General features: G+C 37.1%; 2 protein-coding genes across 3 annotated transcripts in view; both read left to right on the top strand.

Annotated features, from left to right (window-relative positions):
- Positions 1-28,042, top strand: part of LOC121370183 (multidrug resistance-associated protein 1-like) — a 34,374-nt gene extending 6,332 nt beyond the window's left edge. The window contains exons 3-23 of the mRNA XM_041495298.1: positions 4,556-4,876; positions 5,607-5,744; positions 6,967-7,110; positions 7,859-7,943; positions 8,304-8,370; positions 8,785-8,911; positions 9,356-9,532; positions 11,553-11,720; positions 11,909-12,083; positions 13,088-13,106; positions 13,466-13,583; positions 14,365-14,596; positions 15,185-15,495; positions 16,680-16,846; positions 17,553-17,679; positions 18,361-18,462; positions 18,877-19,023; positions 25,556-25,714; positions 26,151-26,317; positions 27,093-27,287; positions 27,761-28,042. Coding sequence (XP_041351232.1) covers positions 4,556-4,876; positions 5,607-5,744; positions 6,967-7,110; positions 7,859-7,943; positions 8,304-8,370; positions 8,785-8,911; positions 9,356-9,532; positions 11,553-11,720; positions 11,909-12,083; positions 13,088-13,106; positions 13,466-13,583; positions 14,365-14,596; positions 15,185-15,495; positions 16,680-16,846; positions 17,553-17,679; positions 18,361-18,462; positions 18,877-19,023; positions 25,556-25,714; positions 26,151-26,317; positions 27,093-27,287; positions 27,761-27,917 — 3,303 coding nt within the window. The 3' untranslated portion in view covers positions 27,918-28,042. The remainder of the gene's footprint in view (positions 1-4,555; positions 4,877-5,606; positions 5,745-6,966; positions 7,111-7,858; positions 7,944-8,303; positions 8,371-8,784; positions 8,912-9,355; positions 9,533-11,552; positions 11,721-11,908; positions 12,084-13,087; positions 13,107-13,465; positions 13,584-14,364; positions 14,597-15,184; positions 15,496-16,679; positions 16,847-17,552; positions 17,680-18,360; positions 18,463-18,876; positions 19,024-25,555; positions 25,715-26,150; positions 26,318-27,092; positions 27,288-27,760) is intronic.
- A 9,175-nt stretch (positions 28,043-37,217) lies between these two features.
- LOC121371815 (multidrug resistance-associated protein 1-like) lies at positions 37,218-71,234 on the top strand. Of its 2 annotated transcripts, XM_041497985.1 has the most exons (29): positions 37,218-37,333; positions 39,314-39,490; positions 39,949-40,080; positions 40,286-40,414; positions 41,030-41,137; positions 41,915-41,976; positions 42,749-42,883; positions 43,262-43,489; positions 44,977-45,154; positions 45,621-45,941; positions 46,619-46,756; positions 47,599-47,745; positions 48,052-48,136; positions 49,345-49,411; positions 50,026-50,152; positions 50,438-50,614; positions 51,253-51,607; positions 52,682-52,775; positions 53,421-53,535; positions 54,524-54,761; positions 55,399-55,709; positions 57,438-57,637; positions 60,363-60,489; positions 61,128-61,229; positions 62,533-62,679; positions 64,605-64,763; positions 66,797-66,963; positions 68,590-68,784; positions 69,187-71,234. In XM_041497985.1, the coding sequence occupies exons 1-29, from the start codon at positions 37,301-37,303 to the stop codon at positions 69,299-69,301; spliced, it is 4,569 nt and encodes a 1,522-aa protein (XP_041353919.1). In that variant the 5' UTR covers positions 37,218-37,300; the 3' UTR covers positions 69,302-71,234. The 2 variants fall into 2 exon arrangements, with proteins under 2 accessions (XP_041353919.1, XP_041353920.1); XM_041497986.1 differs by lacking the exon at positions 47,599-47,745.
- The last annotated feature ends 855 nt before the right edge of the window (positions 71,235-72,089 follow it).

Here is a 72,089-nt window from a genome sequence, read left to right as displayed (position 1 = left end):
AAAGCGAGAGTACGTGTCTTTAAATAACTTCCATTGCAATGTCTTCATGTTTCTTTCAATGGCATCTTGGGACATGTTTTTTTCTTCGTAGCGTTTCCTCTTGCTTTCGATATAGTCATGATTGATGTCGAATTCACGTTCCACCATGAGACGAATGCCTTCGTTTTCCAGGTCGGGCGACGGCTCTTCTTCTTTTTCATTTCCCTCTTCGCACGTTTTCACGTGTCGCTGCAAGTCGCTTCCGTCTTTAAAGACCAGACCACACGTATCGCAAGACTGCATCCTCTTGACTTTTTTCAGATAGGGTTCTACCTCATCATCTTCTTCGTCGTCACTTTCGTAGGCGGGTATGCCTGGTAGTTTTCTCTTGAATGCGTTTCTTTGCATGATTTGCATGTAGAGCTCTTTCTTCGTCGGTGGCTGCAATTCTTCTGAGACATTCGCCGTTACGTTCGTGCTTTTATACCATTCGGACAGCCCCGTCTCTAAACCATTAGGCCGAAGACGCCAATGTTCGGGCGTGGTCGGTTTCAAGTCCACCAAGAGATATCCGTAGGGCCTATGGGTAGCTTCCTCAAACCGCTGCATGAAATGACGAGTATTTCCAGGATACATCTGCTGTGCCAAGGTTAGGACTTGCTGCTTGTCGATGGGGTTGTTAAACAGTGCCAGGTAATGACAGTTTCTTCTGTGTCGGGTCCTTGCTGTGATACAAGTTCTGGTTGATGGCAATCACAGAGAGGTTTCTGTGGTGACTTCCTTCCGTGAACAGGTCGGTGATGCGAGGGTCTTTTCCAGCTGTAGACATCAAGTCGTCCAACACGATAAGATTTCTGACTCTGGGATCCAAATAACGATCCTTTTCCAAATTATCGGGTATGCCTTGAACAAATTTCACTCGAGCAACCATTTTGATCGTATCATAGAGGGGTTGCCATCGTTTGTAGAGCCAGATGATGCGCTGGGGAGGCGGGTGGATTTTACCATCCCTTAGCAGTTTGTACAACAAAACTGTCTTTCCACACGACGTGGGTCCCGACACGATCATGGTGAACGGATGTAACAATCTTAGGGGCTGCTGCTGCTGCTGCTGCGGTGGTGGTGGTGGTGGTGGTGGCTGCTGCTGTGGTGGTGGTGGTGGTGGCTGCTGCTGTTGCTGCTGCTGCTGTGGTGGTGGTGGTGGTGGTGGTGGTGGTGGTGGTGGCTGCTGCTGTGGTGGTGGTGGTGGTGGTGGTGGTGGCTGCTGCTGTGGTGGTGGTGGTGGTGGTGGTGGTGGTGGTAGACCTTTAGCATGTTTTTGTTGAAAATGTCTTAACATGGCGTCTCTCCTCGAGAATGTGAAACCACATTCTGAACATGTGCTCTGCATGACGACTCTAAATGAAATGACGATATCTGACCCACATAGTTCCTTTTATAGCTTATTTAGAAATGCTTCTGCAGTTTCGGGGCTTTCCAACCCGTACCACTTTGTTGTTGTTGTTGTTGTTGTTTCCGTTTCAGATCGGCTTTGGCTTGCTCTACCACTTGTTGTGTTGGGGAGACCATGACGACTTTGGGTGTCGGGGACTTGTTCTGTTCCTCTTTTTCTTTTTTCCACGTGGGATCGTAGAGTTCTAGACATCGATCCACACTGTACATGATCTGACTTTTCCCACCACGTTGCACTGGAAAATGAGGTTGAAGTTTACCTTCTGCCTGCAGTTTATAGAAACGGGTCCACTTATCCACGTCGGGTACATATAACTTGTACTGGTCTGACATGTTGCTCCTCTGAAAGTTCTACCTCAAATGACGAGTTTTCCAAAACTATTTTACTTATATACCTTATGACGCATAAAGATATGGTACAGGAATGTTTGAATGTGTGTGATACGTATGACCAGTGTCCCTCCTCCCAAGCACAAATCTCATCGTGCGAGCTCCCAAAAATAATCGTTACCAAAATATTACCCTTTACCAGTGTTACTACCATAGGGACACGTCCAGAGACACACTCATGGACCCAGGACATAAATAAGAAAGCAAAACCTGTTATTCACGGTTTTATTCACAACATACAACACGAAAACATAGCACACAAGTGTCTAAAACATTTAATGTCTGAACAGGTTGTTCACATAAGGACATCTTGGAGAGAGTCTGTAATGTTCCATCACTGGGTCGTCTGTTTTCTTCCATCGGTAGACGCGAAGTCAGCAACAGTAACAGGTGATGGCATCGTGGTCTCCCGTGTAGTAGAAACCGGCCTTGGCAAGTTCTTTTGGTTTTTGACGTAATTGTATGGGCCACCGAGCATACGTCAGCATCCGGGCATAGAAATGTCTCATTTCGGGACGATGACAGAACACGTAACGTCTCGAATAGCAATCTTCCTCATCCCAGGCAGCATCTGTTTCACAGGCAGCATCCGTCTGATCTGTGGGTTCATCCACGAGTTCGCCATCTTCAATTCTATCCCCAATTTTGCGTGTAGCATCCGCTTGATCCACACAATGAGTACTCTTCTTCTCATCTTGTTTGCTAGTCACACATTTGATTGTATGTCTTTCTGAACATTTGCAGACCAAGACGTCGTCCTCGTCGCTACTGTTGCTACTAAGACTGATCGAATATCCCGATGCCATCTTCTTCGTTCCAGATAGAGTGCAACAAGCCACAAGAAAGTCAGAATCATAAAACACGTCTGTTCTCTAGTAAAACGAACGTATATCTGGTCGTTTTCGGCGAGCGAATGACAATGAAACCGTATCTAGCCTTTTTATACTCTTTCGTGCCACTCTAAGTAGGTCAGGGGCTGGTGTAAGTAGGTCAGGGTCGGGTCAGTAGGACGTTCCACACGGTACAGTAGTCCGTGACGTCATCAAGGTCAAGGCCAGTCTAAGTAGGTCAGGGCCAGTAGGACGAGGTCACGTGACGTCATCAAGGTCAAGGTCACGGAAAGTAGGTCATGACTCCCGGCAGGACGAGGTCACGGCACAAGGCCGTGACGTCATCAAGGTCAAGGCCACGGAAAGTAGGTCATGGATCTATACAGGCCCCCTTACTACTTTTGATATTTCAACAAATACAAATACTTAGAAAAATTCTAGTGACATATATTAGTTATGTATATTTAACAATATATATTATATGATCTAATCTAACAATAGCTATAATTAAACAAAAAGAAAGATAAAATAAGCGTTTATGTGACTCAAACCAGGTCTAGTTCAATTGATGATTATCAGTAATGAATGGCGATGACCACTCGTGCAAATTGTCTTTGAGATTAATGACCAACACAGTTTTGTTTGGCATCATAAATCTGTGCCTACATCTTTTCATTTTTGTGTAAGGTTAATTTGTAGTTGATACTGTAGTGGGTTCATGGTTAGTTGTTAGTCGCTTATATTATGTTGAGTTTAATGGTTAGCTATAGTAGCCACTGAGCTCTGAACGGGTGCCAATACTGGTTACCAATCCAGCACCTACCAGTTTTAAAGTCAGTAGCTTACCCATTAAGCAGCCAATAAAAGAATGTGTCCTATATCATACCAATCTAATTAAAATTAGCTCCACTGATTAATTACTATTACATGTGGATCTAACAGCATCCCGTTGGAAATCATGTCCAGTTGACCTTTCATTCGACCAATCAAAACCTTACTTGCAAAATCATGCCAGTGATTTGAAAAGAATTTGAAAATATTCGGGATTATGCCGAGGGTATACGAAATGATTAGGATGAATTACGAAGTATGCCGGAAACTAATTTCAATATAAAATTTTATATAAAATTCGTTTCAAGACGAAAAAAAAAGCCCGTGATGGTATAGCCATAAAATCTGTTTATACTAGTATACAATCCAGAGTTTATTACTGCATTTTCCTCCCATTTTTTAAATGTTGAAATAGACCAACAAGTTCACCTATTGCATAAACAGTCTCGCCCGATATTTTTAGAATTTGTATGCTCCCGAATAACGGTATAAAAGGCGAAGTGTAATTGGTCGATATTAAAAAATGTTATTTATAGATAAAATGTCACCTGGACATGGAAGTCCACGCAATGCTGTTAGATCTACTGGTAGACCAGTAGAACTAATTTTAATCAGACTGATATCATACCTGAAAGTTATTTGTACACAGAATTACAAGAGCACATTAAAGGGACATTCCTGAGTTTGCTGCATTGTAAGATGTTTCCGACTAATAAAATATTTCTACGATTAAACTTACATATTAAATATATTTTCTTGTTTAGAATATCAGTGTCTGTATATTCAATGTGTTTCTGGTCGTCTCAATATTTGTAAGAAGCCCAAACTGGATTTTGTCTTCAAATAATTTCCGTACGAAAAAATTACATTTTGGATATAAAATGAAATTTAACCTAGTACAAATATTATAACGATCGGAAACACGTTCAATATACAGCCACTAATATTTTATACAGAAAAATATATTTGATATAATTACAATCGTTAAAAAGTCTCTATTAGTCGATAACATCTTAAACATTGCAGCAAACTCAGGAATGTCCCTTTAATCTTGTGTTTTACTGTGTTTCTAGGCGTTAAAGCTGTCGTCAAGTTCCCGGAAAAAGTACTCTCTGGGTGAGCTAACAAACCTCGTGTCCAGCGATGTGAACGGTGTCGTCTGGCATCTGACGCACCTCACCGAGGTTCTCTTCACGCCCTGTCACATCGTCATCGTCTTCGTCCAGCTGTTCCGTATCCTGGGCTTGGCCGCGGCGGCTGGACTATTCGTCGTCATGCTACTCCTGCCACTCAATATATATGTGACAATGCGCATGCGCCACCTGTTCGACCAACTGTCAGAGAAAAGAGATGAAAAGATGACAATACTCAATGAAGTCATCAATGGGATAAAGGTATGGCAGAGAATTCTTAATGCTGTATGTTGCATGTTACCTGCTAAAACAATGCATTACTAAACTATTGCAGTTACCAAACACTATTGTTTTAACAGACACCATTCTCGTACAGCACTACTATGGAAGAAAAACCCAAGGTGAATTGTCAGAGAAATACCAGAAAGTTTGCTGTTAGTGGTTGTTGTCCAGCTGGGGAAGACACTCTACTATTACATGTCCTGGGGCCTAATTCACTAAACTCTCGCAACTTTGCGATCTTGCAGTGCAATGCTAAAAGACTTGCAAAGAGGATGCTTTGTTGTCTAGCAGAGCCTAAGATACCTTTGTGAATGAGACCCCTGGTTCTTAGTTTACAGCACTGAACAGCTTTAGGTTGGAGGGAAAGGATCCCACGACTCATTGCTCCCCATTATATTATGCATTACTAATGACATATGTATTATACATGTATACATATGTAATGTGTAACGCCTATGGACTGTATGTTTACGGCTAATAAAGTAAGTATGATAGAGTTATGAGCTTGATTCTAAGGCATGAATACATACAAAAATAACTCATATGTAATACTGACGGTATGTGAATATGTTTACATATATTTGTTCTGACACTCAGTAGCCGATGTGTATTTTTGTGCTGGGGTCTTGTTAAACATTCACTCACCCATTCATTCATTACATACATATGTTTTTGGTAATTAAATTAACACCGTGTGCTCCCACACAAGGTTGTAAAGCTACACGCCTGGGAGGAGTGTTTCGGGGAGAAGGTTTCGGCTGCACGTCAGAAGGAACTAGATGCGCAGCAGAGAGTTTTCACAGTGCGAGCGTTTGTTGTGTTTACGTGGAACGCAGCGATGTTTGTTGTAAGTAAACAAAGACAACAACTTCAAGCACGGCGGAGCAGGGGATGGGGGCTTCTGATTTATAATTCTGAATAAAAAATATTATTGGTAGTAAATCTTAAGGCAGAGATGAATTTTACTTGTAGAATGCAAGAAATTGCCTTTCAGGACATCTAGTTTTTAAAGGTTTGCTTTGCAACCTCGATCTCAGTCAGCCACCCCCCACCTCCCAATGTGTACTTGCTTCCGCCGTGCCTAAACTTAATTAGTTGGCTCTTAAGATATCAGAAAGTAATTGTAGAACCTTTTAATGCACACCGATTAAAATATTCATATTTCTGTTGTCATTAATAATGTGTCATATCTAATCAGCCGAGTACATTTTGGGCACAGCGTTTGTCGCCGGAAAACTGGTGCAATCAAAGGTTTTTCACTATGATCTTGTGACATCACTGTTTTGACAGTGATTCATGAGTGCATGTCATCACAACAGTATTTATTACAATGAGCTCTGTCCCGTACTAGTTTTTATTTAGAACATGGATGTATTGTCCAGTAAAGGATCTTGTCAGGAATGGCGACAAGATGGAGATTCATAGGATCAAACACAAATTTGCCGAATGCACATTTGACTCTGCATTGTGCAGAGATACGGATTTGATCATAGCTAACGCTTTTATCGTTCAGATTTATTTTGTATATATACGATATACACAGTATCTAGATTAAAATATGTTATATTTGCATTGTTATGTGAAATGACAGCTCTTTAGGAAACTCGGTAAATGTGCCCAGGATACACGTGCTTGAACCTACAGCTAATAATGTTTAATGGTTCCCTGATTGATTGAGTAATAATTAGTTTATAAAGCGTATTATAATTAGTTGGTGTAAACATTGCTGTCTTCTGATTTATAATTAGTTGGTGTGAATATTGTTGTCTTCTGATTTATAATTAGTTGGTGTGAACATTGTTGTCTTCAGATTTATAATTAGTTGGTGTGCACATTGTTGTCCTCAAATTTATAATTAGTTGGTGTGCACATTGTTGTCTTCAGATTTATAATTAGTTGGTGTGAACATTGTTGTCTTCAGATTTATAATTAGTTGGTGTGAACATTGTTATCTTCAGATTTATAATTAGTTGGCATGCACATTGTTGTCTTCAGATTTATAATTAGTTGGCATGCACATTGTTATCTTCAGATTTATAATTAGTTGGTGTGCACATTGTTGTCTTCAGATTTCTGTGGTAATGTTTGGAGCGTTCATATTTCTCTCTGAAAGTCGCCTTGACGCCAAAACGGCGTTTGCAGTAGTTTCTCTTCTGAACATTCTACGTTACGGAGTCAACCAAACACCAGAAGTCGTATTTGATGTCATAAAGGTGGGTGTACAAGTCATGAAGAATAAGTATCATACCCAGTCTCAAGACAATGGCGACTTTTTTTGTACTGTTATTTTTCGTGAATGTAATTATTTTACTTTTTATGTATCGTTCATAGTGGTATTTTTTTTTTATGTACTGTTATTATTATTATTTCTTAAATGTACTGTTATTATTATCGTTTTAGTTGGTACTGTTAAAATATTTTTATGTTTTTGTAGGATGGTATGTTACTGGGAACGTCTTATTTCAGGTATCGTTCGTAATGGTACAAACAAATATTTCAATGTTTATTACATATAGTTGTATTAAAAACTTTTTATCACTATATCGTTCATAAATGGTAATTTTTTAAAACCTTTTTCAAAAAAATGGGAAAAAACCTTTTAGCGGTTTTTTTCATAGAATGAACTACTGGGAATTAAAATATCATATATCTTTCCTGAGGACCAAGTAGGGAACACATCCTGCATTAGAATGAATGGTATGTTACTGGGACTATCATATACTATTCCATCATTACACTGCCCTTCAAACTAATAAAACAGTTTCTGCAAATTACTCATACTTTTGTCTTGTCAGAAAGTGACCCCATCTCATATACAGTCACATGTACAGGACAATGAAATAAACGACCACAATACAGCGGTATCAAGTAGTCTTCACTGACTGAATTGTTTGTTTAGATCAAACACATGTTGGAGTGGTCATAATAAATATACTACTGCACACATTTGACTATTCCCAGGCTAACATTTCCATAAAACGTCTTGAGAAGTTTCTGCTGCAGGAAGAATTCCAGAGCAATGACTGCATTTCTGACGTCAGTTCAGGTGGGCAGTTTTGGAATGCCATAATTATACTTAATAATTATGTCAACGGCATAATACGTAGTGCATTCCAACGAACCTAAAATGAAATTAACGCTAACGTTAAATAGGAAAGGAGACGGATGTTCAAGTACACTCTTGTAGTTATTAGGTATTACACAGGTAGCATTCAAAACAAATGGTCTGAAATACGCGAATAAGACTTATCCAAAATGGGGACACATTTTTGATTATTAATAACATAACACGCATGTAGCAGCCATTGATATATCTTTTATGGGATCGTTTCACAACTATCACGTATCTGTTTCTATATTGTTTGTTATAATATAAGTTACACTATATGTTATTTTAAAACTTCAGATTGCTCTGTTGTGATCGATAATGGAACATTCACTTGGGACAAACATGGAGAACCTTCACTGAAAAAGTATGTCTGACATTTTGTCATTTCTTCCATTACAAATACAGCATATCGTCTTTTTGTTGTATATTAGTTTTCATTGTGTTAGATTTAATTTATCGCCGATGTTGTAGATAAAATAATTTTTAAAAGCCCCAAAACCCCCAACATATCCCCCCCCCCACAAAAAAAAATAAAAAAAAAAAAGGAAACCTTTTTGACAAACATTCGATATTTTGAAGAATAACATGCTAAACAACGAATCCTCATGTCATCAATATAGGTGCACTTCACCACAAACCATTTTTGTACCAATAACTTAAAAACAAGAATTTAATGTTTTGACATTATAACATCATGTGAACACTGAAATATGATTTACCTAATGTAAATAGTAGCCTCCAGAGGTATAAGAGCAATATGTATAGAATGTGTTTTCAGTATTAATTTACAAGTGCAACTAGGAAGTCTGGTTGCTGTTGTTGGACAAGTTGGGTGTGGCAAGTCATCTTTGTTGTCTGCGATACTCGGAGAGATGGAAAAATCTCGAGGTCGTATAAAGGTCAAGGTAAAGGATTTTGAATATTAAAAACGTTAGTGATGGTTTTATAACGTAGGTTTTGATATGTTTATTGTAACGATGTAAACGTTTACTGAATTATATTCGTCTTCGACTTCACACACCGTGACATGTGATGCATGATACTAATCTGATCATTATATCCCCTGAATGTTACCTGTCTAGTTATGAGTCGATTTACACAATGTTTGGCCTGAAATCAATGTCGGCCCTGTTTTAAATGTTTAAAAAATATTTAGCTCACGGAAAGCTACTTTAGAAAAATTTAGCTCAGGGAAGGCCGTTTTGAAAAAATTTTAAATCAGTCATGTTTTTATATACTGTTATTCAATGTGTTTATAAAACTGATTATAGATATTTTGTCATTTCTGTTATGTACATGCAAGTATATATATTTTTGCTAGGTGCTAACGTTAGTTTTTGTTGACCTAGGGGCAGGTTAGTTACGTCCCTCAACAAGCCTGGATTCAGAGTGACACAATACAAAACAACATTCTGTTTGGCAAGCCAATGGAGAGATCTCGATATAACAAGGTTATTGACGCATGCGCTCTTGGGGCTGATCTCAAAGTTCTGCCTGCTGGTGACATGACAAAAATAGGAGAAAGGGTGAGTCTGTCTTGTACACAAGATACGATTTTAGATAACAAAACGTCTTGTCTGGTAGCACTGTAACAAAACAATAAATGGTTTGGTGTGATTAAACCTTGGCAAACCGTAAACATTATCTAAGCGTGTAAAAAGTAATCAATATACTCGTAAAACGGTTTAAAATGAAGTAAAAGTCAACTAACTGGTAATAAGTTAAAGTTAAAGATTGTTTTGTTTAACGGTACCGCTAGAGGACATTGATTTATTAATCATCGGCTATTGGACGTCAAACATTTGGTAATTTTGACATATAGTCTTAGAGAGAAACCCGCTATATGTTTCCATTAGTAGCAAGGAATCTTTTGTATGCCCCATCCCACAGACAGGATAGAACATACCACGGCTTTTGATATACCAGTCATGGTACAATGGCAGGAATGAGAAATAGCCCAATATTCCCACTGACGCGATTCGATCCAAAAGCAACCGCGCATCAAGTGAGCGCTTTACCACTGGGCTAAGTCCCTACTATACTCTTTTCATTTTGTTTTCACTATTCACGTTACGGGTTTCCTCCCTCAATATCTGTGTGGTCCTTAACCATATGTCCGACGCAATATAACTGTAAATAAAATGTATCGAGTGCATCTTTAAATAAACCATTTCCTTCCTATTCATCTTATTGCATAGAGACAAAATTATCACTAAAACCATGTCCATTAATTTAAATATTTTACAATTTATTATTAATTTATTGCAGTTTTAAAGGACCTTCAGATTTGGTTTTTAAACTCGCATTATAAAGATTCCGAAGAAATACTATATCTATTAACCCAAGGGTAGTGGTATATTCCCAAAGATGTGATCGGTACGTCACGGCACGCTATCCTTAATGTGCCAAACATAAGTGCTTATTTTGTCGACTTTTAAGACAAAGTAACAGCATTGACAACACCGTACCTAGTGGGCGGCGGTAGCGGGTGGTGGTGGAAGAAACTATAAAGTGTCATTGTTAGTTTATAATCCTTTAGACGAGACATTAGATAGAGATACCGTACCTAGTGGGCGGCGGTAGCGGGTGGTGGTGGAAGAAACTATAAAGTGTCATTGTTAGTTTATAATCCTTTAGACGAGACACTAGATAGAGATACCGTACCTAGTGGGCGGCGGTAGCGGGTGGTGGTGGAAGAAACTATAAAGTGTCATTGTTAGTTTATAATCCTTTAGACGAGACACTAGATAGAGATACCGTACCTAGTGGGCGGCGGTAGCGGGTGGTGGTGGAGGAGAAACTATAAAGCGTCATTGTTAGTTTATAATTCTTTACACGAGACACTAGATAGAGATACCGTACCTAGTGGGCGGCGGTAGCGGGTGGTGGTGGAAGAAACTATAAAGCGTCATTGTTAGTTTATAATTCTTTAGACGAGACACTAGATAGAGATACCGTACCTAGTGGGCGGCGGTAGCGGGTGGTGATGGTGGAAGAAACTATAAAGCGTCATTGTTAGTTTATAATCCTTTAGACGAGACACTAGATAGAGATACCGTACCTAGTGGGCGGCGGTAGCGGGTGGTGGTGGAAGAAACTATAAAATGTCATTGTTAGTTTATAATTCTTTAGACGAGGTAGAATCGACCACTGGTTTGCCAAATACCCACACGACTCTGCATTGTGCAGAGATACTGCCTTGATCACCTTTTTATATTGTTTTTGCATATACCATAGTTTGACACCCAATAGCCGATGTATTTACCATTATTTGACACCCAATAGCCGATGTATTTACCATAGTTTGACACCCAATAGCCGATGCATTTACCATAGTTTGACACCCAATAGCCGATGTATGTTTCGTGCTGGGGTGTCGTTAAACATTCAATCATTCATTCTTTGATCACCTTTTACGTTTTGTTGTTCAGATAAAAGTGCATATGTCTATGTACTTTTAGTGCCCCTATAATTATTTTAGGCTATGTATGATCATATATGTTGCAGCAAAACTAATAAACTGAATTGTCTTGTCACTACTGCTAGGGTGTGAACCTGAGTGGCGGTCAGAAACAGAGGGTGAGTCTTGCACGTGCAGTGTACAGTGACGCCGACGTCTTTCTACTTGATGACCCTCTGGCGGCGGTCGACAGCCATGTTGGAAAACATATATTTAACCACGTGATAAGCAACAAGGGTTTGTTGAAAAATAAGGTATGATATAGTATCTGATTAACAAAGTCGATTGTTTTAGAACTGCAATGGATATTCGGACAAAACCGTATATAACATGACTGTATTTGAGTAACACACAATATGTCGTTGTAAAACAAGGTATGATATATCATCTAATTAATAAACTTTATCACTTGTAAACATACTCTTCATGTGTAATATTTCAGACCCGTATTTGGGTAACACACAACATGCGCTTTCTACAAGACGTCGACAACATCGTCGTTGTTGCTGATTCCACCATCAGCGAGACAGGCGCATATCGACAACTTCTGCTCGGTGACGGCGACTTCAGGAACATTCTGAAAACGTATACCAAGGAAATGGCAGACGACGATCCAGGTACACAGTATTAGAGTCAAACTCTGATATATGACTTGATTTTTTGTGTGATTCTATCCAATCAATGTTCAAACTGTCCTAGACACACACCTCATATATCTGGGCTGTCTGTCCAGGAATGTGGGTTAATGGATAGTTATAGGTAGTTAGTCAGAAGTACGTGAAGTGGCCATACATCTTCCAGTTAAGCTGTTACGGCTCACTGCGGTGAAGGAGCCCGTATTCGGATGCGAACCCAGTGTTTACCAATCATAAGTCCAATGTTTTCACCACTACATGTTTCTTACACAACCGTTGGTGGGAAGATCATTCGCTATTTTTAATAACATATGGGTTGTTTACACACGAACGTGTGTTAACAATTTCAAGACATACGACTGGCTGCTCCTAGGTGATGACCAGGTCACCAGTACCATGCATCCAATGAAAAACAACACGGTGGAAATAGATTACACTGTGACATATAGTTAACCTGACAATCATGTATCTATGACGCGTATGTTAGCTACGGCTGTAAATAACTTTTAGTCGAAAAAGATGTAAAAATTTGCTTAAAACCTGGTTTTTGAGGATATGTACGAAATAGAATAATACATTCTTGTCCGTTGGATACCATCTATTTCACAACTCGTTGTTTAAAAACGTATAAAACTCGCTTTCACTAGTTAGATACATGTTAAAACAATTCGTTGTGAGATAAATGGTGTCTGACGGCCACTCGTGTATTATTCTCTATGTATGGTACATCACAGAAGGCTGAAATGTAGAAGATGAAGTGTATATTGGAATAAATACTGAGGGATGAACAGAAAGAAAAGGGCAACAATAATTGATTTTATTAATGCAATGTTTTAGGACATTTAGTTGTTTTCATTTTGTGTTACTGCGAGTTACGTAAGTTATATCTTGGATAATATACACGTATTTATAACTCACCTATTTAGTTTTACTTGAAAGTGAAAACATTGCATTACGAGTATTTCCGTTTTTCTTTCCTTTTCCAGAATCATCCACTCACAATGGGTACGTTCATTACGATTTATTTTTAATTTTTTAAATTTATATTTAACTAATATAACGTGTTGTGAAAATAATGCTTGTTTTTATACTCACACGAGCTTAGGATGCAGGCATAAACTAATTTTCAAAGATTTCTACTCTGATTTGTGAAAGTAATGTTTGGTTTTATATTCATAAGACCTTGTGATACACGCATAAACACATTTCAGAGTAAAGTATATGGTTACATGTACAGGTATAAATATTCGAGTAGACAGTCAATTCAGCACCATGAAAGGAATTTAGTTTGTATTGACGGAAGTACGCCTTTCATACAGAAGGTAAGACAGAGGTTGAGCATGATCATACATGGTTTGTTGTAGAAAGAGGTTCACACGCAGTCTCTGTCGCGAGACGTCTCGGCAGCAGTCGGAGCACGAAGACTGGCGCGCCACGTCACCGGGGCAAGATGCAGACGACAGCCAGATCCTCACTGATAGGGTAATAATGATGAGCCGTAATAAAATATACAAACAATGTATCCGACTTCAAGTGGACTTAATGAATACCAAATGCTAAATTGCCTATTTTAAACAGTCGCATGCCACCGGCTTTTGTAAAATTAGTATTCATCGGCACATTTTAAAAATGAAATAAAATGACCATGGCTCGTTTTTCATGGTAGACGAACATTTCTTGCTGAACTTTTGAAAGTAAATGTTGCTATGTAGACTATAACTACAATGGATATTTTTAACGTTAAACTATTATATACTTATTATATTTATATGTAGACCGTTTTATATTAAAAGCAGTAACGATCAAATTATATTTGTTCTGGGTTATGTTATATATAATCTGTGTATGTATGTACTGTTAAGCGTTATATACATGTGCAAGTCATAATATTTGTTTTAGCAAATGCACTTCGCATTTAAACAATTCTTAATATATTTTTTTGTATTTTGCTCTTGGGCATCTGTGGAGTGGCAGTCCTCCTGTTACAAAACACCTAACTGATTCATGGGAGAATTCACGATTTTTGTCAAAACGTCCTTTTAACTGCGTTACTGGTTTTGTAATTATAGCCTATCATTTGTCTCCATGTTGTGAGTGAGAGGAGTGAGAACTCTTTGTGTGTGCTCATTTACCACAAACGTTTCGGGCATGTGTATCCTGGGACCGGTCTCTGGCATGGCCACGGACCTGATCCGGGATAGACGCCATCTTGTTCGGAGATTTGAATATGGCGTTGGTGTTTAAAACTGTTGTTTGGTTGCAGACGAGATGGAGCGTGTACCAGACGTACCTGAAGGCTGCTGGGTTGCCTCACGCTGTAGGTATCGGGGTGACGTACGCCTTGTATTACATACTGTGGACATACGCCAACATCTGGCTGGTGCACTGGACGGAGGACCCCATTTTGAAAAATAGTGCCAACTCGACTTATGAGCTTGTGTGGGAAACGAACGTCTACTATTTTAGCATCTACGGTCTACTTGCTGTGCTCATGAGTGAGTAGTTAATACAGGTTTCCAGGGCTGTACATATCAGGAAGGCAGGGACGGCAGCTGACATTACTTATTCTTGCCACTCTCTTTACGTGCCTAAATAAATTTAAAGTTCAAGCACGCCCCGGGCACAACTTTTAACATCACCAGTGACTGGGTCTGGGACAAATAAAAACTACAAAGAAGTATCGTTTTAGTGTAGCTGGGGAAGACACCTATATTACTGTGTCCTGATTTCTTGTTTGACAGATTAATAAATCAATGTGTTCTAGTGGTGTCGCTATACAAAATAAACTTTAATTTGGTTTTTGTTTGACAGACCCAGTCCTCTCAGTTACTTTACTAAAATTAGGCTAGGTGCGGCCTTGGTTTCAAGGTAACACATTTGAAACACGTCAGTTACACATGTTATCAATATTGAATATATATTGCATAAGAAGAATATTCTTTAAAATTAGGCTGCTCAAATCGATATATTTGATTTAATCACTTTTGGTGTTATTAATTTATGGGAAGAGGAGAAATAAAAGATAAGATGTACAGCATTGTGCCTTAACTAAAATATTTTAATATTATTCTACATATTTTCAGCTTTGTCTATTTGTGTATATGTATTTTGGATGGCCTCTTGTGTTGTAAAAGCCTCGACGAAAATCCACTCTGATTTACTGACGAGCATACTAAGATCGCCCATGTCGTTTTTCGAAACCACGCCCACCGGCAAGATTACGTCACTGTTCTCGCGAGACATGGATGTGAATGACACGGAACTGCCGTTCAGTATGGAGATGTGTCTCGAGTGTTTGCTACAACTGGGAGCCTCGCTGGTCGCTGTTTGTTACAACACACCATGTCTCGTTGTGGTTCTCATCCCTTTAATCTACATCTACGTCACTGTCCAGGTAGACGATTTTCACACGGGGTCTGCTTTTAATTATTTAATAATAGAAACCCTGTATTTGTGTATCCATAATAATGAGAGAGGGTTACAAAATAAACAATTTGTTTCATAGTAAATTGGACTCTTATAGACGAGTCTAGACTCGTATACACGAATCCACTTTGCCATAAAACAAATTATTAAGAAATATAACTAAATCACGTAAAATAAATTGTTAATCATCAAAATTATATCAACATGTGATCCAGTCCAAAACAATTTCTTGTTCTTGTTTTTACGTGAAACCAACTGACATTAATGACCTCTCTCCCAACACACAACAACAAAACAAGAGTAAAAGCATAAAAATAACAGTAAGGAACAAAGACTCCCCCTCTATACACACAACACTTTTTAAAATTGAATAGCGGATAAAGTATGCAACATTGTACATTGTAAATTCAACCAGTTTACTAAACTTCTGTTGACAGAATAATTTGTATCCTGACACATAGTTTACTTTTAACACGGTACATGGTAGAAAACTTAATATGACAAAATGTTATACCATTAAGAAAGTACCGGGAACGTGCTGAAACTGGTGGTAGATTGGCTCACGGCTTTCTCCAGTACAAGACAATAAGCGTTTGTTCCAGGATGAAATGAACTTCCAGTCTTCTACAAGAGTTTTCACTCAACATTTTGAATTTCCTTTCCAAGTTTTTCTATCGTGAATTTGTTTATATGACCTGCCTGTTGACCTTCTCACACAGAGAATCCCACACTTTATAGTCCATATGATTGCAGTCGGGGTACTTATAAGGGGAATTGTAAAATGTTAGTGGAAACCCTCACCGAATTTTTTTTAAATGTGCAGTTCATCCTAGGGAAAAACAGAGTACGGACTGTGGTAGAAAGATATGGTGGGACAATCGACCATTGTTCTTAGTGCACACAGTAGCCTACGTGGATGCTGATTAACTTCTCAGTGGTATAACTCTTTTTTTAACATTAAAATTCGTTTCATGCACTATTTTAAAATTAAATATGTATCAAAGTGAAAAATAACTCATCACAATAAACAGATTTTTTCCAAATTGTCAAGTTCCTAGAATCTATAGTGCATATTTTGCCTGTTAGTAGATTTCAGAAGATGTGATTTTGTTTTGGGTATGAATTACCCAGTATTTATAATTGATTCTTTAGAAACTGGAAATCAAGACAGAGTCTCCTATCGTTAGTTATTTCACGGAAGCCGTCACCGGATATGACGTTATGAGAGCTTTTGGACACGAGGGACGTTTCCAGGAGAAAAACGAACACAATGTTGACCAGTTCCACCGCGTGCAGTTCTCAACTCTCATTACCAACAGGTTAGGCTAGGTTGTACTCAAATTACTTGATATACACAGTAAACATTGCTCAGATACAAAAATGTATTAATTCTTTATTGACTTTAAGCTATATAAAGCTCATAAATTACAGTCAAGAAAGTATATAAATACATAGCTACATAAAGTTCAGTTTAGAGTCAATACTTACACTGGTTGATGTGACGTCTATCGTCTGATTAAAGTAATCCCCATGGTGAGCACCACGTTTGTAGAGATGTTTTTCAACTAGAGGTTCATATTCACTTGTTTTCGGGTTGAAAAAGTGATGTGTAGCAAACCACCCGGTTAAATATAGCAACTCAATTTTTCATTAAAAGAAACGAAACATTGTGAAGTAGTAGCTAATTAATTAAGGACTGTTTGACTAATTTCAATCCAATTTTAAAACATATATGGCCGAATATTTTATCCCTGACTGTAGTTACTCCTGTCATCGTGAAAACTGTCAAATCAGGGTTTTCATCTCCAAAATACTGTACTGTACATAAACAGATATAAAAACCATATACATCGAACACACCTTTTAATACTGGTGTTAATAAATTAAACGTACATATACTCATTCTACGTGAACATTCTTCATTATCAATGGTAGTCTTACTTCAAAGAGTCCACATAATGTAACACATATAGCGTTTCATTGTCGATAACATTATTAATTTCCGTTATCTTGGTTTGTCTGAAGGTGGCTTGGATTCCGTCTGATGGGCATTGGGAATGGCGTGACTGGTGCGGTGTCGTTGTTCACGTCGTTGGGACTGGGATCAGCCTCGGGGGCCTTACTTGGTCTCGCGGTGTCATTTGCCTATGAGGTTGGTATCTAGAATCAAGTACATACACTCCTGCACCGAATGTACAGTTACAGCTATAAACAATACCTAAAATACATGTCTATATACAATAGTGTAATGGTTAAAATGCTTTTATAATTCCGTTTTTGTTTCTTTTCTTCGTTTCTGTCTAGCACTTTCTCCTTTGACTTGGTACTATGTTTGTAAATGCTGGTTTTTTAAATCTTTAATATAGAATACTATTATTATTATTATTTTAAAACTTGGAAGTTCCTGATTATATATATATATATATATATCCGTGTATGTACGTACATGCACACACACACACACACACACACACACACACACACACATACATAAAGTGCATGCCAATTTAAAATGATTTCACTCGAGACATAAACATGATACGAAATGGAAGCTCGTTTAATATCCTATGGATCCTAAATATCACACATATGTTACCAATAACCAAGTGACATTCTCGAAAATGTTATGTTTAACATTTTCGTTAAAATATGCTATTATTGGAAATCATATTAATTAACGTGAATATAATATTTACTGAAGGAATAAAATTTATTTGGTTAAATATGCATATTCAGATATAAAATTGTTCTTTATTTATGTGTGTTAGCGCCCACCAGTAAATGATCAGTAGATGCTACAATGGTACAAACTTATGTTTATGTTTTTAAACAGATCAGTGAAACTATGATATGGTTTGTCATTGTGATGAGCGAACTCTACACAAACATTATATCTATGGAGCGGGTGTCCGAGTTTACCAACAACGCCAACGAGGTATGGCCACACACCGCTCCGACGAAATACGTAGGGGCGGATGCATGATATTCTTTTATGGAGGGGTGCAACATAAACAGAAAATTACAACAATACAACTTTATTAGCTTTTATTATGTATCTAACAATCTATCCCAGAAAACCCCATCTGATCAATGTATTATACAACTTCCACACTCCCACATGCTTTGCCGAATAACAGATAGAAATAGAGAGAATGATTGTTGTTTGATTACGAATACAGTTCTGGGGACAAGTTAACAATGATAATAAAATCAGTGCAAACTTGGAATTGGGCTAATTATACCCCATGTACGTTCCTACTTTCATCCCTATTTACTGAGAAGATCATCGTTCAAGATCTATTAAAAGCAGAATGGTTGGGTTACTTACCTCGGGGCTGTCTCCTTACAGGATGTGTGGAAGAAAAGGGACCACTCTGTGCCGCCTGGGTGGCCTCAAAAAGGCCGCACCGAGTTCAGAGACTACAGCATGAGATACAAGCCTGGACATGATCTTGTGCTCAAAAACCTCTCATTTACGGTAGAAGCCGGAGAAAAGGTTCGTTAATCAAGATGTTGTTGAGTTTTTATATTGGTTTAAACAATATTTATTCGCAGATCAAATTTGGGATTGGCCAACAGGCAAGTGTCTATATTAAGGCCTCTCCCTATATTTAACAAATATACATGTTATACATCAAGATAGAACAATATTACAATAATGGTAACACGGATAGTTGGGGGGGGGGGGGGGGGGTTGAAGAGAGGAAGGTGTAGTAGGAATAAAGAATAAATAGCAAACAGTTAGAATGGTTAAATGGTTAATTGATCTCGAAACGCTTACTATTAATAAGAAAATTCTGAATAGATTTAAATATAGAGATATTATCTTATTTTTTTTTTATTTTTTTTTTTTTTAACTTAAAAAAAAAAATCATAATCATACAGTTAATACAATAACTTTACATAACAGATCCAATGTTTATAAACAAATATATGAATGTGAAATGTATACACAAAATACTAATAACAACAATATCAATACTAGTCTTGTCCTTAAACAGTCCTAAAAGCAGTATTCAAAATATAGAGAAAAAAAAGTCCACCCCCACAACATATGGACATTATAAATTTAAAAGATCTATACAGTCGGATCTCGTTATCTCGATCTATGTAAACTCATTATTCCAGGCTAGTTTCATCTCAGTCCACAGTTACCTCAAATCTTGGACCATTTTGTTCGTTCCCTTCAACATCGACATAACAACGTTTGACTGCATATATATAACTAATCCTTGAATAAATTGTGACATATAGACCAGAATTTTACAAACTTATCATAATTGCAACAAGAGAATGCCACACTTTTTGTTACATTATAATATAGACTCAGCTCCTTTTGTATCCATGTAAAATCTGGGATGAGACACTTTAAATGACTTTTAAATATTAACTGTTTAGTTATTAATATAATAGCATTAATAGGATCATTGTTACTCGTCTTAAATCCCAAAATTATATTTTCTTTTGTAAAGTTCATTATTATACCAGTTTTTTGTTGCATCCAAAGCTTTAATTGTTCCCAAATATGCCTAACTTCATTACATTCCCAAAATAGGTGTATTAGTGTTGATATTTCATGTTTACAGAAGGAGCAAAGAGGTGAATCAATATATACTATGTTATGTAAAAACTTATTTGTAGGCAATATCCTATCAATAATCTTGTATTGAAACCATCTTAATTCTGTACTATCTGTGCAGCGGAAAGGCATTGTATTTACCGTTTTCCAATCATCATCATCATATTTGAAATTTAATTATTTTTCCCATTTTAAATTAAATTTATGTTTTAAAAATGTCGAATCCAATAAAATATTGTAAAACTGTTTACTGCCTTTACAACTTATCTTAAGATTCGAATTATTATAGGGAAAAATAGGATTTTGCAACTTTCTTTTAAAATTTTTTATTTTAAATGTATCGCAATACTGCTTCACTGCACTAAAAGGCCATGGTATTTTAAAAAGTTGACATCAAGATTATAAATGTTTTTAAATTGTGGGAATGTAATAAATAATCCACTGTCATCTAATAAATCATTTATAAATCTAATTCCTATCTTGTGCCAACTGTCATAAAACACTGATTTATTATTTACTTTAATGTCATCATTAAACCATATATATTGAGACTGGACATCATTTTCACGAACAATTTTATTTTTACATTTTTTAAGATAGATGCACCAAGATAAAAGAGTATCTCTCCAAAAATATTTTTTTATGGTTGGTAAAATATTTTCTTCTATATATTTTGAATCAAATTCCATAATATTTTCTAACATATTGACTTCACCAAAAATAAGAGATCTCCACTTTGAATCTATACATACAAGCCTTTTAATCCAAGCAATTTTTTGTGCCATAATGAATGTTTGAATATTTGGTACTTTAATTCCTCCATCTCTAATAGTATAATTCATTTGTATACGTTTATCTCTGTCAGGTTTACCCTTCCAAATAAAATTTTAAAACTTTTTTTGAAGTTCTTGAATACCATTAATAGGTGGATTTGGAATAGAGGAAAATAAATGATTTAATTTTCCAAGAACAAGAGATTTTAATACTGTGTTTCTTCCCAATGGAGTAAGAGTTCTACTTGACCAAATGTTCAAAATAGATTCAATAGCTTTAAATTTCTCCTTAAAATTACTTTCTATCATATTTTCCAAGTCAATATCAAAGTTAATCCCCAATAAAGTAAATTGTTCTGTCCAGTCAAATTTCCAGTCCCGACATATCTTATATCTACTACGTTTTTTCGACCCTATTCAAATTAGTTTAGTCTTTTCCACATTTACTTTAAGACCTGAAAAACGAGCAAAAAATATAAGGGTGTTTAAGGTGGTATAGAGACTTTTTTCTGTTCCATCTAATATCACTGTTGTATCGTCAGCAAACTGCGTAATTAGATATTCTATATTTCCAAGTTTTATTCCTTTTATGTTTTTATTGTTTTTCAATAACTTGGCTAATATTTCTGAACAAAGAAGAAATATATATGGGGAGATTGGATCGCCCTGTCTACACCCTCTTTCCAATTTAAAAAAAGATGATGCAAATCCATTAACCAAGACACTAGACTGACTATCTCTTTGAAATATGGAAATCCATTTCTGTATTGATTCACCAAAGCCAAAGAATTTTAAGACTTCATTAATAAAATTCCAGTCTACTAAGTCAAAAGCTTTTTCAAAATCTATTAATAACAGTAGTTATCTTGGACACTTATATTAGAATCTCCAAACAGTAAAGTATGACACTTGAGATTATAATAGTTCAGTAAATGGGTATTGCGAGCTGCAGCGTATGTTGGACAAAAACATAAAAATGTTCAGCATCTTCAAGTGGGTTCCTACAAGTACAATAATAGGTATCTGTCACATGTACACATTTGAGACCATTCAAATCACTGATACCCAAACTGAGTCGATTATGTTGCCTTCTATCACCTTCATAGAAATGGGATAGAACAGCAGGGTCGTGTTTGTTCATTTGTATTTTAAAATTTTTTAGTGAAGTAAAATTTCTAATATCGGGCAACAGACTGTTCCATAATTTTACTGCAGAAGGAAAGAAGGAGTTCGGAAACAATTTTGTTCGACAAAAATATGTTTGTAGGTTCTCCGCATTACGCGTATGGTATTCATTACGTTCTGCAGCAGAGCGAGGTAGTTGTAAGGTTAAAAACGTTGGTAACATGTTATTTGAAAGTTTATACATCATACAGAGTTTGTGGCGTTTCTTTCTTTCTAGTAAAGGTATGAAACCGGTTTCTCTATATAACAATTGGTGAGATGTTCTTCTAACAGCACCACAAATTGTACGGAGAACATCTAATTGGAGATTTTCAAGGATGTTTGCCTGATAGAGGGTACAGTTGTCCCAGGTGATGTCTGCATAATCAAATATGGGAAGAATAAATGATCTGTATATTTTTTCTAATGCCCTTCTAGTTAATCTAAATTTGAATGAACGAAGAAAATTATCATTTTACTGGCCTTATCCACAATATCTTTTATATGACAGTCCCATTCTCCATATCTGAACACTGTCTAAGAATAACCTAGGATTATCAGTGTTTACATTTTTACGACTGAATGTCATTGTTTCAGTTTTATTTGGATTAAATTTTACTAACCATTTTTTGCCCATCTATTAATACACTCTAAATCTGTTTAAAATTTTACAACATGCATTAGGATTTTCAACAGTTATATACAGCGAAGTATTATCAGCAAACAGTCGTTTATTTGAGGTGATATCACTTACAATATCATTTATATATATCAAAAACAGAATAGGACCGAGGACGGAACCTTGAGGGACACCTACAGGGACAGTCTTGATTTAAGAAAACTGGTTATGCAATACTACACGCTGTTCCCGATGGAATAAATAACTTTCAAACCATGCTAATAATCTTCCTTTTATACCAACATTTTCCAATTTGTAAATTAAACCCCTGTGCCAAACTCCATCAAATGCTTTACTTATATCACAAAATACTGCTCTAACTTTCTTTCCACAGATTGACAAATAAAGTGATACAAATCCAGAAGATGGTTTACGGTTGAATCACCTGGAATAAACCCAGATTGAAATTTGTTATAATGTTGTTAGTTCTAAAGAAGTTAAAAATGTCTTTAAAAATGCATGTTTCAAAAAGTTTAGAAATATTACTTGTTAATGAGATTAGTCTATAATTTGAAAATTCGTGAATACTACCTTTTTTATGAATAGGATTTACATTTGCAAGTTTCCATACAGATGGAAAAAAAGAAGTGGTATAATGATAAATTAAACAGTCGTGTAAGGGGATGGGAGAGTCCTTTAGCTAATCATTTCAGTAATCTATTACTAATAAGGTCAGGACCCAATGATTTGGATACGTCATGTCAATTTAGGATGTCCTCCACTTCAGTTTGCTCTAACACAATATCTGTAACCATAACAACTAGTATTGGGAGCTCTACTTGTGGAGAATCTAAGGTGGATTGTTTTATAAAAAAAACCCCACCTCATTGAATGCATTAGCTACCTCTTTAGGGTCTTCAATTGCAGTGCCATCAACAAACAAGGGTATCATTGAATTACTAGAACCAAGGTATTTTAAATACGTATTAACAAGCTTCCACGGTACGGTTTGTAGCATTTGGTTATAATCATAACAGAATATTAACAACAAAGCAGAACACATACGGGTATTACTATAGGCATACATACACTTGCAAAACATATGTACACAAGTATGCAATTTCTCCCATGTCGCACCCAAACACCCCCCTCAGTCACAGATGGGGACAAAAATAGTGCACCCACTAAGTGTGTTTAACTAAATTCGGACACACACACACACACACACACACACACACACACACACACACACACACCAAGTAAACAACAACAACAAAAACAACCCACCAACAACAAACAACAACAACTAATGGTGCACCAGGTCAATATGCCATTAGGAGATATATCAAAACATTATAACCAATTAAAAATCATAGGGGGTGGGGTACTTACTTCAGCACTGGTAGCGCACACTTACATAAAAAAACACAAAACAAAACAAAACATTAATAGACTAGAGCTTTAGATAGTTTGCAATGTACCACAGTTTTTGTATTTGTTTTGTCCCTGGTTTGACAGTCATTTCGTTAAAGACACTTTTAATTTCAGAAACTTTATTAAGTCATTCAGATCCCAGACAGGTTGGGGCTTTCCGTTCTCTTTCCCTTTTACGAATACCTTCCCATCACTGGTCCAAACTTGAAACAGGTTTCCGTCACGTCGTAATTTTAGACTTTCTAACAACAGGTGGTGTTTGAATTTTGTCATGTCCTCGTTCACGTACACCTTCTTTTCATCGGGTGTGAGGTAGTTTATCAAGGCTGACCGTGCTTGGTAGAAACGACGACGCGCTTGGTACGTTGTAAAACGAACGATAATGACCCAACCGCGATCCGATGAGGGGGGTCCCAATTGATGAGATATATCTGTTTCCCATTTGTCAAGTTCAATTTTTATAGCGGTTTTTTTGCAAAATCAAGGACAAGTTCATCAGTGTTTTCAGTTGCACTTTCCTTAATGCCTGAAAGACGCAGGCTGTAGCTACGGGTGTACTGTTCAAGGTCATCGATACGAACTTTCAAGTTTTCATTTTCGGCGATTAATTCGGAATGTGCAGAAGATAGCTTTTCAAAATCTTTCTTTAGTGGCTTATGCATTTCCTCCAGTAAAGTACGAATATCAGGCATCAATATATTTCTTAGTTCCATAGCAATACATATGATATCAGCTTTAGACAAAGTGGAAGTTTCTATGGCTTGCTATTCGAGGCAAGTCTAGATTCGTAGTCTGGATCCGACATAGTTAATGCCTTACAACGTTTTTCTTCCGATAAAACTTGTGTGGGACTAATATCTTTACGTTTTAATGGTCGATCAGGCGTGTCTTTTTCAGCCATAAAATAAACAAGATATTTTGACTAAATGATGAACTTTCACTATAAATTTCAATAGCACGTGTTCATACAACAGGTGCGTGTGACGTCACAAATAGCTATTGTCAAAAGTTATTCATTAAATTCCAGATTTTGCAAACGTTTTTGTGTAACATAACTCACATATAGTAAATACTGCAGATGTTCGTAACGTATTGCATGCCACAAACCAGTTCCAGAAAGTCAGTCAGCAGACATTTCACATCTTTTATGATGAGCCTAAAACACCGTGTCACGCCATGACCGCCATCTTGACACTTGGTTTTTATAATGTGCATCTATACTAAATTTCCAAAAGTTATGATCTTATAAATAGCTATAGTAAGTTGGGGGGTTTCTCTATTTTAAACCTAATGACATATTGTAAATACATTTATATCAGCTTCACGTATATTTTGAATTGTCCACAATAATACTATTCCAATGTAAATATAATATGTTTTAGTATACACCGTGTTAATAATGAACAACACATCTAAAGGCACAAACACATGACGTACATGTATTTTGTTTTATCTACAGATTGGTGTTGTCGGCAGAACAGGAGCTGGGAAGTCATCCCTGATGCTCTCCCTGTTCCGTATGGTGAAGCCAGAAGAGGGCGCTATCACCATTGATGACGTCGATATAGCAGATCTTGGACTACACGACGTCAGAAACAATCTAGCTATAATACCACAGGTTTGTTTCAACACGACTGTTATTAGTAACGTCAACGTGAAACAAATAACAGCTAAATATTTCACAGTTTTATGTATTTGTTTTAAAAATTAAATAATATTCAGTATTATATATTACTATATGTTAGATACCAAATAACCAGGATTAACATCGTGGGCAAGTCCTGTTAGACTTATAACACAGACCAACATAATGTAATGAAATGTGTGTTGTTTGATTTTGGTGCCTACCGGAAAGCACGCATCTTGAGCTAAGCTAGCCAACTGTTTATAGATGAGTGGCAAGACCCATATAGCAACAACACTCGAATTTAACTTCGCCCCAATAAATACCTAAATAATAGCAAGCACAAGTTGACGTTTACGTACGTTTCTGATGCGGGCGTGTGTAGGGGAGGGATGTAAAGTCTAAAACTGAAAACTGCTATTCCTCGCAGGATCCCGTTTTGTTTACTGGAAGTCTGCAGATGAACCTGGACCCGACTGGTCGGTACACGGACGCTGAAATCTGGGCGGCCCTGAAACACACCCACTTGATTCAGTTCGTGCAGTCACTTCCACGCAAGCTGGACGCCGAGTGCGGAGAAGGGGGACAGAACTTCAGGTGATCAAATATACTCGACCTTCGCTAGGCATATACCAAATATATGACAGGATAAAGAAACGTATGCATGTCATACATTTGTGCTAAATGGCATCAATGAGACTATACGATTTGGTTGTTCAACATGTCACTATAGTAATGCATGACTACAGTTAGATATGTCATCCATCGTCTCAATAAGTGTAGTTGCTTTTCTTGGAATATGTTTTTCAAACATTTCTAGTGTAGCGAAATTTGAGTAGTATATTAGTCAATACCTTATCTAGTTGTGAGAAGAGAAGTATAAAGATTCGACAAATAAAATAAGCCAATCAAATGAATCACACACAAATAAAGACATATATATCTCTGTATGAATATACTTATTAATACATATATTCACATGGCGATTACCAGTGTTTTTTGTGTATTATGTCAGCAATTGGACACATTCATGTTCAAGCTTTTTAACAAGCCGATCATTTGTTACATATGAAACATTGCAATAAAACATCTGACGTTTTTAATCTTAAAACATTGAGACAGAAATTGAAGTAAAAACGTCTTTCCTTCTCTATCTCACGTACGAGTATATTAATAGCTTGGTTTGTGTTGAGTCGAACTAGACGATGGCGCATTCTTCACAGACAACCGTGGCGTCTTTCATTATAATGGACCGGAAGATCTACTAATTTAGAAATATATCGGGCATGACTTTTGTTGTACAATTTCTGTTAGAAGTATAGCAGTGTTTGTTGTCTCATGTTTTACACCTTTCTTTAACTTTGTTATTAAGTGTTGGCCAACGGCAGTTGTTGTGTCTAGCAAGAACCCTGTTGAGGAAGACAAAAGTGTTGGTTCTAGATGAGGCTACGGCTGCTGTTGACATGGAAACAGATGTCCTCATCCAAGAGACCATCAGGTCAGAGTTCAAAGGTTGCACGGTGCTGACGATCGCACACAGACTGAACACGGTCATGGACTATGACAGGTTCGTAGGGATTTTCAAGTGTGCCGTTGTAGCTTTGTTTACTTGAATATGATAATACTTCAAGCTGATTTGTGTAAACTTGAAAGAAAGATAAAGTTTAATAAAAGCTGCAGAGTTTTGTCTCTAAATACCTTTGTTCATTGTTATAGTCGCAAGTGCCAGATTTCTCAAATTATTTTCCCTATTTGTTATTAATGAATACAAATTAATCGATTCTACACAATCTTTGCATATTAATATGAGATTGTAAAAATTATAATGGGGCCCGAGCAGAACTTCAAATATAGAAACAAACGTTGTTGAGTGAATAAGTCAAGACGCCTTGACCTATTTTGTTTGTTCATTCTTGTTGTTAAGTTTTTATTTTTCCAAAGTGGTTAATTTGTTCACACATTCAGAAATACTTAATGATATTATTAACAACATAACTGATAAAATATATTCATTATTATAATACCGACATGTTGTTTCAGGATACTTGTTCTGCAAAATGGTGAAATTGCCGATTTGGACTCTCCTATAAAATTATTGCAAACGAATGGACTCTTCCAGAAGTTGGCCAAAGACGCTGGTCTTTTAAATTGTTCTTCCATCAACGTGCCGTGTATCAAGCATGGTGAAGCAGTATAGAAGTAAACAGCCAGCACTGGGGTGCTCACATATTTGTTCTGGACAGTGACAAATTTGTTTTTAAACCTATCTTTATCATTGTACATATTCTGTATGAAAGGCCGGTTAATAAACTACACAAATCTCCTTGGCGTTGTTTTGTTTGTTGTAACAATAGAAATGAAAATACGCTAATTAGACACTGTGACAGGGTTCATACGGGTCACGAAAATCCTGGAAAGTCATGAAATATGCAAATGCTGTTTCCAGGCCCGGGGAGACAGAATTTGTATTTGGATCACGGAAAGTCATGCAAATTAAAAATTGGTTGATAATTAGTTTTTTTTCCCATTATGAAGATATCAACAACATTTGTCATATTATTAGAATACGCAATTGTCGCCAAATATTCTTATAACCGTTACGGCAGATGCCTTTAAAAACCATGGCAAATCACGGAACTGTGTTAATAACAAAGTATTTGATCTCTGGGTGACTAATGAAACGAATATCCAATAAACAGAAATTTATCCGAAGCCACAAAAATAATTTTGCCCTTTAGGTTGGAACTACCTTGTCTACACCTCACAAAGGCGATTGATTTTATTACGGCAGTACAACTAATGGGAACAATACCACAGCCAAAGACTTGAATACCACAGTGTAGTGTCAAGTAGTAACATGTCGATGGGTAATACAGGTCTAAAGCATTAATAGTGGCTGGTGTATCTGAACGACAAAACCGTATTCCCATAGCAAAAGCGTATTTCTGAACAAGGCAGAGTGGAAAGCACGTTAGGCAAAGTGATTGCTTCCGTGATCCACTATCATGTACTCGTCCTTAGGAGGAATGTCACTCCTCTAGCAGATCCGTCACATGATGTTTCATCCCTACTGCACCTCCTTGGGAGGACTGCCACTCCCAGACTAGCTTGGAAAACCCAAACGTGCACAGCATAGAGCTCAATGGAATATATGCAGCTGTGGTGGCATGCACATTGATGATATCAGGTGGTCGCGAACGTTGAGCATATCCCGCCCCACCGTCATGATCACAGCATACAACCATCAAATCCATAGCTGAAATGTACAGGATTTTCAAAACAAAAGATGAAAAGGCATGTACATAATCAAAATAAGGTATTGCATCAGACATCATTTTAGTCAGTGATGCGTCATATAGTTAAATGGCCTCTGAGTGTCTACCATAAAACATTTTGAAGACTTTCAGGAGTCTTGGTGTTATAACCCTGATCACTGTATGTCGACCGATATTGCCTTTTCAAGCCTTGCCATTGCTGCTCTATATGTTTCATGTCGTTTTGAACTTCTGTTACACAATGGATTCATCTGATGTGATGTCCACTACACAGACTTCACACGGATAGCGTGGGGACACGATATGACATGGATTATGTTATTGGTTTAGTAGAATACAAATACCGTACTATCCTGTCTATAAACGTTCTCTAGCAACTTTTCCGTAGCAGGAGCCAATACAAACTGTGACGCTAGGGGACCCGATCCCTTCCCTCCCTCCCTCTCTCCCTCTGAGTCTATCTCTCTCTGAATTTTTCTCTCTCTCTCTCTCTCTCTCTCTCTCTCTCTCTCTCTCTCTCTCTCTCTCTCTCTCTCTCTCTCTCTCTCTCTCTCTCTCTCACACACACACACACACAAACACGCCCATGTGTCACAAAATAAACTATATGTAATACCAAACAACCATAAATGTGGTGAAGTGTCGTTAAACACTATTATTTTTTATCTAACCTTTCCCAGGTGAGCCAGACCGACGAAGATCATATTTGACGTATTCATCTGTTGATAATTTTCACGGTAGTTCCTATTTCAGATACATCGCACGATAGGGTGCCTTCCTATTTTTAATGTTCAGTTTACAAACAGCTAATTAAAATCTCGTAGAAAACCAATAGGTCACAAAACGGGTAGATACACACAGAAAGCTGTGAGTCCTGCAATGTTATCATACATTTCCCATCCCTAGGGATGTAGGCCGTGACAAATATCACTATGAGCATTCGTCCCCCATATGGTACCGACCAACCCCTCTGGCTCATGGACTATTTGTCATGTGCGTAACTAGGTTTTTGAAATGTGTATTCAACGTCGTGTTAGAGAGCGATGCAGTGAAGCGTTTTCCCATGCTCTCCCGGTTTTACAGGATAATATGCTTAAGAGCTAGAGCATTCTATTGTCTTATACAAGCAAAATTTCATATTGCAAATTCCAGCAAAAACAATAATTTTATAAATGTTTTCTTCTTGTTTTTCCTTTTTACCTTCCATCAAGGGACAAACAAGCTATTTCTTATTTATGACTTCCGATTGAAGTAAAACTTAACCACTTAGATTTGGTAGTAATTACACAATGTGACATTGCATTATTTGAGTGCATATGTATTATACTATTAAAATAGTATGTTATAGAATCCACCCATCTCTGTTTAAATTAATACAGTTATACTTGAATTACGGAAGTTAGGAAAATATTTATACAAAATGTTTAAAAGAAGAGAATCCACAGTTGTGTAATTTTGACACTTCGTGTACTTAAATTTTATACAGAGTTCTACACACATTGTCTTATATTCTCCTCATCCATCTGTTTTATGACCCCTTCCATTATGGCTGTAAATTGTAAACTTATAAAATAAACGCTCGTGGTTAATAAAGAATTGAAGAATTTAACCGTCAACTAGAACGGATCACGAACATACTAATGATACTTTTTCTTCCCCGTGAAATGCTATTCTTCTATATATACTGACACACAATGAAAACGCAAAACAGATATTTTTCAATATTTTGTTGTGATTAATGAAAAAAATATTTATTAGACTTAAAATAACAATTTATGAGAGGAAGATGGTGGATGATTACCATTCTGGAGAGCAAACTGTAGTCTCGCAGCAGACGTCGCGGTGTCATGATGTTACCGTTGTACGGGCGTCTGCATCTGAGTCCAGCCCTTCTGAGTCGACGGATGACCGTCATCGGATGGATAGGCCTTCCATGACGTCCTATCGTGTTGCTTGCTGTCATCGTCGCAGTTCTGAACCGGTCACGGAGGTGGTGTCGTCGAATCTGCCGATCTTGGCGTGGGGTCATAACGGGACGTTGACCAGGTCGAGGTCGATAACGGACACTCCCAGTCTGTTGATGGCGTTCATCAAGTCGTCCAATAGTTGATGGATGGACTCTGAAGGTCCTAGCAACTTGGCTTTGCGAAGTCCCCCCTTGAACCATGCCCAACGCTCGCTCCCTTTGTTCTTCTCTGAGTCATGGCATTCTTAATGTGACGAGGAATATGACACCGTTGCGTGACTTTTATGTGTCCACATACTGGCATTTCACGTGCATTGCATGCAGCATGATTGAGAATGTAGTGAACGCATTTCACAACATTTTGTGTGTTTCTGCTATTGTATGTGTAACGAGAACAAGACCAGGATTAAAACCCAGACAAAAGTACCAATCAATGGCGTCCTCTCATAAATTGTTATTTTAAGTCCAATAAATATATTTTTCATTAATCACAACAAAATATTGAAAAACATCTGTTTTGCGTTTTCATTGTGTGTCAGTATACTTTCAGTGCAGTCGCTAATTATTGTAACATTCAGCTGAACGACAAAATCGTTACTGTAATCAAAATTCGTATATCTGCACAAAGCAGTATATTTTTAAAAAATCGTGATTACTACCATGAAGCATTGGCATGTATTTTGTCTACAGGTGGTCTACCATTCTCTGGGACAATACATCCTTCCTTAACATGAACATATAGGTATAATATCTTGACCCAAACGATGAAAAAGTATGTACACGGTCATATATAGCATCAGACATGCGTCATGTCGGGAAATACCTTTCTACATGTCTACCATAAATCTTTAGGAAATTCTTAATGAGTCCCGCACCCGTGTAAAGTTGAAGCCATACCTCAACAGACCCGTAAGACCTTGAGGCCTGTGTCCCCTCTCCCGCTCACTTGAGGCTCAAAACTTAAACTTTATTTGTCCTAGACCATTCGGCTATTTCTCGTTCCAGTCAGTGCACCAGGACTGGTATATCAAAGGCCGTGGCATGTGCTATCATGTCTTTGAGATGGTGCACATAAAAGATCCCATGCTACTAACGGAAAAATTCCTCTCTATGACGGTGTCAAAATAACCATATGTTTGACATCCAATAGCCGACATCCAACGTGCTCTAGTGCTGTCGTTAAACAATTTGGTTTTTTTAATTTGTCCTACTAATATTATATAAACCAAAACAATGTCCCTGTGCCCCATCTCCCCCCTCAAAAAACCTCTCACAAACAACCTCACATATTCTTTAGTCTTCACGTATTGTTCCACGGACCTGCTTTTGTCATACCGCTAAATTTAGAGGCCGTTTTGTATATCTATACATAGATCGAGGTAAGAAACTGAAGTTAAATAGAGCATGGGTGACTTCTAAACTGTTCATGTATAACAATAGTGTTAAAATGACAGCATATAGTCATTTGACATTCTTAGCGAAAATACACACGTTTATTAAAACGTAGCCGAGTCATTCTCTCAAAAATGTGTCACATTGCTTACCCACCCCTACAACTGATGAAAATATGAAAACTGAGACAAACATAACTTAGCTAATTAAATACTGATTAAAAACGCAGAGAGAATTTTGAACAAATGTTTCATTTAATAGGGTGAAAAACCTGAAATTGCCGTGTTACAAATCAAGGCCATGAGGCTGAACTTAAATCAAAATAACCCAAAACTGGTTTCATTCAGTATTTTATAACAATCAGTCGATTATTAAGGACTTGAATATGTATACTCAGGCTGAAATTACATTTATGGTTTATTCAATAAGATTATCCTTCTCTGTAACTCATTTTTCAAATAACACGTCAACATCGTAACGCCGGTCAGCAAACACAGCCTATGATGCATAATGATAAACCTAGACATGTTACAATATTCCTTCCAAGTAGAGGAAACCACAATCTTTTCAAAGGATATTAACGAAAATCATATGTTTCAGTTTATTCATACATTACACCTGGACTACAGTCGAACTTTTGTACTTTTGCATATGAAGAGTAAAATAAATAAACAAACACCACCCAGATACCCCCCCAACCCCCCCCCCCCCCCCCCCATCAAAACCCAACAACGACAAACAAAAACACCCACCCACAAAACCAACAACATTATCATCCAAAGAGTCTACAAACAATTTTGAGTGAAAATTATCTTCAAATGAACATCAATAACTAGCGCAAACAGATCGCTTTATTGTTTGGCGTGTGGACGCCAGCTTGGCACTTGTGTAGCATGACACAATAACAGGTTTCTGCTTGGATTTTACACAGTACCAAGGTGGGTTTCATTTTATATGTATACTTTTACAAACCTACGTTCTAAGCAGTGGATGTCCATCTATAGACGAATGCTCATCTGATAGTGATTCATGGGAGAAAACCGTTAAGGGTGTATACTACCAAATCAAATCCCATAGACGACAATAGTAACATATGTGGCTAAAACTCCTACCTGCAACGTATCAATCGACATAAACGCCACGGATATAAATACTACCACCCCTCACCCTTAAAGTGAATCACAAAAAGGTGGGTGTCAAGCTGCTCATTTCTGAGATAACGGGTAGCGTCTATGACTATCCTAGTTCCGCACAAAATTCGAGTACTTTTTTTTTTACAGGTACCCCATACATGTTCCAAGCACAAGGCTACTTGACACAGTGGTACTAGATGAAATAAAATTGCATATATTTTTAGCCGAGATGAAACTAATTTTTTTTACAACCAACACACTCACATTTATAACCAATCACAGGACTTGTGGTGTTCACTTCTCTATCAAAAGTTGGCCACGTATCGAAGACCTGGATTCTTTTTGATAGATTCTAAGTCTAACTGAATCCCTTCATGTTTGAGATAGGTCTCCAAATAGCGTTGCCTATCTAAAGCGTACTGATACAAACCCGGCCAGTCGCTGGATTCATGTTTGAGTTTCAGGAACGTATTGATATACTGACCGTTTTTGAATCATATTGGGTACTCTCAGGCCAGTGGTTTATAATCTTGAGTGTAGATCTTGGAGATGTCCTACAGGGTAACGGGCATATTTGTTAACGTACGGGTAGAGGATGTTAAAATCAACGTATTTGATATTTTTACCCTCTTTAACCGTATAATGCGTTTTTTCTACAGTTTCACGTACTCGTGGTGCCACATTTCCTCATACGGAGTCATAGGTATAACCCAACGATTCTAGGATGGGTGGGTTTGTCGACAAGGTGTTACGCCCTTCTTGACACAGACGTCAGTCTGTATCTGAATGTGTGTAGCCTCTCTGACATTCCATAACACTGTCCTGACGGGTTTTGATATAATAAAAGGCAAACTTGGGCTGTTTGTCTTTTCGGAGAACGGGAATGCGTTATACAAATGGGTCCCCGCGTTGTAGCGTTTACTGCAGGGACACAGCCACTCCCCGCACACGTGTTGCTCGGGTGAACGAGCCCTAACCTTCATGATGTTTTAACAGTCGGGACAAAGAAAACAATTCTGACACATGGACTGGATTAGGAAAACGTTTTGTTACTTCCTTTGTCTCTTTGTGGCGTACGAAACAGGTCTCAGAGCAACACAGCATGTGACAATCATCACATTCCCAAGCGCCTGCAAACGAACACTCATTAGATTCACACACTGCACAAGAAAAGACACACACATATTTTTCAACATGGTCAAAGGCCTTCAAACACGAATACTAATTTACCGCCCTTCGCGATGGCACTGAAATTACTGTCCTTCACGTGTAAAAGAAAATACGTGGCTTTCTCGTATGGAAGTCCGGCAGCACCTTTATATATGATCTGGGCCGGTATTTTCGAAGCCATCTTAGCCACGATATGTCGTAGCTAAGATGGCTTCGAAAATACGGGCCCTGGTTACCAGATGCTGCCGAAATAACGACAATCTGTGCCTGTAAGGTGCGCTCAATGCATGGAATATCTTGAATGGAAAGAGGCCGGATGGTAGCATACATGGTATATACGTGAGCGTTCCAGTATCAAAAGGACGAGAGATTTCTGATAGTTGAAATTCTTTCGTATGTTCGCATATATAGTGTTTGAGCATTTTTTCCCATCCAAAACAAATTTTAATAAAGAGCCCCTCTCGGGGAAATAGATTTTCACTACAGCCGCCCACGGCTCATCGGGGACTTGATGATTACTGCAAAAACAAACGGCTAATGCGCGTGCCATACATCGTCTTTGTTTCTAATGGGGACTATGGACCGTTTTTTTATCGATGGCATCATCGGCATTAATACAATTTGCATGGTGTTCCCTGCGCTGAAAGCAAATTAAACCTATACAATTTTCGAACGAATCATTCAGTCTAAAAGTTTTTGTAAAAGTTCCAAAATTTGCGCAGCTATAATCTCGGACCAAGACGGCTGGCGTTTGTAATTCGCGGTATCTAACCCTACATCTTAATCCTCCAAATCTCTAGCCACTAGGATATCCCTCAGTAGTGTTTGGAAGATAGCTTCGAATTATTAAAATAAACGATTTAACAATTTACCACGCCTCTGATGACTGAATTTGACAGTGTAGCTTATCTGATGTGCCCTATTGTTTGCAAAAACCCTTTCTGACTTTCTTTCATCGACGTCGTTGTCATCCGTAGCAATATGTCACTGTCGTCGTCCTGTATCCACTGTCGTTTGGATTGGTCGTGTGCAGGTGTTGTCTCTTGACTGTGTGGGGTTGAGAACAATTCCTGATTGGCTGTCGACGTACTTGGCTCTTGGACTGTCGTAATAGCGATAGCGTTTGACACTCATTGATGTGTTTGATGGGCGCCCAGGTGATCCCGGCTTATCTCCGCCCCTGCCGCCACCACCTTGCACGACATCTGCAACAACCAAAACATTAGTGTTATGACTATTTACGTTTATCTTCCGTGTGATCTGTAAAAAAAAAAAACCCCAAAAACATCAAAAGACCAACATTCAATTTTATTCAAATACATTTATATTTTAACATTGTATTAATTTAAAACACCCTTAATTTAAAAAAAAAAAATTAAACAACCTCTCTCTCTCTCTCTCTCTCTCTCTCTCTCTCTCTCAAACACACACACACACACTACTAAATATGTTAATATAATATACGAGTAATTATTGATAAATAAGTTAACTGAAAAACATCTTATACTGTATATAATTATGTACCTGCTCTGAGTGTCGCTTCCATGTTTTGAATGGCCCCCAGTAGCTAGCTGTCGGCGAGGCCACCGTCATCCCAACGATCAGTTTCAGGGTCTGTCAAAAACAAGCGTTGAATATACACATAATGGATACTAGTGCTTTGTATATATATATGTAATACATTTTATGTCAAACAGAAACATGTAGGCCTAACTCATGTGATTTACGTTTTGCAACATTATAATTTCGTGTCTATCAATAAGGGACGGGTTTTAGCTGTCGGTTGAGTGCTCGCCTGAGATGCTTGCGTCGCAGGATCGAACCATATCGGTGAATCCATTCAGTTGACTGGGTTTTTTTTCTTGTTCCAACCAGTGTTCCACAACTGATTAAAGGCCATGGTATGTGCTTTCCTGTCTGTGGGAAAGTGCATATACAAGATCCCTCGTTGCATTAGGAAAAATGTTGCGTGTGACTACGTGTCAAAATTACCGAATGTTTGACATCCAATAGCCGATGATTAATGTGCTCTAGTGATGTCGTTATCCCCCCAAAAAACAAAAAACCCAAAACAAAACAACAACAAACAAACAAAAAACAACAACAAAACAAACTTTTAACTATCAATGAAACGTTATAGGCCTATTATAAGCTACAACAAAAAACAAATGGTGATCTCATCTTTGTTTATTAATGGGTCCCAATGCATAGGTGGCCAGCTGTTCGTACTGTTGACAGCGTCGTCTCATTTAATCGGCCGGGGGTAAAGGGATAGTTGCTGTCGCACTCGAGCCACGAACTCGTCTATGTCAGACGCTATCAAGCAGGTGGCTTCCGCTTCATTCAACAGTTCTACGATAATATTGCTTATATACTTTTTGTAAAAAAATGCTAAACAAACTTAAGTTGTCATTTCAAGACATTTGACAGAGTATTTCATCAGATTTTCTTAACTATTCTATCCCTCCCCTCCACTTAACTAACCCGGGCCTGTCGCACAGTCTGTAAACGGTTCAACGGAGTTCAACGAATAAATCCGAACTGTTCCGATTGTTAACAACAAAAAGCTTGAGAGAAGCGTGTTTCAGTTTGCACTTCATCTCATCTGGCATCTGCTGAGATCAGTCATGCCAAGTATGTCACGATGGACAATTTCTGCAACGGAACACTAGTTTGGGTATGGAGTTAAACTGCCTAGTTTGCATTTTAGTTTATTAATCACTTGTCAACACTGAAGGTTTTATCTAAAAATGCACTCGATTTGAGTGCGCATGTGCAAGAGTGAACTAATTACGTTTTCCGGATAAACAAAAGCACGTGTAGTTTGAGATTCTATCGGTGTCGGTGACGCAATTTATTATTTAAATACGCGCATGTCTCTCCATATTGACTATCAGTGAGAGTTAGAAGTTGAATAATGATGTTTACCAATCTGTTTCTATACTAGGGCGGAACGTACCCTAGTGGTAACGTGATCTGGGATCAATCGATTCAATGATTCAATCCCCGTAGGTGGGTCCATTGAGCTAGTTTTCGTTCAAACTAATCCATGACGTTTCGCCCCCAAGGCAGTTCACCCCCAGTCAGTTCATCCCCAGTTTTGACCTGTTCACCCCATGTACCATTTCTCCCCCAAGTTGTTTTTCCCCCAACTGTTTGCCTGTTCGCCCCCAACTATTAGTCAGTTCGCCCCAACTTCCAATTATTTGTTACTTTTAAATAATTATTGCATTGTTTCTTTAGAGGCATGTTAAAGTGTGTGTCATTTTTAGAGGGGGGAGGATGTGTTGTCGTTCCACAATTTAAATGGATCATGAGTCGGTCAAAGTTCGACGACTGCCAAACCGCGCATCTAAAAATACACACAGGAGTACATGAAATCGCCTAAAAATAGAGGAAGCTCGGCATACACAGATGGGTCCAGACCACACATTCACATCAACACAGTGGTATCTTTGTGGGGGTGAACTGGTTATGTACATGGGGACGAACTGACATCCTATTTGGGGGCGAACTGGCCTGGGGACCAAATGTCTGCTACAGGCTCAAACCAGTGCACCACGACTGATATATCAGAAGTCTGTGGTATGTGTTATCCCATCTGTGGGATGGTGCATATAAAAGATCCCTTGCTACTAATGGACACATGAAATAGGTTACCTCTCTTGAGGTCTAGCCCGAGTACTCTGACAGTAAGAGAACTAGACAGACATTTTGACAGTTATCACACTCTCTTATCATCAGAGACCAATCTATACAAATTCTACTTACCAAACCATAGTCAAAGATTCACAATCTAAAACAACAACAATTCTATGTTTGATGTTAAATATTTTGATGGTCCATGATACAAACAAAATAACATATTAATTACAACAGTCACTTTTGGCACCCTTGTTTTGGCTTCGTATACAATAAATAAAACATATCCATTGGTAATTTTTTGATATGATATATTTGACAAAAGGTACTTTTTATTTCTTTTATCTTTTAAAATTTAGACTTAATATTTTGTACAGAATTATGAAAAATAAAAACATACTGACCTGTAAACAGGGTTGTCTGCTTGTTATAAAATTTTGACATGGGTCAAGGTTAGTAGACCAGTTTTTATTTTAATGTTGTGAAGCATTGTAATATTATAGCTAATTTTGAATTTGAATGACATCACTTTGCATCTCCTAAAATAACCATAAACTGGGTACATGACATTTCCGTTTTAAGAATGCTGGAAAATTTCCAATGCAAAATTGCTATTGAATTAATGTTTTTGAACATTATTAGTGTATCTCAATATTTTTGAAGAAAATATTGTGATTAAAAAATTGTAACTGTAATGAAATATTGATTTCAAGTGAAATTACGGTAAGATATGTTATATTTATATTGTGTATGAAGCCAAAACAAGGTTGCGAAGAGTGACTGTTGTCACCCTTAATACACACACTACAGGAAGAAATGCAACAGCACCCCCTTTCAATAATGTTCTGGTTAAATACGTAGTTGCTGACAGGTTTCTTCCTATAGTGTATTAATAATATTATATTAATTCTTTATGCCACTATATCTGTGTAAACTGTTAATATGGATTACTTGTATATTTGATGCCAAAACAACAAACGCACAAAAAACTTATATTTTTTTGTTTTCATTTCAGAATGAAGATACGACATGGAATCACGACTGGCCGGAATTCACTGCGTGTTTCCAGGACTCGGTCCTCGTGTGGGTTCCATGTGCCTGGCTGTGGATCACAGCTCCGCTCTACATCTACTACCTCAGCACTGTTCTTCCAGGCCGAGTTGTCTCCCATTGTCCATACATAGGCAAACTGGTAGGATGTAATGTTTACTAATGGACAAAGATTTTAAACAATGCAATGGTCATGTTGTCAGCTTTAAGACCTTAGGTACTGGGTTCACATCCCAGTATTGACTGTCACCCAGATTGTTTTAACAGCTCAGTGGGGAGATGTATGTCTGCTATACTGACGTCTCTCTCTGTAACCACCATTATCTAGCCATTAAGCCCTGTGCTGGATGGACAAAGCAGATACTTGAGCCTCAACATGTATATTTCAGCAAGGTTAAGTGGGATTTAGAGTGGCATTGTTGTAAAATAAGCATTATTATATTATATTATATTGCTACATCATGTTATATTACATGTGCCTTTCATTTTTATTTAATCAAATCTTAGTAAATGCAGATGTCTGTGTTAACTGTTATGCTGTATGCTTTTACTACTTTTGACTCATATTTTTTGTATGGCAGTTTGTTTTTGATATTTCAGTTTGTTGTTGTTGTTTTGTTGCTGCTGTCGGTGCTGGAACTACTTCTGGTGATTTCCCATGAGCAGAGCGGTGGATTCTCCATTCAGCTCAAGTCGTTTCTGTTGGCACCAGTGGTGAAGGCTCTCACCTTTGTAAGTTTACATATGGATTTTAAAAAATAATTCTATCTCTGAGTGAGCAGAAAATTTCACCAAATTATCTATTAAACCTAAAAAATTGTAGAGTGCTCAAAACAGAAAAAAACCTTAAATGCCTAAATTAGTGAGATCCTAAAGTCCTTTTGCGTGTTTGATTAACTAGCAGTATGTGTAAAGAATATGTTATTTATATTCACAGATACTGTGTTTTGTGTTGTTGGTCGTGGAGAGGAAGAAAGGTCTGATATCGTCAGGAGTGTTGTTTATTTTCTGGCTTCTGCTCTCAATATCAGGAATTATTCCATTTTACACAAAAATAATACAACAGGTAATTTTGGGTTTGCTTTCAGCTAGATATTAATAAAAACTGCTGTTAAATATTCACTACATTTTAGTGTATGTTTATTGTAATGCTTTTAGTAACTATTATAATGCAAGTATGCTTGAGTTTTGAAATTAATATTCTGAAAGTGAAAATGAATAAAGACTGAGTTTTAAAATAACTAGACTATATATACTGTAATTAACACACAACTCTTGGCCTAATCTCTTTATTGTAAAATGCAAACACAGCTACACTGTTAATGGACTGTTAATCAATTGTCCTCAACTGTGTTGATATAACATAAAAGTAAATCTCCATTTTGTTAAATACATTGTAGAAATAAACCTGATAAGTTCCCCATGTTTTAAGTGCTGAAATGGGAATTAATATATTTTATGTCGTATAGATTAGTTAATAATGGAAGTTAAAAAATAATGAAGAATGGTGTATAATGATCAGTGTGTGAAACTAGTTAAATAATAAAATATCTTTGAGATTGCAACTTTGAAAAACCTATGGTGATTTCATGATTTTGATGCTAACTGTAAACATGCACAATAAATGTTATCAATAGAAGTAACTAGTATACACTGTACGTGAAGGTTTATTGTGTTGCAGGTCTACACCGAAGACTTGCTTGGATTCAGTTTGTTTTACATTTACTACATGTTAGTTTTGTTGGAACTACTGCTGCACTGCTTTGCTGAGAAACCCTATTCAACTCAGGTATTCTAAAACAGTCATTATGATACTTGTTACTTATTGACCACTAGAGAGGATGATATTGGGTTTTGTGATTGTTTACATTAAACATCAGGCCTCTCAAAATTGCAAGAACGATTGTTTTGTTCATGCATCATTCATGTAGGCTATATCTAGTTTTACATAACCCATTTTTCATTTGCACATTAAATTTAGGACATCATTAACATGGTTACACAAAAACAAAGTGGGTTCCCTAATTTTATTTGTGCATAACCTATAAATGGCTAATATCAGGTTTCAATTCTCGGAGGTGTGAATATACCAGCTGATGTTACGTTATGTTACCCACTCAATAATTTTTTTTCAGTTTTTGTTTTCATCTTTGTTTTCATTGGTAAACCTCCAAGGACAGTATAATTTTTTGATCAGACTAATGAAAAGATACTATTAGATATATATTGTCATTGCGTAATAATAACAAAAACATCTAAAATTTTGCCTAAAATATTAAAATTATTACTATGTAATGACTTCTGACTTGACTATTATATTTTCAAGTTGGTAAACTAATATTCCATTTGGGAGAAAGTGATCACTGGTGAGGGAGCCTGGAATAAATGTTATTTTGAATTATTTGCTTTAACTGAGATATATGTTTTTGATAACAATAAAGTTAAATTCACCAAGACATACCGTTGAGTCTCTAGTAAGTAGTGGAATCTGGCAACATGCATATTATTATAATGTCTGTGTATGAAACATCTTACTTAGTAAGGTAAACTATTGTTAATCTTTCAGTCTGTTTGCCCAGAAACCATAGCCTCCTTTCTATCAAGACTGTCATTCTGGTGGGCCAACAGGTGAGTTCATTGATGCAGGTGTGTTTATTAACACAGGTGTGTTCACATCTATAGGTGAGTTCATTAACATATGTAGATGAGTTCATTAACACAGGTGAGTTAAATTGATACAGGTGTGTTTATTAACATAGGTGAGTTAACATCTGTAGGTGAGTTCATTAACACAGGTGAGTTCATTGATACAGGTGTGTTTATTAACACAGGTGAGTTGACATCTGTAGGTGAGTTCATTAACACAGGTGAGTTCATTGATACAGGTGTGTTTATTAACACAGGTGATTTAACATCTATAGGTGAGTTCATTAACACAGGTAAGTTAACATCTATAAATGAGTTCATTAACACAGGTGAGTTCATTGATACAGGTGTGTTTATTAACACAGGTGAGTTAACATCTATAGGTGAGTTCATTAACACAGGGTAGTTAACATCTGTAGGTGAGTTCATTAACAGGTGAGTTCATTGATACAGGCGTGTTTATTAACACAGGTGAGTTAACATCTATATGTGAGTTCATTAACACTGAGTAGTTAACATCTGTAGGTGAGTTCATTGATACAGGTGTGTTAACACAAGTGAGTTAACATCTATAGGTGAGTTCATTAACACAGGTGCATTATTACCTCAGTACATTCAATCATTTTAACTCAATGTATATTGGTTGTAACTAAACTCAGAGTTTTATACCTGGGATGAGACAACGTAATTTATATTGATTGTAAATGTACCTGGGATGAGAAATTTAGTTTAAATTGATTGCAACTACTTTCAGAGTGTTGTACCTGGGCTACAAGAAGCCACTGACAGTCTCTGATGTTCCGTCTCTAAACCCGAGAGAGCTGTCAAGTACTGTTGTACCAAGGTTTACCGCTAACTGGAGACAACAAGTGGATAAAGCCAGAAGAAGGTTTAGTACAAGAACAGAAAACTATATGTAGTTTTTTCATGTTATATATAATAACACTTTATAATGTGTTATGAATTTATTGATGTATAAGAGTCAGTTTTTAAGAAACTGTTTAGAAAGTAATTTTTTATTAAATCTGTGAGTTTATCCTTGTCATTTTTAATAACAACCTATTTTCCATAACATTGTAATTTTTCTGAATTTTATTGGATAAAATTACGTTTTTTAGTGACATCATCCAGTCAGAATCAGTAAATCATATAACAAAAGACATATAGGCCCGTTAAATGTTGAATAGTTGTTGCTGGGTTTTTTCTGTGTATCTATCTATGACATGATAAAATTGTTTCGAGTCCAGCTGAACATTTCTACTTGTAGACTGCAGCACCAGCAGTCCTTAGTCTGTAACCATGTTGAAGAATCAGGAACTTCTGAGTCGACTCCTCTGCTGGCAGAAGTGAAGACGGGCAAGAAGAAAAGTGGGAAGGCCCCGAAGCCGTCACTAGAGAGGACGCTGATGAAGACGTTTGGGTTGGAGCTGCTGCAGGCTCAGTTCTGGAAACTGTGTAACGACGGGCTGCTTCTACTCAATCCTTTGATTCTCGGGTAGGTCTGTCGGAAAATGTTCCACTTTTTAAATGTTGATTATCATATACCGTATAACCGGACATTTTCAAGGATTTTTATTTTTGTGGGTTTCGAGGGTAAGTAGTGAGCATCTAAAATATTTATTGTGAAAATCATAACACACTGACAATTTACCGGAACATTTTAATTATCTGCCATGTGCAGTCTACTGGATACGACAAGAGAATAGTATAGTCAAGACAACAAGTTAGAATTTTAAAAAAGTTATTGTGTGAATATTTTTAAATTTCGTATATTGTTTTTGTCAATGTCCGCCCGCACTCACTGCATGAGTGATTCCGAGGTGGATGAATGCATATTTCAACATTTCTTGGCATGTTTTCAATTCTGCCATAACTTTCATAATCCACCTTGCATGAATTGGTTTTATCGCCGAAGTACGCATTTCGATCTTGATGTCTGTTACACCTTTGCCGTCTTTCATAGCCAGGGAAACCTGCTTTGAATACCATGTGGTGAACTCAGACTTCAGGGTGTCCTTAAGTGGTTTGTTCACACATACGTTGTAATTGGCTTTACACAAAATCAAAGACACTGATCAGTTGTCTGGAAATAGCATACCGGGTATCACAGTGGCCAATTAGGCTACAGCCGAGTGCTCTATTGTTTAACTGTACACGTCGGTGGTATCGAACAACTGGCAGCCGAGGTGAAACTTTAATCAACAATAACAAGTATTCTTGCAACTAGACTTGCTAAAACTCGAAAATAAAACCACTTTCAATTTAGATTTGGCAAACAACGAAAATAAGAAACCTTGAAATGTTTTTATACCCCAAACCACAAAAAATTAAGACCACGAAATTTTTCGGTTATACAGTATTCCCTGTAAATTAGACGTTCATTTGTAATTGTTTTCTTGGCAAATGAAATGTATGTGGTGGATGTACCTAGGTTACTATCGGTATATTTTCACATATCTGGTTACTATTTTATTCAGCAAAATGCCATATCTTTTAGCTGTTATGAGTTTTATCATTTTTGTGAAACTTCAGTAACATTTGCTTATTGATTTTGAATTGGAATAGTCAATATTGTATGTAACATGAATATAAGCAAAAATACATTAAAACTGTAGTTATTAGAAATGATTTTGTCCTGTTGCATTATTGAAAGATGATATAGATGTAATCAATATTCAGAAACAATCGTGTTAATTGATTATCAAGTAGTGCATTGATTTATGGCATATTTTAGTAAGTTTACATTTGCATCCAGTTTTATGCACAGATAATTGTTATAAATGTATTAAAAAATGGTACAGTTTAGTTTCTTGAGACAAAAATTAAATATCATAGATGGTGCACATTATACATGTGCATAATATGTGAAAATATAGTATGGGCCAGGTAGTACTATGAACGAGAAAACAAATTATCTGATTAACGTGACCTTCATAGTTTAATCAGTATGAAGTTCATCATTTTAAAATATTTTTGTTTTAGACTGTTGATAGACTTCACTGAAGACAAAAGTGTTCAAGAGTGGAAAGGCTATTTATATGCGGCCATCTTGTTTTGTTCTATTTTCCTCCAGTCTGTCTTCTTCCACCAAACCTGGCACCAGTCGACATCTCTGGGCTTACGTATCAGAGCCAGCATCATTTCAGCAGTATTTAAAAAGGTTAGGTCCAACTTACAGTTCTTTTGACTTTTTCTTAATTTGTGATGGTGTACTATTCATAGTGCCAGCAAAAATATTTTAAAATGTTTTTTATTAATAATTCCAGTTTAGGCTATGTAAACAAGGAGAGGAAAACTCTTTTGGAAATATCAAAATGTTCTACTTTTGTGGGCAATTTATAAAAACATTCGTCAGGTTTTACAAAACAGCAACACTCAACAATGTTGTGTGCTTTATTTAACTATGGTATGAAGTTTCTGTAAAAGTGCTTCTATTGGCATAAGCTAGTGGGGAATCTGTTATCTCAGTTGAACTCTCATTCTCTGGGTCCATGGTTCAGGTCCTCTTTACATGGAGGTTGATTTTCCTGTTACATTTGGGCTTTTTAAAGATCATTTCAACTTTTATTTTTGGGTCTCACATCCCTATTATGTGTTAGTGACCACTTTGTGAATATTGTTACTAGGCCCTGACTATGGACAACAAATCGCGTAAGAAGTCGACGATGGGTGAGATTGTGAACCTGATGTCAGTGGACACGGAGCATGTTCAGAACATGATGGGGTGGATGTGGACGATGTGGTCGAGCCCGCTGCAGGTGTGTCTGTGTCTGTACCTGCTCTACACCACGCTGGGACCCGCCATGTTTGCCGGGCTAGCACTGCTACTCATCCTCTTCCCCATCAACGGCGTCACCATGGCTTTCCTCGGCAAGTATCAGGAGCAGCTGATGGCCGTGAAGGACACGAGGATAAAACTCGTCAATGAGGTGCTCAGTGGAATCAAGGTTAGTGAGTGATTGGTGGGTATTTAGCAGTTAGTGATTATCTAAAGGTTAGTGGTTGGTAGTAAGATCGGGTTACATACATCTGAATTTTATGTGAATCATTCTTTAGTTTGCACATTTCTTCACAACTCTTGTTTTGCATAACTTGTGTTTCATTTACTCATTAAATTTAGGAAGTGAATTACCAGGTTGTAACAGATTTTGTGCCAATTTCACGAAACATCGTAAGTTTACTTCTACGACTAATAGTTATACTGGTCATATGTTTGGCATCTATTTTATGCAGAATATTACATCATTTCGGAAGATGTGTCGGAAGATGGGGCATTTTAAGGACAAAAGAAAATTAAATATGTGTACTTCAAAGTATATTTGTCATACTGTTAATAGTATAAAGAATTGCAGCGTAGTCATAGATTTATGTTTACAAAACTAGGCTTACAATGTTTTGTGAAATTAGCCCCTTTAATTTTAATTGAAATGGGTTACCTCAAGTTTGTTTGTGTAACCTATAAATGGTTTATGCAAACGTTCAGTTCTTGGTTGTCTGAATTATCTATTGCTTAGTAATAGATAAAAGTTACACTACTGTTATTTATCAGCTAGTAGTTACCTAACAGAGAGGCATTAGGGTAGTCTGTTTGATATCAGTTACATATGGTCTCATTGTGTTTCAGATTCTGAAGCTGTATGCATGGGAACCGTCCTTTGAACAGAAGATTCTTGACGTGCGAAACAAGGAGCTTAAAATTATCCTCAAGATGTCGCTACTGGACAGCTTCATGACATTCTCGTGGACTGTCGCGCCATACGCGGTATGATCTGCTAATCTAATGTAAACAGTGTGTACAAAGTTTAACATGGTCATTGAGGTTTGATGCAGTTTGATTGGGTAGGTTTGTGGTTTGTTTGGTATTGTGATATTGAGGTGTGATGAGTTAACAATTATGATGAATTATTATGAGTATTTAAGAGTAGTTTAATTAACAGCGATTAGTTAATTTAACTAAAGAATTTTATAACTCTGTGGTTGAGTCTTAGCACAAACATTTGTGTTATAAAGGTCTAGGATGAACTAACTAATATTATTCTGATTTTGCAGATTTGTAAAGAATGTGCCATACATGCAAACACTGGTTAATAAAACAGTACTTCTGTTTGAATGACTGAGAATGTTGCTAACTGTTACAATATAATACACTATACAAATCCCAAAAATATAAAAGTGAAATACTTTATCGCTTTTGTCACAATTTATTCCCAACATTTCGGCATCAGCCTGCTGCCTTCATCAGAGGTTTGCAGTTCTCTGTTATCTGCGTAACATCCATTTATATATTTTTTATCATCCATCTACATGTTTTAACATCCATTTACATTTTTTTTTATCATCCATCTACCTGTTTTAATATCTATCTACATGTTTTAACATCCATCTACATGTTTTATCATCCATCTACATGTTTTAACATCCATTTACATTTTTTTAACATCCATCTACATGTATAACATAGATTAATAAAAACTGCAATCCCCTGATGAAGGGACAGAATGTAGGTGAAATATTGGACACAATTTGTGATGAAAGCGATAAAGTGTTACAGTACAGACATCCCTGTTAGCTCATCTGGATGAAAATCACTTGTGTTTCTCATAGGTTTCCTTGGTAACCTTTTTGACCTATGTGTACACTTCTGAAGACCACTACCTTGACCCACAGATGGCTTTCGTTGCCATCTCGTACTTCAATATACTACGCTTTGCTGTCAACCTGCTGCCACTGGGACTGACAGATATAATCAAGGTAGATAACTCTGTTTGTGGGTGAGAGACATTATACTTGTTCAACAGATACAAAAGACAATGCTGGTGTTAACTGCATTCATTACTGATTTAATGAAATTTGTTTTGTGTAAAATGAATATTACTGAGAAATCTTAAAACCATATTATCACAGTCTATTGATCTATTTAATGACAACAAAGTATTATCTGAAAATATATATACATTTGATTTGTCGCCCAAAAGACTTTATTCAGCGATTTACATAACCACTTTCTATTGCTGATATTTATGTTTTTTGTTTACAGTTTGTTGTGCTGTTTTTCAGGCTGTGATATCTCTTAGACGGATTGGACGTTTCCTCAGTAGAGGCGACCTTGAAACAAACAATGTCATACATGATCCACACCAGCGTAAGTCAACTATCAAAGTATCAGTAGGAGGTTAAGAAATGGACAGTTAGGTCCACAACACACCGGATCTGGGTCTGGATCTGGATCTGAGGCTGGCGAGTTTGGTACCAGTCGAAAATAAAACACTGAATCAAATGTGACAAAACACATCGCGTCTGTGCTGGCGCGAACTACAGATCTGGCAACAGACGACATAGAACATGTGCTGTATTTTCACATTGACAGACTGGCAGCTGTACAATGTTCGAACCTTACTCTTTAATTGTTCTTAAAAACAGGAAAGGTTTGTACATTAATCAATATGGATTTCTCATACTTATTGTTAGTGTTTTTTAAGTAAATATATTTAAAGATATGAACGCATTAATATATGTTGAAAACACATATCAGTTAAAGACCCAGACATCAAAACACACCAAATGTTGTGTCTTTGCCACACTCGCCAGACCCAGACCCAGACCCAGCTTTGGTGTGTTCAAGAGAACTATTTAAACCTCCATGTTTTATTGTCAGTTGTATATTCATTTATTGTAATAGTAATACAGTTTATGCTGATGGGAACAATTAAGGAAACACATGGGAATGTAGACCAAATTTAATTCTCTGCTAATGTAGTAATGTTTGTATTTGATACAAAGAAAGAAAGAAATGTTTTATTTAACGACGCACTCAACACATTTTATTTACGGTTATATGGCATCAGACATATGGTTAAGGACCACACAGATTTTGAGAGGAAATCCGCTATCACCACTTCATGGGCTACTCTTTCCGATTAGCAGCAAGGGATCTTTTATTTGCGCTTCCCACAGGCAGGATAGCACAAACCATGGCCTTTGTTGAACCAGTTATTTACACCTACCCATTGAGCCTTGTGGAGCACTCACTCAGGGTTTGGAGTCAATATCTGGATTCAAAATCCCATGCCTCAACTGGGATCTGAACCCAGTACCTACCAGTCTGTTGACCGATGGCCTAACCACGATGCCACCGAGGCCGGTCATATTTGATACAAAGTTGTAATGTGGGATTCAATGTGAGTAGTGTCAAAATGACTGCCGGTAACACGATCAACTTCTGACACCATGGATTGAGGGTTTTTTTGCAGTCACTATTTGCTGTTATCATATTTGTGATTCCTTATTTCTTTCCATGAGTATAAATCTAATATGTATATCTATAACATTCATGTGATGTTTGTTTTTAAGGAGATGCTATTGTGATTGACGACGCTAATTTCTCATGGAGTGAAGAAGCCGGACTGACCTTGCACAAGTATGTAGAACAGTATTTACATTGTTAGGTGTTCTCTTATTGTACACATAAACATCACAGGTGATAGCTATAACCATTAGGGCTTTTCATTGCCACCTATTATAGGTTCAGTGTGATTAAAAATGCATTATTATAATTGCAATTACAGTATTTACCTCGTTTAATATATTTTTTTAGGAAAATAACTACAAATTAACCTATACATGTACTACATACAATCTTAATTTAGGAAACTCAAGAATATCAAAATTGTAATGTGCTACTACTCGGAGTAAAGACTTATATACCCTAAGAATTGTTGGTACAAATAAAATTAAACAGCAAAGTATACATCACTTATTCATCAAAACAGCAACCAGTTATCCACCTTCAAAGAATTATGGATAGATTTTTGTGTCACTGTGTTTTATTTTCAGTATCAGTCTGAAAGTGGCTGACGGAGAGATGGTGTTTTGTTGATAGTCACTGTGTTTTATTTTCAGTATCAGTCTGAAAGTGGCTGACGGAGAGATGGTGTTTTGTTGATAGTCACTGTGTTTTATTTTCAGTATCAGTCTGAAAGTGGCTGAAGGAGAGATGGTGTTTTGTTGATAGTCACTGTGTTTTATTTTCAGTATCAGTCTGAAAGTGGCTGAAGGAGAGCTGATTGCCGTTGTTGGTCAAGTAGGAAGTGGCAAGTCATCACTTATTTCGGCCATACTTGGAGACATAAAGAAGTTATCAGGATATATCAGCACAAGGGTATATAACTGCAGATTGTTACATGAGTCATTGTGTGGTATGAAACATATGAAATGAAGTTGATAATTTAAATTTTTTAGGTAACACACATGTAAGTGTAATAATATCAAATTTAATATATTTCACTGTTTCCTAATGTGTTTTTTTTCCCCTTGGTTTTTAATGAATAAAATAATATAGAAATATGCATTATCTGTGTGTATTTGTTTAGTATTTCAGTTATGTTTCAGCTAATTATGTTATACACTACTTGTATATTTATTATTTACTTCTAATCTTTGTTAGGGACGTCTGGCGTACGTACCACAGCAAGCCTGGATTCAGAACGACACAATTCAGAATAACATCCTGTTTGGGCAGCCAATCCGGAGAGAAGAGTACGAGAATGTTCTCGACATTTGTGCCCTAAAACCAGACCTGGAAATACTGCAGGCTGGGGACTTGACAGAGATTGGAGAAAGGGTGAACACTGGTTCCATGCTTGTACAACCTTTAGAGTCTAGACTTGAGATTAATAGAGTCTGAAACTTAAACATTATGGCAATGCCATACAGATTGCATGCATGTGACATCATTAACGATTTGTGTGTAGACTCAAATGTTTTATTAGCATAATTCTAATTGTACCATTTGTTTGCTTAAATCGTATACATTCAAATTATGTTATTTTTATTTCTGTAATCTGGAGAGTCCAGAATATATCAAGTTCCGAGAAATTGTTCTATGACAGCAGTTTTGTTTTTCTGGAACCACTGTTGTTACAAGATGGTTTTGTTCAATCCCTTCAATATCAAGTGATTACATTTAATTATATATATGTTTTTAAACATTGTAGTTATTTTTATCAAAACTGCTTTCCTTTATTATTTCCCTCATTTACAATTTTTTTTTTAATCTGCATATTCATTCATCCGTGGCAAAAGACATGAAAGCATCTAATGAAGCAATCTGTTGAAATCAATTTTGAATATAACAGTAAGTTGTTATCTAATGATAATAATCATATCTAATATTTTTGCCAATTTTACATGGTAATAAAAATTAAATTGAGAGACGACATGTAAAATACAAAAAACCTACATGTTTCTACCTATTGTCAGGGCATCAACCTGAGTGGTGGTCAGAAGCAGCGTGTGAGTCTGGCCCGCGCGGTGTACAGCGACGCTGACATCTTCCTGCTGGACGACCCTCTGTCTGCGGTGGACAGCCACGTCGGGAAGCAGATCTTCGAGCAGGTGATCGGCGACACCGGGGTTCTCCGCGGCAAGACGCGGGTCTTCGTAACCCACGGCCTGCAGTGGCTGCCCAAGGTGGACACAATTGTGGTGCTGATCGACGGGCGCGTGTCTGAGATCGGCTCGTATGATGACCTGCTGGACCACAACGGCCCCTTCGCCCAGTTCCTCAGGATGTACTTACTGCAGAGCGAGGATGAAGGAGAAGATGACCCTGAAGGTGTGAATACTATAAATCAGGAAGTGTGAATACTATAAATCAGGAAATGTGAATACTGTAAATCGGGAAATGTGAATACTGTAAATCAGGAAATGTGAATACTGTAAATCAGGAAGTGTGAATACTGTAAATCAGGAAGTGTGAATACTGTAAATCAGGAAGTGTGAATGTTGTAAATCAGGAAGTGTGAATATTGTAAATCAGGAAATGTGAATACTGTAAATCAGGTTTTGTGAATGTTGTAAATCAGGAAGTGTGAATGTTGTAAATCAGGAAGTGTGAATGTTGTAAATCAGTAAGTGTGAATGCTGTAAATCAGGAAGTGTGAATGTTGTAAATCTCTTAAAGACCTATAAATATTTATTACCTATATGCATTGAGTAGTAAGGTACAATTTACTTGTTTCAAGCCATTTACATCTGGAAATAGTGGACATTGTATGACAGCCAAATTATAGAATCAGTTCTTTTAATCAGCCAATCCTAAAAATGCCATAAAGATTTTGAATGTTTGATATGCCGACCTCGCTAAAGTTTTATGACGCTAATAGGTCACTAATGTGGATTCCACTCAAATTTAATCTAATATTTTGTTATTTACAGTATTTATTTTTAATATGACTATAGTTCATCCCAGCCGGCATGAAAATGTTTTTTGTAAATAATTTTAGTTTGATTTGACATAAGAAGAAAAGAAAAATTATTTTGGAAATAAAAAACCAAAACATTATTTTGTGTGTAACTTCGATAACAATCGGCTCAGAAATAAATAACTTGTAGTACATGTACCATAGTAAAAACAAAATAGTGCTCCTTGTGGGAAGGACTATAGATTAATTGTGAATTTTAATTAATAAAATATTGTTTTTACAACACAAAACCAATTCATGACAGGCATGATATTTGATTCTGTAGAATTCTTGTATAAAATGTTTTAAGATATTTTTACCAAAAAATTATTCCGGTTTTGAATATGTTTATGTTCTCACTGTGTTTAGTGTTTGTATAAAATGTGTTGAGATGCCATTTGTGAAGAACGTTATGATGTCTGTGTTTACGTTCTAACTCTGTTTAGTGTTTGAGATGCGACACACAGTTTTGGAGAGGTTGTCATCTATCAGAAGTGAAGAGGATGAAACAGATGTTGAACTGCGAGAGAAAATCAGAAAGTAAATTTAATAATCATTCAATAAATGTATTCTGGTCCTCAGAAATAGAATTACCAGGTATTTAACATAATTAATATTGAAATGCATACAAAGTAGGGCCATACATTGCCTAAAATAATGGGGGGAGCAGTATAAAGCAATTTGGGTACTGTGATATAAGGACTTCCCCAGCTAGACTGAACACACATTTTAATTGTTTTTCAAATGAGGGCAAAACTGCATCCCCCCTTCACCCCCCCCCCCCCCCCCCCCCCCCCCTTTGTGCATGTGTTTACGGATAATATCTGGTGTATTCAGTATTGTGAACGATTGCACACAATTTGACTGGTGGCATAGTCTTCTATTATATCACATTCATTCATAGTTAGGCAAAACCAGTTTAGCAAGCACCAAGGATTACTCTTCCTCCTGAGCATACCCCTGAAAGGTTTTAGATAATTTAAAGTTATTACCTCTTAGCAGTAAGTTTTTACTGAATAAATGGTCACAAAATCATGCCTTTTTAATTACAAAATCATCTGTTTTTAAGAAATCACAAAATAAGCTGCTTTTAAGAAATCACAAAATCATCTGTTTTTAAGTACTCACAAAATGTTCTCTTTTTAGTACTAAGTCTTGTTGTCATGGTAAGTAACTGTTTTGTAGGCAGTCCGAGAGTAAAGCTCTTGATGATGATGTGAAGGACAAAGAGAAGGCATCTGAGCTGAAAGCAGCCGCACCAGACAAGCTGATAGAGGAGGAAACCGTCGAGTCCGGACGTGTACGTCGGCTGTCTTATGTCAGATAGAGTACTCGGCAGCCTTGTACTGTGTTTGTCTGTGTTATGTCAGATAGTTAGAGTACTTGGCAGCCTTGTACTGTGTTTGTCTGTGTTATGTCAGATAGTTAGAGTACACAGCAGCCTTGTACTGTGTTTGTCTGTGTTATGTCAGATAGTTAGAGTACTCGACAGCCTTGTACTGTGTTTGTCTGTGTTGTGTCAAATAGAGTACTCGGCAGCCTTGTACTGTGTTTGTCTGTGTTATGTCAGATAGTTAGAGTACTCGACAGCCTTGTACTGTGTTTGTCTGTGTTGTGTCAAATAGTTAGAGTACTCGGCAGCCTTGTACTGTGTTTGTCTGTGTTATGTCAGATAGTTAGAGTACTCGACAGCCTTGTACTGTGTTTGTCTGTGTTGTGTCAAATAGTTAGAGTACTCGGCAGCCTTGTACTGTGTTTGTCTGTGTTATAATTACTAGAACAGTAGTCTAAATGTCTTACCTCTCACTTAACCCTTAGATCAATTAATTAACTGCATTTCATCATACGCATATCCCCAAAATGTACTTTTATTGGCAAAATCTTCAAATTTACTGTCTGTTTTGCTGTTAGAATTGTCCAAAATTCATGTCAACAGCCATTGGTGCAGTGCAGAAATTTGTTTAAGAAAACACTTTCAGATGGAAAACTAATTTGATCAGTTATTAGTAAACTTTGACATGTGAAGCAACTTGCTGTTTACCATCTTGATTTGTTCCTGTTATTTCTACCCATGATGCATCAGTAACCATAACAAATATGAATTGGCAGTCTTGCTGTGAATGTCTACAGATATTACCTACAGTGTTCAAACACATGTGCAACATTGTGAAAAAATAGCACAAATGTCAGTCATGACCATCAAAACATTAAAACTTCACGCATATTATGTTTTAACATTTTAAGAAAACTCATTTAGAAATTAGCTAGTTCCAGTGTTTTACTTCCAGGTGAAGTTTGCTGTGTTCATCAAGCTGGCAAGGGCAATTGGGATCCCGTTTGTCTTCTTGATAATTGGCCTGTACATCCTGTTTGAAACTGCTGCTGTGATGGCTAATGTGTGGCTCAGTGAATGGACTGACGATGCCAGTCTGGCAAACTTCACGGCTCTACCCGTCAACAGTTCAGAACGAACCGACAAGAACGACTTCTACGTCGGGATTTATGGTGCATTTGGAGTCGCACAGTGTAGGTATTTGAAAATAAAAAATTCAAACTAAATACCAAATGAATGTGATGGTTTGGATGTCATGAACTCTCTATTTGGGGGCGTATTGTACTGAAATTGAGGGTCGGACAATGTATGTACTAATTTTAAAATATATATTTCTGAAGAATGGTCTGTTATAATAGATCTTTCTTCTAAAATCTGTATTATGGTATAAAACAAACTGTTTTTATAATTTATTGAACTGAATTTTTCCATTCCTTTTATTTCATTGTAAAACTGACAAATATGATATTAAATTATGTTTAATAACTACTTTTAGAACTAGATAAAATGAATTTCATGACATAAGATAAAATAAAGTGAGATTAATATAAAGACCGATATATCAGTGGTAGGGCACTCTCCTCATCATTTGTCTTTTTCCATTACTACCAGTGCCCCATGACTGCTGCACCAAAGGTAGTAGTTTACACTGTCTTACTTGAGGAAAACACCTGCATGTATGTTGTGGCAGTAGATTTAACCTCTCACTATCCAGACGAAGCGTCATGATATCCATGTTAGACACCAAATAGCTCAATTAAAATATTCTGAATTAATCATTCCATTTCTTGACCACAGACTTGTATAATACGGACGTTGACTTATTTCCAGCTATTTTTGTCATTGGTTTCTCCATCACGGTGAGCCTGCGCTCTGTCCACTCCTCACGTCACCTCCATCGTCTGATGCTGTCAAACGTGCTGAAGGCCCCGCAGTCATTTTTCGACACAACGCCAACTGGACGCATCGTGAACCGGTTCTCGCAGGATCTCGACACGATCGACAACGAGTTGCCACTGACATTTGAAATGTTCATCGACTGCGCGGTGCTGGTGCTGGGAACTCTCATCGTCATCAGCTACAGCACCCCCATCTTCCTGGTGGCCGTAATACCCACTGGCATCCTCTACACTCTGATACAGGTGAGTCATCCTCTACACACTGATACAGGTGAGTTATTCTCTACATGCTGATACAGATGAGTCATCCTCTGCACACTGATACAGGTGAGTCATCCTCTACACACTGATACAGGTGAGTCATAAGACTACACACTGATACAGGTTAGTCATCCTCTACATGCTGATACAGGTGAGTTGTCCTCTACACACTGATACAGGTGAGTCATCCTCTACACACTGATACAGGTTAGTCATCCTCTACATGCTGATACAGGTGAGTTGTCCTCTACACACCGATACAGGTGAGTCATCCTCTACACACTGATACAGGTGAGTCATCCTCTACACACTGATACAGGTGAGTCATAAGACTACACACTGATACAGGTTAGTCATCCTCTACATGCTGATACAGGTGAGTCATCCTCTACACACTGATACAGGTGAGTCATACTCTACACACTGATACAGGTGAGTCATAAGACCACACACTGATACAGGTTAGTCATCCTCTACATGCTGATACAGGTGAGTCATCCTCTACACACTGATACAGGTGAGTCATAAGACTACACACTGATACAGGTTAGTCATCCTCTACATGCTGATACAGGTGAGTTGTCCTCTACACACTGATACAGGTGAGTCATCCTCTACACACTGATACAGGTGAGTCATCCTCTACATGCTGATACAGGTTAGTCATAAGACTACACACTGATACAGGTGAGTCATCCTCTACACACTGATACAGGTTAGTCATAAGACTACACACTGATACAGGTTAGTCATCCTCTACATGCTGATACAGGTGAGTTGTCCTCTACACACTGATACAGGTGAGTCATCCTCTACACACTGATACAGGTTAGTCATCCTCTACATGCTGATACAGGTGAGTTGTCCTCTACACACTGATACAGGTGAGTCATCCTCTACACACTGATACAGGTGAGTCATTCTCTACACACTGATACAGGTTAGTCATCCTCTACACACTGATACAGGTGAGTCATCCTCTACACACTGATACAGATTAGTCATTCTCTACACACTGATACAGGTTAGTCATCCTCTACATGCTGATACAGGTGAGTCGTCCTCTACACACTGATACAGGTGAGTCATCCTCTGCACACTGATACAGGTGAGTCATCCTCTACACACTGATACAGGTGAGTCATCCTCTACACACTGATACAGGTGAGTCATCCTCTACACACTGAGGTGAGTCATTCTCTACACTGATACAGATGAGTCATTCTCTACACACTGATACAGGTGAGTCATCCTCTACACACTGATACAGGTGAGTCATCCTCTACACACTGATACAGGTGAGTCATTCTCTATACACTGATACAGGTGAGTCATCCTCTACATACTGGTACTGGTGAGTCATCCTCTACACACTGATACAGGCCAGTATAAAAACACCCATTTAATATAATTTAATAACATAATATTAATTAACTAGCACTAACACATTGCAAATGGCCTGCATCATACACATAAAGAAGAATTTTATTTCCGGTATATTTTTCTGTTTGGTAATAAATGTTGATGTATTAGCCTGCTATGTTGTGAATGGCAATGGCTGTTTGCAAATTATTATGACTAGTTGAATAATAAATTGTTGTAGCCATTGCCATTCTGTACAAGTTAATAGAGGCTAGTTCAGCTTGCCAGTTGTGAATATATACACCCATATACTGGGGTGATCACAGTTTTTACTGTTATTATTTTCAGAGATTTTACATTCCAACGTCACGCCAGCTAAAGCGCCTGGAGTCGAAGTACCGGTCGCCGATCTACAGTCATTTCAGCGAGACGATCTCCGGCTCCAGTGTTATCCGGGCGTACGGCGTGGAGGAAGACTTCATTAGGATGTCCGAGAAGAAAGTAGACATTAATCAGAAGTTTGACTTCTACAGTTTTACATGCAACAGGTATATGTCAACTTGTACAGTTTTATATCCAGCAGGTATATGTCAACTTCTACAGTTTTACATCCAACAGGTATATGTCAACTTGTACAGTTTTATATCCAGCAGGTATATGTCGACTTCTACAGTTTTACATCCAACAGGTATACGTCGATTTCTACAGTTTTACATCCAGCAGGTATATGTCGAATTCTGCAGTTTTACATCCAGCAGGTATATGTCGAATTCTGCAGTTTTACATCCAACAGGTATATGTCGATTTCTACAATTTTACATCCAGCAGGTATATGTCGAATTCTGCAGTTTTACATCCAACAGGTATATGTCGATTTCTACAGTTTTACATCCAACAGGTATATGTCGATTTCTACAGTTTTATATCCAACAGGTATATGTCGACTTCTGCAGTTTTACATCCAACAGGTATATGTCGACTTCTGCAGTTTTACATCCAACATGTATATGTCGACTTTTACAGTTTTACATCCAACATGTATATGTCAACTTGTACAGTTTTACACCCAACAGGTATATGTCAACTTGTACAGTTTTACATGCAACAGGTATATGTCGACTTCTGCAGTTTTACATCCAACAGGTATATGTCGAATTCTGCAGTTTTATATCCAACAGGTATATGTTGACTTCTGCAGTTTTACATCCAACAGGTATATGTCAACTTCTGCAGTTTTACATCCAACAGGTATATGTCAACTTGTACAGTTTTATATCCAACAGGTATATGTCGACTTCTACAGTTTTACATCCAACATGTATATGTCAACTTGTACAGTTTTACATCCAACAGGTATATGTCGATTTCTACAGTTTTATATCCAACAGGTATATGTCGACTTCTGCAGTTTTACAACCAGCAGGTATATGTCGAATTCTACAGTTTTACATCCAACAGGTATATGTCGATTTCTACAGTTTTACATCCAACAGGTATATGTCGAATTCTACAGTTTTACATCCAACAGGTATATGTCGACTTCTGCAGTTTTATATCCAACAGGTATATGTCGATTTCTACAGTTTTATATCCAACAGGTATATGTCGATTTCTACAGTTTTACATCCAACAGGTATATGTCGACTTCTGCAGTTTTACATCCTACAGGTATATATCAACCTGCAGTTTTACATCCAACAGGTATATATCAACTTGTACAGTTTTACATCCAACAGGTATATGTCGATTTCTACAGTTTTACATCCAACAGGTATATGTCGAATTCTACAGTTTTACATCCAACAGGTATATGTCGATTTCTACAGTTTTACATCCAACAGGTATATGTCGACTTCTGCAGTTTTACATCCAACAGGTATATATCAACTTGTACAGTTTTACATCCAACAGGTATATGTCGATTTCTATAGTTTTACATCCAACAGGTATATGTCGACTTCTACAGTTTTACATCCAGCAGGTATATGTCAAATTCTGCAGTTTTATATCCAACAGGTATATGTCGACTTCTGCAGTTTTACAACCAGCAGGTATATGTCGAATTCTACAGTTTTACATCCAACAGGTATATGTCGATTTCTACAGTTTTACATCCAACAGGTATATGTCGATTTCTACAGTTTTACATCCAACAGGTATATGTCAACTTGTACAGTTTTACATGCAACAGGTATATGTCGACTTCTGCAGTTTTACATCCAACAGGTATATGTCGAATTCTGCAGTTTTATATCCAACAGGTATATGTTGACTTCTGCAGTTTTACATCCAACAGGTATATGTCAACTTGTACAGTTTTATATCCAACAGGTATATGTCGACTTCTACAGTTTTACATCCAACATGTATATGTCAACTTCTGCAGTTTTACATCCAACAGGTATATGTCAACTTGTACAGTTTTATATCCAACAGGTATATGTCGACTTCTACAGTTTTACATCCAACATGTATATGTCAACTTGTACAGTTTTACATCCAACAGGTATATGTCGAATTCTGCAGTTTTATATCCAACAGGTATATGTCGACTTTTGCAGTTTTACATCCAACAGGTATATGTCGACTTCTGCAGTTTTACATCCAACAGGTATATGTCGAATTCTGCAGTTTTATATCCAACAGGTATATGTCGACTTCTGCAGTTTTACATCCAACAGGTATATGTCGACTTCTGCAGTTTTACTTTGACAGGTAGAAGTCTGTAGGGATGTTGCTCAATGATAGGGCACTAGCCAAAGAAACCTTCCTGCTAGTGGAAAAGACCATGCATTATCGTGTTACATTGTATTGGGCATTACATTCTTTTGTTTTGGTGGTTAGAGAGAGAAGTTTGTTAAATTACTTAGCCACACCGGATGAGGGAGCGGGGATAGGGGGAGGGGGCAAAAGCAAAAACGGGACAATGGTTTAGGATCAGACATGACAAAATAGGGTAGGTCATACAGTTTAAAAAAAACCTAACTTATTAATTTATTTTTGAAATTTTCACTAAATAATACTAATACTGAAAAAAAAAAGGAATACTCATGTACATAAAAAAAAGAAGAAGAAAACTGGTCAGCCAGGGTTTTTTAGGTACTATAGGGGTTGGGTTCCTTGCAGCATTGTTTTTCAGCCTTATATAAAGTGTGTTGTAATTGATCAGAAATTTGAACTAGTGCTTTATTTTGATGGGCTAGTGGAATTTACAAAGCCACTAGCCCTGTGGTTAGTGACTTTTAAAAACATTTGTCATACTCTGTATTACAGATGGCTTGGTTTTCGATTAGAGCTGTTGGGGAATTTTGTAATCTTGGCTGCCACGATGTTTGCTGTGTCATCTCGAGATGTGATATCTGGAGGACTTGTGGGACTGTCCATCTCATACGCCTTAGAGGTGAGGACATTTTCTCTTATCTTGTTTATCAGCTAATCATGTTGATGCATCATGTTGTACTGATTGTTCTGGATCAGAAACTGCCATTATGAACACTGACTGATGTTACACAGCATGGAATATTCGATTTGACCGATCATTCACTGATAAACCCACAAATATTCTTTGTGACTTTGAAAAACAAGTAATGAGTAATGAGCCTAACAAACATTCTCATTTAAATACCAACTTTTTGTCTTTCTTGATTCTGCCTACAAAATCATACACAGATCAAGCTTTATGAATAGAACTGTTTGCACTCATGGGTCAGCTACAGTCTTAACATTATGTATTTTTTGTTGTTAGATTCTAGACTTGGAACTTGTATCCTAAATATAAAACAATTTGAAAGTTCTTGGCCTCTTATTATTAGTATTTTGTAACAGTCAGGAATGTAGAAGCAATTCTTATCTTGTTGAGGTGATAATGTGACCCAGTAAAGAACATTAGATAAATTCATATACAATAACTCCACAAAGCTTGGTATGGGAAAACATTGAAGAGAAATAATACTGATTTATTTTTTACACATAGTTAATGGACATTAAGATGGGGATAAGAATTTATTTATCCTGGTTGCTGGGTTGTTCTTTTCACAGATGACTGGAAACCTGAACTGGTTGGTACGGATGACATCTGACCTGGAAACTCAAGTGGTTTCTGTAGAAAGAGTCAAAGAATACACAGAAATAGAAACAGAAGTAAATATTTATCATACTTTAAATTTTGTTGTTGTTTTGTTTTGCTTTTCAGGGGAATATTTGAATTGCAATAGATATTTTGAAGATGTAATATACATTAAATTCGTCTTCTTCATTATGATGGTAATTCATTTTCAAATGTGGATTTTTTTTTCATTTCATTGTTAAGTCATTGTGGAACAAAATACCATATAAATGGAAATTTTCGAGGATTTTTATTTTCGTGGGTTTCGAGGGTAAGTAGTCAGCATCGAAAATATAAATCCGTGAAAATATTTGAAAACGTCAACAAATTCTATCTAAAATATTTATTGTGAAAACCATAACACACTGACAATTTACCGGAACATTTTATTTTCTGTCATGCACAGTCCACCTGATACGACAAGAGTATAGTATAGTTAACACAACAAGTTAGAATTTTAAAAACGTTATTGTGTGAATCTCGCTGTTTGTAGGATATGATGAAATATTTTTAAATTTCTTATATTGTTTTTGTCAATGTCCACCCACACTGCATCAGTGATTCCAGGGTGAATGAATGCAGATTTCAACAGTTCCTGGCATGTTTTCAATTCTGCCATAACTTTCATAATCCACCTTGCATGAATTGGTTTTATCGCCGAAGTACGCATTTCGATCTTGATGTCTGTTACACCTTTGCCGTCTTTCATAGCCAGGGAAACCTGCTTTGAATACCATGTGGTGAACTCAGACTTCAGGGTGTCCTTAAGTGGTTTGTTCACACATACGTTGTAATTGGCTTTACACAAAATCAAAGACACTGATCAGTTGTCTGGAAATAGCATACCGGGTATCACAGTGGCCAATTAGGCTACAGCCGAGTGCTCTATTGTGTAACTTTACACGTCGGTGGTATCGAACAACTGGCAGCCGAGGTGAAACTTTAATCAACAATAACAAGTATTCTCGCAACTAGACTTGCTAAAACTCGAAAATAAAATCACTTTCAATTTAGATTTGGCAAATGACGAAATTAAGAAACCTTGAAATGTTTTTATACCCCAAACCACGAAAAATTAAGACCACGAAAATTTCCGGTTATACGGTATATGTGAGACAAAGCAAACTATATGAGACAACCTGAGCACATGCTGAAGACAATTTTCAAGGGGAGCAGTTATTTTGATGTCATATAGTCAGTGTAGAATCTTAGTTGATACATGTGTGTAATTGAATTACAGTTTACATGTAGTGCAGAATATTTCAGTTTGGTGGAAAATGTCTTCTATTTCAAACTGAATCTCATGTTAAACAAACATTCCTTTCCTTTCCATTCCAGGCAGACTGGCACCAAGAAAACTGCCATCTTGATCCATCATGGCCACAGTTTGGCCTCATCCAGTTCAAAAACTATTGCACCAGGTACCGACCTGGCCTTGACCTTGTACTGCAAGACGTCAGTTGTGTGATCAACCCTGGAGAAAGGGTAAGGAGCACATGGATACTGGGTCTGGGTCTGGCAAGCATGGTACTAGACAAAAAACAAACACACCGAATTAAATGTGACATAGCACACCACGTCTGTGTTGGTGCGAACTACAGATCTGGTAACAGACGACACAGAACATGCACTATATTTTCAGTGTGTTAGACTGGCAACTACACAATGTTTGAACCTTACTTTTTAATTTTTCATAATCATTCATTCAATCTTATTTTTGTGCTTATATCCTGTTGCATTTCAAGCATGCTATCCTGGGCATACACCTCGGCTATCTGGCCTGTCTGTACAGGACAGTGGGTTAGTTGTTAGTTGTTAGTAAGAGAGAAGTTGGTGTAGTGGTCTTACACCTACCCATTTAGTTGTTAATAGTTGCTCTGGGTGGGAGTCGGTCCTGTAAGGTGAACCCAGTACCTACCAGCCATACGTCTGATGGCTTAACCACTACACCACCAAGGCTGGTGCCAGGATGTGAACCCAGTACCTACCAGCCATACGTCTGATGGCTTAACCACTACACCACCAAGGCTGGTACCAGGATGTGAACCCAGTACCTACCAGCCATACGTCTGATGGCTTAACCACTACACCACCAAGGCTGGTGCCAGGATGTGAACCCAGTACCTACCAGCCGTAAGTCTGATGGCTTAACCACTACACCACCAAGGCTGGTACCAGGATGTGAACCCAGTACCTACCAGCCATACATCTGATGGCTTAACCACTACACCACCAAGGCTGGTACCAGGATGTGAACCCAGTACCTACCAGCCGTAAGTCTGATGGCTTAACCACTACACCACCAAGGCTGGTACCAGGATGTGAACCCAGTACCTACCAGCCATACATCTGATGGCTTAACCACTACACCACCAAGGCTGGTACCAGGATGTGAACCCAGTACCTACCAGCCATACGTCTGATGGCTTAACCACTACACCACCAAGGCTGGTGCCAGGATGTGAACCCAGTACCTACCAGCCATACGTCTGATGGCTTAACCACTACACCACCAAGGCTGGTGCCAGGATGTGAACCCAGTACCTACCAGCCGTAAGTCTGATGGCTTAACCACTACACCACCAAGGCTGGTACCAGGATGTGAACCCAGTACCTACCAGCCGTAAGTCTGATGGCATAACCACTACACCACCAAGGCTGGTACCAGGATGTGAACCCAGTACCTACCAGCCGTAAGTCTGATGGCTTAACACTACACCACCAAGGCTGGTACCAGGATGTGAACCCAGTACCTACCAGCCATACATCTGATGGCTTAACCACTACACCATCAAGGCTGGTACCAGGATGTGAACCCAGTACCTACCAGCCATACGTCTGATGGCTTAACCACTACACCACCAAGGCTGGTGCCAGGATGTGAACCCAGTACCTACCAGCCGTAAGTCTGATGGCTTAACCACTACACCACCAAGGCTGGTACCAGGATGTGAACCCAGTACCTTCCAGCCATAAGTCTGATGGCATAACCACTACACCACCAAGGCTGGTACCAGGATGTGAACCCAGTACCTACCAGCCGTAAGTCTGATGGCTTAACACTACACCACCAAGGCTGGTACCAGGATGTGAACCCAGTACCTACCAGCCGTAAGTCTGATGGCTTAACACTACACCACCAAGGCTGGTACCAGGATGTGAACCCAGTACCTACCAGCCGTAAGTCTGATGGCTTAACCACTACACCACCAAGGCTGGTTTCTTAAAACAACAAAAGGTAAGATAAATATTAATAAATGTGGAGTCCGATATGATGGTAGAGAATGATTACTCTGTGGCTTATAGATGCAGTCCGTGATGACTATTAATTATGTTGACTGAACATTAAGTAATGGTCGCTATATCTACAGTAGATACCTAATGAACAATGTTTATTTGTTGTGTTTCAGGTTGGAATTGTGGGAAGGACTGGTGCGGGAAAGTCTTCTCTTATGTTTTCTTTGTTTAGACTTGTGGAACCTGCGACAGGGGAGATAACTATTGATGGAGTAGATATCTCGACTATTGGACTGCATGACTTGAGATCAAGGTTGACAATCCTACCTCAGGTATGTACTCCGTTGTATTTTTCCTTTCATGCGATCAATGGTTAACTGGTGCTGTAACGTGTTTTGAGATTCATATATTTGTGACATATAGCTAACCTCTAAATATAATATTGGGATTGGCTATGGACTCAGTACAGATGTGGATCCAGTGAGGGGTGCCTAGGGGCTTGTGCCCACTCTTTTTTCTTTGCTGACATAAAAAAATAATACTAATAAAATAAATAAAACCTTGTAAAAACACCTTACCATTCCCTAGCCTATGTTGAAATTTGCAGTGTGTCATCTCTTTAAATCCAAGAATTGAATGCATTAGCCTTCTCAATATTCCTTCTCAGTATTCCTTCTGAGCTATCCATATGCACCTTATATCACACCAGCTCCCCCCTTCACAAACCCCTAGATCTGCCCCTGCCTACTATATAATTTGTATATACGTCATAATGTGTTAACGCTATAGTGAAAAAGGGCCAGACTCCCTTATGACCAAGCTAAATGTCTGGTGTCCAGAGGTATCTGGTTTAGAGAGGTTCTCTTCCATACAGATATTCAGAAAGGGGCCGCGAAAATCGTCTGGTTTTGAGAGGTTTCACTGTATATGTTAATATAACATTGGAACGGGGCCAGTTGCTATCCTGTGATGTTTGTTCAGTCTGTTGTGGTTTATTTCAGGATCCTGTGATGTTTGTTAACAGTCTATTGTGGTTTATTTCAGGATCCTGTGATGTTTGTTAACAGTCTATTGTGGTTTATTTCAGGATCCTGTGATGTTTGTTAACAGTCTATTGTGGTTTATTTCAGGATCCTGTGATGTTTGTTAACAGTCTATTGTGGTTTATTTCAGGATCCTGTGATGTTTGTTAACAGTCTATTGTGGTTTATTTCTGGATCCTGTGATGTTTGTTAACAGTCTATTGTGGTTTATATCAGGATCCTGTGATGTTTGTTGGGAGTCTCTTATGGTTTATTTTAGGATCCTGTGATGTTTGTTGGGAGTCTATTATGGTTTATTTCAGGATCCTGTGATGTTTGTTGGGAGTCTGTTATGGTTTATTTCAGGATCCTGTGATGTTTGTTGGGAGTCTGTTATGGTTTATATCAGGATGCTGTGATGTTTGTTGGGAGTCTGTTATGGTTTATTTAAGGATCCTGTGATGTTTGTTGGGAGTATTATGGTTTATTTCAGGATCCTGTGATGTTTTTTGAGTCTATTATGGTTTATTTCAGGATCCTGTGATGTTTGTTGGGAGTCTATTATGGTTTATTTTAGGATCCTGTGATGTTTGTTGGGAGTCTATTATGGTTTATTTCAGGATCCTGTGATGTTGTTGGAGTCTATTATGGTTTATTTCAGGATCCTGTGATGTTTGTTGGGAGTCTATTATGGTTTATATTAGGATCCTGTGATGTTTGTTGGGAGTCTATTATGGTTTATTTTAGGATCCTGTGATGTTTGTTGGGAGTCTATTATGGTTTATTTCAGGATCCTGTGATGTTTGTTGGGAGTCTATTATGGTTTATTTCAGGATTCTGTGATGTTTGTTGGGAGTCTGTTATGGTTTATTTCAGGATCCTGTGATGTTTGTTGGGAGTCTATTATGGTTTATTTTAGGATCCTGTGATGTTTGTTGGGAGTCTATTATGGTTTATTTCAGGATCCTGTGATGTTGTTGGAGTCTATTATGGTTTATTTCAGGATCCTGTGATGTTTGTTGGGAGTCTATTATGGTTTATATTAGGATCCTGTGATGTTTGTTGGGAGTCTGTTATGGTTTATTTCAGGATCCTGTGATGTTTGTTGGGAGTCTATTATGGTTTATTTTAGGATCCTGTGATGTTTGTTGGGAGTCTATTATGGTTTATTTCAGGATCCTGTGATGTTTGTTGGGAGTCTATTATGGTTTATTTCAGGATTCTGTGATGTTTGTTGGGAGTCTGTTATGGTTTATTTCAGGATCCTGTGATGTTTGTTGGGAGTATTATGGTTTATTTCAGGATCCTGTGATGTTTGTTGAGTCTATTATGGTTTATTTCAGGATCCTGTGATGTTTGTTGGGAGTCTGCGGTTGAATGTGGATCCGCTGGATATCTACAGCGACGAGGAAATCTGGACAGCACTGGAGCACGCTCACTTGAAGACGTTTGTCGAGTCACTGCCGGACAAACTGCTGCATGAGAGTGGGGAAGGGGGAGAGAACTTGAGGTGTGATCTTGGTCTACTTATCAGTTTAGTAAACTGTTCAACTCTGGGTGTAACTGAATTGATTTTCTTACAGACCCTGTGGTATAATACAGTGATAACACGTAAACATTGGTGGTTGATTTCAAGACATCTCATTGGCTTCTTCAAGGTGATGACCAGAGCTAGCTCTGCAACTCGCCATATTCGCCAATTGCGAATTTCAAAAACAATTGGTGAAATGTATTTTAATTTGGCAAAATAATTTCATGAAATAATTGATATTTTGATAGAAAATAACCGGGTTTGTGTAATTGTTGAAGTTGTGGTAGATAATTGATATTTTGATAGAAAATAACCGGGTTTGTGTCATTGTTGAAGTTGTGGTAGATAATTGATATTTTGATAGAAAATAACCGGGTTTGTGTCATTGTTGAAGTTGTGGTAGCTAATTGATATTTTGATAGAAAATAACCGGGTTTGTGTCATTGTTGAAGTTGTGGTAGATAATTGATATTTTGATAGAAAATAACTGGGTTTGTGTAATTGTTGAAGTTGTGGTAGATAATTGATATTTTGATAGAAAATAACCGGGTTTGTGTAATTGTTGAAGTTGTGTAGATAATATGATATAAAATAACTGGGTTTGTGTAATTGTTGAAGTTGTGTAGATAATATGGTATAAAATAACTGGGTTTGTGTAATTGTTGAAGTTGTGTAGATAATATGGTATAAAATAACTGGGTTTGTGTAATTGTTGAAGTTGTGTAGATAATATGATAGAAAATAACTGGGTTTGTGTAATTGTTGAAGTTGTGTAGATAAAATAACTGGGTTTGTGTAATGGTTGAAGTTGTGTAGATAATATGATGTAAAATAACTGGGTTTGTGTAATTGTTGAAGTTGTGTAGATAGTATGGCGAAGTTTTATGCTGACCCAGAGCTAGCCTTGGATGACCTAGACAAAAAGGAAATTAACACTAGTGAAACTGATTACTTTGATGATTAAGTTACTTGCACAAGTGCAAGCACTATAACTACATGTTAACTAGAAAAAACATTTTAATTTGGTTTAAAAGGTCTGTCTTAAGTTTATTGCCATTGTTAATATTTGTTTCAAACAGAACCATTTTAATGACTGAATGTAAAATTTAAATACAATTTGTTATTTTGTATAATAGTGTTTGTACATCCAATGTGTGTCTGGCCATTCTAATCCATATATGAACACTTCATATTCTAAACAAGAAATGTATTTTATATACAATTACATTTGTCAAAAGGACTCTGTTAGACATATATCAATGGCAGCAGGTATATACTTATTGCTGATATGTAAGAAATAGCAAACTTGTGTGTCTGTTTCCACTTCTCTTACAACTTGTATAAAGATGTATCCAACTCACTTTTACTCCTTAGATACAATTTAAAACAACTTGTCAGATAAATGGTATCTAATGGCCACTCATGTGTATTTCTCTATTTTATTGAAAAGATATTGGTTTGTTATTTGCTTTTCATTAATGACTAGTAGTCAAGAAAGCCATTAAATATTTGTAAGTCTTTCTGCAAGCCATTATTTTTGTGTCAATATAGAGGGATCATACAAAGTCGGGGTTTTATTTTAACATAATCCTTTTCTTTATTTAGTGTTGGACAAAAGCAACTTCTTTGCCTGGCAAGAGCTTTACTTAAGAAAACAAAAATCTTGATTCTGGACGAGGCTACGGCTGCTGTTGACATGGCAACAGATGTCCTCATCCAAGAGACCATCAGGTCAGAGTTCAAAGGTTGTACGGTGCTGACGATCGCACACAGATTGAACACGGTCATGGACTATGACAGGTTCGTAGGGATTTGCAGAATTAATTTACTTGTTTAGCAGAGACAGTGTTTTCTTGATCCTTCTAATTCAAATGTTTAGTGTATTTTAATACTCCGTGAAAATATGTAGGCCTAGATGTAGATTTAATTTAAGTATTATTTGAGACTTAATACTTTCTTCAGAGTTTAGCAAGTCACAAATTGTTTTGATCAAGCTAGTAGCTGAAATTATTTTTTTCCCGGTTTGTGTCTGTAGATCAGCCCGATATGTAGAATTTGTCACAGTCTCATTGCATGTTAAGTTGATATAATGTTGAAATATTTCTATATTTATCAGTTATAACTTTGTACATGTATGTGACCTGATTACTGTTTACATTAATAACATTATGTGCTTTGAGATAATTTCTGTTGTGTTGGTAGGATCTTAGTTCTGGATCAAGGACGAGTGGATTCGTTTGACAGTCCATCGACCCTGCTACAGCAGAAGAGTGGTATCTTCTACCAGATGGCCGTTGATGCCGACATCGTATCGTAATCACTGGACTCTCTTATACAGAGCATTCTCTACCATTCACAATTGATGGTCTGTCATGCAGGGTTATTCTCTAGCAGACCGAATTCTCTGTCATGCAGGGTTATTCTCTAGAAGACCGAATTCTCTGTCATGCAGGGTTAATTCTCTAGCAGACGGAATTCTCACCAAATAACATACTATTTGCTTCTTTACCAGAATCAATTTTTACTAGATCGATTTAATTCCTTGCTAGATGGATTTGATTACCTCTACTCTAAACGTTGATTCTTTACCATACAAAATTGATTCTTTACTACACAGAATTGATTTTCTGCCATACAACATTGATTCTCTTCCAGAGTTGATTCTTTACAATCTGGAGTTGATTCTCTACCAGAGTTGATTCTCAGCCAAACAGAATTGATTCACTATTCATATCTTATGATCTGTGCCAAAATATTGCCACTGTCTTTTTATGTTGTAACTTAACAACTAATGCTAGCATTTTTGTGATCCTATTATGCTATGATAAACAATTATGTTTTTGAAACCTTTTAACATTACCACAGATACTTGTTTTATAGCATAGACATACTTCCACAGAACATACTTCCACAGAACATGTACTAGTACACACCACTGAGCCAGAAATTACTATTGCCACAGAACATATTGTTGCTATATAACTTATCTTATCTTCAGAACATATTGCTGCTATGTAACATGCTGTTACTGTAGAACATTATACACTAATACTTCAGAACATATTGCTATCACATAAAATACATTTGTCACAAAATATATTATACACACAGTTACTACAGAGCAGGTTTTTTTCATTGAATATTCTGCTACCGTAGAACACATTGCTACCACATAATATACTTGTCACAGGCAACATTGCTACCACATAATATACTTCTGTCACAGGCAACATTGCTACCACATAATATACTTCTGTCACAGTCAACATTGCTACCACATAATATACTTCTGACATGGGCAACATTGCTACCACATAATATACTTCTGAGTCCGGCAACATTGCTACCACATAATATACTTCTGTCACAGGCAACATTGCTACCACATAATATACTTCTGTCACAGGCAACATTGCTACCACATAATATACTTCTGACATGGGCAACATTGCTACCACATAATATACTTCTGAGTCCGGCAACATTGCTACCACATAATATAATTCTGTCACAGACAGCATTGCTACCACATAATATACTTCTGTCAAAGGCAACATTGCTACCACATAATATACTTCTGAGTCCGGCAACATTGCTACCACATAATATACTTCTGTCACAGGCAACATTGCTACCACATAATATACTTCTGACACAGGCAACATTACTACCACAGAACATATTGCTGCTATGTAACATATTGTTACTGTAGAACATTAAACATGGCTACTTCAGATTCTATTACTACCACATAATGTACTTCTATCACAAAATATATTATACACAGCGCTACTTGAGACCAGGTTTTTATCATTGAATATTATGTTGCCACATGTCATATTACTGTCACTAAATGCCTTACTTCCACAGAACATATTGATGCTATAGAAGATATTGCTACCGCAGAATATATGTCTGTCTCAAAATGTAGATACTACTACCATAAACATACTGCTGTCGTTAAGCTTATTACTTCTTCCATAAAATATAACGGTACTACTACTTCGATAATGCACAATAACGTCCATAAAGCATACTACTGTTTTCAAAAAGTATACCACTTTTTCCACAAATCAAGTTACGTATATAACAAAACCACACTTCCAGTAAGTATAATGATGGTGCTGAATTAAATATATATGCATTTATCCAGTAATCACAATATCTATATCTATATATATTTATTATATAGCATTTAGTGAAATATCTTATAATATCAGTGAAATAAAAGTTATTAGTCACTCAGTGATGATAACACATTTTAGAGTGAAAATTTAAGTATTTCACTCTAAAATGTGTTAACGTCACTGTAGAAAGTGTTATCTTCACTGTAAGAAAGCCGGAACTATTTTGCTGCTGGCCTTTTAAAAATAAAGGTAAATTGCCAAAAGTTATATAATAAATAGAAAATTTCATGTTTTTTTTTCAAATATGATTTAAATCTCATCTCATGAAGTTTGCAATCATGTCACTCGATGAGATATAAATCATATTTGACAAAAAACATGAAATATCCCCTATATATTGGCAAGATATGATGACTAAACAATTTCTATTTTTTTTAAATGGAACTACTTTTACCTTAGTTATGATCAGAATGTAATGTTGGCATTTAACCCAATAAACAAAATGTCAGAATATAATACTAATAATAACAATAAATAACTTTATTAATAACAAGATAATTAGTACATTAAAAGGTAAGGGATGATTACAAAGCAGATGGGTTGTTATGAATACCATTATCACCTAGATTGCACAACATATAATTAAACAAGCTATTATTATAAAGTGTACATGAATTTCTTGATATTGTTCGTTTCTCTGTGAAAGGGCTACCTTCAGTTTGGAATACTGCTACCTTGTAACACGTTTAATTCTCACCCACAGAGCAGTAAATATGAGTAATAAGGGATGATTACAAAGCAGATGGGTTGTTATGAATACCATTATCACCTAGAGACTACCTTCAGTTGGCTGCTGTTGTAACACGTTTAATTCTCACCCACAGAGCAGTAAATATGAGTAATAAGGGATGATTACAAAGCAGATGGGTTGTTATGAATACCATTATCACCTAAAGAGACTACCTTCAGTTGGCTGCT

The sequence above is a fragment of the Gigantopelta aegis genome, chromosome 4 (assembly GCF_016097555.1).
Source record: "Gigantopelta aegis isolate Gae_Host chromosome 4, Gae_host_genome, whole genome shotgun sequence".
In the NCBI taxonomy this organism is placed as follows: domain Eukaryota; kingdom Metazoa; phylum Mollusca; class Gastropoda; order Neomphalida; family Peltospiridae; genus Gigantopelta; species Gigantopelta aegis.
The sequence above is the reverse complement of the archived record's forward strand: the minus strand, read 5'-3'. Positions and strand labels throughout refer to the sequence as shown.

Bases quoted from the DNA above. Each gene is read 5' to 3' on its own strand.
- LOC121371815 (XM_041497985.1), top strand. From the start codon at position 37,301: ATGGACAATTTCTGCAACGGAACACTAGTTTGG. The intron at 52,776-53,420 runs GTAAATTTAATA...ACTGTTTTGTAG, and splicing joins CTGCGAGAGAAAATCAGAAA to GCAGTCCGAGAGTAAAGCTC. The intron at 61,230-62,532 runs GTAAATATTTAT...TTTCCATTCCAG, and splicing joins ACACAGAAATAGAAACAGAA to GCAGACTGGCACCAAGAAAA.